The sequence below is a fragment of the Drosophila innubila genome (genome assembly GCF_004354385.1).
Source record: "Drosophila innubila isolate TH190305 chromosome 3L unlocalized genomic scaffold, UK_Dinn_1.0 0_D_3L, whole genome shotgun sequence".
In the NCBI taxonomy this organism is placed as follows: Eukaryota; Metazoa; Arthropoda; class Insecta; order Diptera; family Drosophilidae; genus Drosophila; species Drosophila innubila.
In genome coordinates this window covers 10,405,234-10,474,587 of record NW_022995376.1, presented here as the reverse complement: position 1 = coordinate 10,474,587, position 69,354 = coordinate 10,405,234, and the positions used below count along the sequence as shown (strand labels likewise).

At 40.9% G+C, this 69,354-nt stretch overlaps 10 protein-coding genes across 11 annotated transcripts; 9 read left to right on the top strand and 1 right to left on the bottom strand.

Annotated features, from left to right (window-relative positions):
• The first annotated feature begins 21,204 nt into the window (after positions 1–21,204).
• LOC117787573 lies at positions 21,205–22,358 on the top strand. Of its 2 annotated transcripts, none has more exons than XM_034626125.1 (4): positions 21,205–21,589; positions 21,645–21,728; positions 21,791–21,943; positions 22,007–22,358. In XM_034626125.1, the coding sequence occupies exons 1-4, from the start codon at positions 21,311–21,313 to the stop codon at positions 22,238–22,240; spliced, it is 750 nt and encodes a 249-aa protein (XP_034482016.1). In that variant the 5' UTR covers positions 21,205–21,310; the 3' UTR covers positions 22,241–22,358. The 2 variants fall into 2 exon arrangements, with proteins under 2 accessions (XP_034482016.1, XP_034482015.1); XM_034626124.1 differs by having other exon boundaries at positions 21,207–21,589; positions 22,004–22,358.
• Positions 22,359–22,604: 246 nt separating this feature from the next.
• LOC117787868 (probable histone-lysine N-methyltransferase CG1716) lies at positions 22,605–28,787 on the top strand. The gene is made up of 5 exons (XM_034626489.1): positions 22,605–22,710; positions 22,784–27,302; positions 27,364–28,271; positions 28,342–28,486; positions 28,543–28,787. Exons 2-5 carry the CDS (start codon positions 22,794–22,796, stop codon positions 28,702–28,704), a joined length of 5,724 nt encoding a protein of 1,907 aa, XP_034482380.1. The 5' UTR covers positions 22,605–22,710; positions 22,784–22,793; the 3' UTR covers positions 28,705–28,787.
• Positions 28,788–29,863: 1,076 nt separating this feature from the next.
• LOC117788742 lies at positions 29,864–32,583 on the top strand. The gene is made up of 4 exons (XM_034627586.1): positions 29,864–29,973; positions 30,072–30,240; positions 30,680–31,084; positions 31,143–32,583. Exons 2-4 carry the CDS (start codon positions 30,232–30,234, stop codon positions 32,289–32,291), a joined length of 1,563 nt encoding a protein of 520 aa, XP_034483477.1. The 5' UTR covers positions 29,864–29,973; positions 30,072–30,231; the 3' UTR covers positions 32,292–32,583.
• Positions 32,584–40,140: 7,557 nt separating this feature from the next.
• Positions 40,141–46,457, top strand: LOC117788796 (DNA N6-methyl adenine demethylase). The gene is made up of 2 exons (XM_034627665.1): positions 40,141–40,342; positions 44,481–46,457. Exon 2 carries the CDS (start codon positions 44,577–44,579, stop codon positions 46,230–46,232), a length of 1,656 nt encoding a protein of 551 aa, XP_034483556.1. The 5' UTR covers positions 40,141–40,342; positions 44,481–44,576; the 3' UTR covers positions 46,233–46,457.
• A 282-nt stretch (positions 46,458–46,739) lies between these two features.
• LOC117786386 (vesicle transport through interaction with t-SNAREs homolog 1A) lies at positions 46,740–47,847 on the top strand. The gene is made up of 3 exons (XM_034624602.1): positions 46,740–46,916; positions 46,981–47,367; positions 47,427–47,847. Exons 1-3 carry the CDS (start codon positions 46,829–46,831, stop codon positions 47,642–47,644), a joined length of 693 nt encoding a protein of 230 aa, XP_034480493.1. The 5' UTR covers positions 46,740–46,828; the 3' UTR covers positions 47,645–47,847.
• Positions 47,848–47,936: 89 nt separating this feature from the next.
• LOC117786387 (ras-related protein RABE1e) lies at positions 47,937–48,922 on the bottom strand. Its single transcript, XM_034624603.1, has 2 exons — positions 48,646–48,922; positions 47,937–48,583 (listed from the first exon to the last, which is right to left on the bottom strand). Exons 1-2 carry the CDS (start codon positions 48,823–48,825, stop codon positions 48,128–48,130), a joined length of 636 nt encoding a protein of 211 aa, XP_034480494.1. The 5' UTR covers positions 48,826–48,922; the 3' UTR covers positions 47,937–48,127.
• A 138-nt stretch (positions 48,923–49,060) lies between these two features.
• LOC117786385 (retinoid-inducible serine carboxypeptidase) lies at positions 49,061–50,697 on the top strand. The gene is made up of 4 exons (XM_034624601.1): positions 49,061–49,197; positions 49,258–50,043; positions 50,101–50,286; positions 50,346–50,697. The coding sequence occupies exons 1-4, from the start codon at positions 49,137–49,139 to the stop codon at positions 50,639–50,641; spliced, it is 1,329 nt and encodes a 442-aa protein (XP_034480492.1). The 5' UTR covers positions 49,061–49,136; the 3' UTR covers positions 50,642–50,697.
• Positions 50,698–50,983: 286 nt separating this feature from the next.
• LOC117786384 (retinoid-inducible serine carboxypeptidase) lies at positions 50,984–53,112 on the top strand. Its single transcript, XM_034624599.1, has 4 exons — positions 50,984–51,137; positions 51,413–52,201; positions 52,254–52,439; positions 52,768–53,112. The coding sequence occupies exons 1-4, from the start codon at positions 51,074–51,076 to the stop codon at positions 53,061–53,063; spliced, it is 1,335 nt and encodes a 444-aa protein (XP_034480490.1). The 5' UTR covers positions 50,984–51,073; the 3' UTR covers positions 53,064–53,112.
• A 412-nt stretch (positions 53,113–53,524) lies between these two features.
• LOC117788649 lies at positions 53,525–56,268 on the top strand. Its single transcript, XM_034627479.1, has 3 exons — positions 53,525–53,902; positions 53,973–54,107; positions 54,484–56,268. Exons 2-3 carry the CDS (start codon positions 54,039–54,041, stop codon positions 56,107–56,109), a joined length of 1,695 nt encoding a protein of 564 aa, XP_034483370.1. The 5' UTR covers positions 53,525–53,902; positions 53,973–54,038; the 3' UTR covers positions 56,110–56,268.
• Positions 56,269–57,623: 1,355 nt separating this feature from the next.
• Positions 57,624–59,004, top strand: LOC117787558. Its single transcript, XM_034626107.1, has 4 exons — positions 57,624–57,738; positions 57,819–57,932; positions 58,014–58,402; positions 58,466–59,004. Exons 2-4 carry the CDS (start codon positions 57,902–57,904, stop codon positions 58,928–58,930), a joined length of 885 nt encoding a protein of 294 aa, XP_034481998.1. The 5' UTR covers positions 57,624–57,738; positions 57,819–57,901; the 3' UTR covers positions 58,931–59,004.
• Positions 59,005–69,354: the final 10,350 nt, after the last annotated feature.

Here is a 69,354-nt window from a genome sequence, read left to right as displayed (position 1 = left end):
AGTTCACATTGCAACGAGGTCGAGCCTTGCCTCAGTATGCGACGCGTCGTGGCATCGCGTAATTACACTTAAGTATCGGACAACGTGCCCCAAACCAACTGACAACCCACTGAGCGGGGCAGCAACAACAACAACAGCAGCAACAACAGCAATGGCAACAACATGAACCTGCAAATTAAATGCCGCATTGTAGCCTGTGGCAGGCAACAACAAAAAAACAGGCGCTTGAGTCCTGCTGAATCTCAACGTTGCAAAGTGAATTGTAATTGGGAACACGGAGTTGCAGTTGCAGTATCTGTTGCTCTTGCTGTTGCAGTTGCAAGCCTCCTCTGTGGCAGCTGTGGCGGCAAACACTCGAAGCGCGACTAAATGCGCAAAAATGTTGCAAAGACCGTAATTTACAATTGCAACAAAATGTTGCCAAGGCTCCAAAATCACGCAAAGCAACCATGCAACACACTCAGCAGCCCAACGACTTCAACTTGCCCCGACTGCTGCAGTACCCTGCCCCCAGGACAGTGATTTGGGTTTGGGCTTAATTTTGTGGCAAGTTGCACGTTCTGTGCGTCGTCGCCTTGCTTGCACCGTCTGTTAGGCTGAATTGGCAAGCTGCAACATTTGCCCCAAAGCTCATTCTAAATTGGTTGTAAGTGTCCACAAATGATTCGAACAGCCCTCGATTTGAAGTGCTATTGACTGGTCATAAAATGCTGAAGAAGAAGAAGCAAGAGCAAGAAGAAGAAGTGCAGAATTGTTAAGGCAACACTTTAAGAAGTATTATTTTGCTTAAGTGCAATATAATTGGCAATACAAAATATGGAAAATATGGAATAAATAAAACTTATGTTGAGAATAGAATTTTAACAGAAAGTTTTCTGAGTTGAAAAAAATATTGGAATGAAATCGATAGAATTTTCAATTAATTCATAAGTATTTTGCTTAAAATATTCTTTGAATTTCTTGAAAATTTAAAATGCACCAGATAACTCTACTCGAAAACTATAATTACACAAAATTAGAATAAAATATAATAGAAAAGAATTGAATAGAATAGAATAGAAGAGGAGAAAAGTAGAAAATTTGATAAAACTTGGCAAAGAAAATGTAGTACAATATAGCAATAAATATAGTAAGAATTTATTTATTTATAGAAATTTAACCCAGTAGTCAATATTAAATTTAATGATAATGGGTCATTCGACTAATAGAAATAAAACAAAATTATAAGCAATTGTAGCAGAATTAAAGTTTAAAACAAGAGAGAAAAACCTATTTAAAAAAAAAATATTTTCATTGAGAAAATAAAAGATGTTAGAATATTTAAATTGAATAAGGTCAGGAATAAGTGGATATTACAGTTGAACAGAGTAAAATATTAGAAAAAGTGAAGGAATAGGAATATTCTATATTTATTTAACTGTTCATATGGTGAAACTTTTCATAAGAATATATTTCTAACAAGGCTAAATGATTTCTTACTATATATCAGCTAAAACATACTACAAGACATAATTGCTCACATAAAGTGTTTCTTAGCAAACTGCAAAATTAACGAAGTTCTTTAACGAATTCAGTGTTGTTAGGTAGCTCATTTGATAGTCGTTATAGCCCGAATTGCCCTTTGTCTAAGCAATTTTCAATTCGTAAAAGGTTAACAAAGCGCAGCCGCGTCGAGTCGCATTCAGTTGCCCCATTGGCAATGGCCAATTGTGGCTACTGTGAGTTGCAAGTTGTGTGTTGTGAGTGGAGGCTGCTCCTGTGCTCCATGGTGAAATCGAAAAGTGTTCTGGACAGGAAACAAAAACACCAACACCAACAAGAACAACACAAAAGACAAAGACAAAGAGGAGATGAAGGCGCAACAGAAGCCAAGACGTGGAGAAGAAGAATGCAAACATGAAACACGATAATTGAGCAGCGTGGAAAAATTGCCAAAGACGCGAAATGGACAAATACGAATTACAGTATCCAAATCAGTGTCTGTCCCTCCTTCAGTTCCTACCCCTCTCCACACTCACCCTTCTGCTGCTGCCCTGCGGCAGCTCCCAGCAATTTTGTATGTGGCGGCAGCTGCAAAATTCATTTGACAAAAGCAACGCCAAAAGTGAAACACAAAACAGAAGGAAGCAGGCAGCAGGAAGAAGGGAGGAGATGGGCTGGAAGTGAGACTGAGACTGAGACTGGAACTGAGCATGGAGAAAGAACCCATCCTGTCGAGGAATTCAAATAACTTGGCGTTTAATTTATGAGAATGCGCGGTAGCCGGTTGCAAGCCAAGTCACTTTTGTTGCAGATGCTGTTGCACATGCGCAGAGTGGCGATAAAAATATTTTGGCCCAAATTGAAGTCTACCTTCCCTTAGCTCTTTCTCTCTCTCTCTCTCTCTCTGTCTCTCCTTGACGGCATTTTATTAATCATGTGCGTAATTTATTTGGGCAGCCGCGCACAATTTCACCCAAATGGAAATTGCCACGGTTGGTTAGTTGGTTAGTTGCCCGTTGCGCGTCTCGACGGGATTGCTTTGGTTTTGTTTGGTTCGGAGAGTCGCCTGGGGCGGTCATCAGGCCGCACATAATTTACATATTTTTAGCGCTCAGGCGCAAAATTGTCACAGGTGAAAGATGCGCAATCAATGCAGCAAGATACAACAGTCCATTCCACCATTGCCACGCCCCTCTATTTCCGCCCCATTCTCATTTCTTGTTTCTCATTTCTCGTTTATCATCTCATGATTTCATGATTTCTCGTTAACCAACTGCAAACTTGCCGTGTAATTTGTCTTGAATGCCTTATCAGTTGCAAGTCTCGCAATCAAATGCCAGGCAAACAAACATTTGTCTTTGGCCTGATCAGCTTGGCAGTAGGAGCTGGAAGAGAAGGAGCTGGAAGTAGGACCACCATTAAGACGCTATCTTATCAACTGCAGTCGCTGATGAGTCGACAATTTACTTCTTGGGCCACTTGTTCCCAGGCCCAAGACGTGACACAGCGTCAGGCTGCCGTTGGTTAATTATCTAGCACCCTTAGCGAGGGTTGCTCGAGAAGCTATCGACTGATAAGCGAAAGAGTATAGAGAGCAAAGAAAATATGCCTCTAACTCTCTGGTATTCTATATACAAAGTCGACAGTTTTGATAATTTAAATAAAGATTCTTTAATTTGTTTCAATAACTGATAACTTGCAGTGCCGTTTTTATTTAAGAATCTCTTGGTTTTTCATACTCCTTAAGAAATTCAAAATAACAAATATTTTATTTATATTCCAGAATTTTTTAAAGAAACTTGCATAAATTTACATTTAATATAAAAGTTTTTAAAAACGTCTCATAATTTAATATTAAAATGATTTTAAGTAAGTTAACTATTTTTCCACAAGCAAAACCTTTAAAAATATTCGTATACTGAAAAATCAAATATGCTTCGCATTGTTAGTAATCAAAAAATGTTCGAAAAATTATTGTAAATTTTAAATACATATTTTTTGTTATATTTGCAAGCTTTTAAATTTTTTGATCCCGTTTCAGTTATAAATTAAGGAATTGAATATTTTTTTAATACACATTTTAAAATTTTACGTTGTCCTTTCAGTTTTAAATTTAAGAATGTTCAATATAAAATTTATTTAACAATTTAAAATATAAGTTCTTTATTTTTTACTTTTAATTAAATGATTAAATAAATAATTATGAAATGGGAAAATTTTTTATCATTTTAAAATATTCATAAAGATTTCTTTAATTTCTAACTACAAAACAGTACGGCAAACAGCTGAAGCAACCCTCGCTGACTCTATCAGTCGCTGTGTGTGTTTCTAACGTACATAGATTTCTCACTTTGCGTTGTCCTGTTTGTTTTGGTGTGAAAATATGTCTGGGACATGCCTTGCCTTGGGCAGGTACCCGAAGATAGCAACTGGGACTCTTCCAAGGGGTCTTCTATCTTCTCAGCCCCTGTCTCCCTTTGTCTCTCATTGTCTCTGTTTGTCGCTATCTGCGAAGGTCTGTGGCCTCCACTTGAGCAATGCGCGTTGCACGTTGCACGTTGCACGTGTGCATCGTGTGGTAATCTCTGTTGACATTCCAGGAACTCTGACCTTTTGATTTTGGCCGACAGATTCAACTTGGTTTCGCATTACGCACGTACAGCAGCAACAACTGCCCCATGTGGCAAGTCTCTCTCTCAACCACTCTCTCTCTCTCTCTTTCTCTCTGTATATATGTGTGTTGTTGTTGTTTCTGGCTTTAATAAGCGTTAAGTTGCCAGGATTCAGCGACAAATTATACAAGGACTCAATTTGTGGCTGTCTCTCTCTCAGCTGAGGCATGCAACGAGGCAAGTGTTCAAATTAATGAGCCACAGATTTGTTAAATTTCGTGGCTCATTTGGAAAATATTCGAAAATGTGGGCGTGGCATGCACGCATCCAAACAATTAATTGTCGATTGCTGAGCCAAACATGCCACAAAGAAACTGCCTTGCAGCTCGCAGAAGATCCGATACGATCCGATCCGTCTTGGACTTGCCCCTGGGCATATTAATGAGTTCTCTCTTCGCTGTACGAGAAGAAAGATTGAGGAATTTCATGAAAAGGGCATAAATATGTATTTCGTAGAATGCCGCAGCAAGTGCAGCTGAGAGAAGGGAGTAGAAGAGGGGAGAGGGAAGGGGAGAGAAGAGAGAGGGGTTACTCCATTGTTGCCGGGGTCGTTGTCTGCTGAGGTTGAGATTGAGCCTCGTTTGTCGCACAGGATGGGGGCGATTATCTTTCAACATTTTGAGGCATTTAATTATTCCAAAATTTCCAATGCAAACACTTGTTCGATTCACGTTTTTATTGAACGCATTCATGGAATTTTTCCCTCGCTCACTCCCTTCCTGCTTTTCCACTGTGTGGGCGATTACTTCTTCTTCTTCTTCTTCTTCTCTTTTTAGACAAGTTGACTGTCTTTTAAGTAGCTTTGATTTTTCATGGAAATATTCCAAATGTTACGCAACAAATTTACCATTAAAAAATTAAATATGATAAGGGAAATGTTGCTCCCTTTCTTTGGGTTCACTTGAGGCCAGTTTTTTACGGACTGCTTATCAACAGTGAGTTGGGTGCATTAATCAGAGCAAATATTGGTGTACATTAGGTCATCGTGCGGCGATAAACCTGACCGAGAGGTCTTCAAGCATTAGCTCAACAGGAAATGCAATTCACATTCTGTGGCACCATCATATTTCACTTGATAAGAAAATGTTGCTCATGTGCAACAAGTGCCCCAGCGAAAGACGCAAGACTCAAGACGCACGACGCACTGTGGACTTATATAGAGTGTCATGTTTGTACATAACCAAATCCCAGTATCGTATTACCAACTCCACTTGGACTGGACTCGACTCGATTCGATTCGATTCTTGCTTTTCCCAGGCGCAGAACTTTCAAAAGAAAACGAGAAAGAGAGAGCGAGAGAGACTGAAAGTCACGTCGCGACATTGGATTCGCTGGAGAATGTTTTTTTTTTTATTTGGTTGTTGAGTGAATTGTGACCCCGGTCCAAACCAATCCATGACCATTATGTTTTATGATCTTTCTGCTTCTTTCTCTTTCTTTTCTTGTTGGGTTTTGTGACAGTTTTATGGTGCATTTGGTTGCATTGATTTGGGTTCCATTTTTAACACTTTTTTCTTCTCTTCTCTCATATCGTAATTTAATACAAAACCGCCGCATTCATATGCATAATGTAATTCGAGATTTATTATACGAGTATGAGTATTATCGACCAAGCCGGACTGCGGGGTATCCCCCCGTCGTACCCATCGCATACGAAGCCCACATCATTTTCGGTGCGATTAACGCTCGAAAAAAGTATCGAAACAAAATGAGAATGTTTGGGAATCTAACACAGAAATTGCCTGCGACAAGCTTAATTGGATCCGCATTGTATTTAAGTGAGTGTGCGTGTGTGTGTGCGTGTGTGTGTGTGAGTGTGGATAATAGGCTGGAAATTATGTTTTTATTGAAATAAATTAAGTGCACGTGCGCTCATGTGGGCCGACAGTCTCCATCATGAATAACATTCCAAGTCTATACTCGTAGAATAGAACCTCGAGACGTCGTCAATTGGTCTGGCCTGAGGTTGAGGGCAGCCCCTATGACAATGCGAAAATGTTAATCTAATCTAATTCTAATATACACTCATTATTCGTAGTCACTGTCGAAACAAAACAGCTGAACTCTATTTATAAACTCATAGAAAACCTTGACGGCAACATATGCCCAAAACTGGGCATGATATGCATTCAAAACAGTCTAGTTATAGAAAAATTGGATTAACAGTCATTTTAATAATATGATTGGATTAATGACATTTTAAAAAGTCAAGATGTCATATGAAGTAAGCTAAGAAGAGTATAAATATGGCAATATGGAAAATATAAATAGACAATAACCTATCTGAAGATAAAAGTATATCCAAATGAGATAAGTTTAAAAAGTTAGTCAAAATATGAAGATTTTGAATAGAATAACTTTTTAAAGTTGTTCAATGTAAAACCGTCAATTGATCACTAAATTTGTAATCTTAAAAACAAATTAATCTTAGGTGTGAAAGATGCTGAAAGTTTTGTTACTCTACAAAAAGTTTTATCTATAGATTTTAAAGTTTTTTAAGTCAATACAATAAGCAATTAAATAACATTTTATTTAAATTTCCATGATTAAGTAGTAGTTGGCATTATATCTATGATTTTACAACTTGCGATATTAAAACGTAGTAATAAATTATAATAAGTACCAAAAAAAAAATGATAACCATAAAAATAGTTTAATTTCATTATAGCCAATATTTCAACTGCTCTTTATCCCTCATTTCAATAACAATACCACTCTTAAATCATATATAGAAAGAGAGATATTACACAAAAAAGGCTGTAACTAACTAATGGATCATTAAATCAAATATGAATCGCATAATTTGGCAACTGAAATGCTGTTAAAACGAATGTCTGTGTGAAGCATTTGTAGACCTAACTCTTTTTTTGGGCACAGTGTCTACCAAAATGACTGGGCAACAATTTATTTAGCACAGTGCCTGCCGGCAGCGTCACAACAATAACACAAAATATATGTATGTATATTATGTGCGGGTGGAGCGGAGGTAGGCCATAAACATAACATGAAATTTATTTAATAATATAAACAAAATGTGCGCCAAATTGCGTATCAACAGCGGCAGACACGAGTCGCGAGTCGCCACGACGAGGCATGTTTGCCACAGTGGCAACAGCCAAACACGGCCAAATGACCAAATGGCCAAAATAGCCAAATACGTCTGTCCATCTGTCGGTCAGTCTGTCTGTTTGTCCGGCTGTTTGCCTAGCCGGGACATTAACAGGTCGTAAACCTTTTGGCGCGGCCCAAACAAAAGACAAGACGTTGAAACGAATCGCTGACTGGGCAATCGGCAACTGCCACTGCCACTGGGCACTTGGGATCTGGATCTTTACTTATACACTGAAAAAAAGAACATTCATCTTAAATTTTTGTTCTTAAAACAGGACAATTTTAAGGCCATATTACTCTTAATAAGAATATTAATCTAAACAATTGAAGTTCTTAATACAAGAATAAAAATATTAAATTGTTAGAAAAGTATAAATATGTACTATTTCATTTAAAAAAAAGTATTTGATCCGTGGCGGTCTGGTTAGAGACGCCGCTTTAAGCAGCGGGCGACGGTTCGAGTCCCACTCGAAACAAAGAAAAACACATATAATAATATAATTTTTAATTATTACCAAGCCAAGTATATAAATCAAAATTAAAACAACAATAAAAAATTAAAGATTAAATATTTAAAAAATAACTTGGTCTTATGTGAAATGTTCTTAAAACCAAAATATGTTTTCTTACTTTAACACTTTTAAGTTCTCGACGCATTTTTTAAATTTAAATTCTTGGTTTTGAGACCGAAATCTTGATTTAAGCACATTTTTTTATCAGTGCACTTATATAGCCAACTCTTTCTTTCACACTTTCTGGCGCTCTCTTTCCTACGCTTATTGTGTGGAAATCTGAGCCAGCTACAAAACGGCGCTCTGTCAAATAAGTCCCAAAATAGCGGCGCAAATTTGACCAGAGACATAAATAAGTTTTATTGTTGTTAGGCCACAATGTGTGGTTGTTGTTGTTGTTGTTGTGGCTGTGATTGTTGTTGTTGTTGGCAGTTGGGTGCGGGTGGCTGCCACACACATGGCCAGCGGGGGCGACTCGAGCTGCAGTTGAAGCTGCGCATGCGCAGCCAGCAAATGGACAATTGTTGTTGTCGTTTTTGTTGTCGGACTGCAGACTGTGGCTTTATTATTAAATATTACGTACGTTTGTTGTCCGTACATTTGTTTATTGCCTCGCAGCGGCATTCAGCGGCGCCCAGTCGTCATAATTGAATTCCAGCAGCGGGCGTTACGTTTGCCCAGTTACCGCTACAATCGCTGATAGAAATACCCTACCCCTAACCCCTCCTTCACCCCCTCTCTCTCTCTCTCCACTGGCAACACTTGCGTGCTATGCTGAGAATTTGATCGATTCGTTCGATTAGTTTGCGGCACATGCAATCGACACGCAGCATTCTCTTTCAATTGCTTTGCATCTGCAACATTCGTGTCCCCGATCCCCCCCGTATAATAAGAGGGGTGCGGTAGTAGCGCCTGTTGATTCAATTTACTCGTGTTGCCGCCAAAAACGCTGCTGGGCAGCCGACACTCCTGCAATTGGGAAATTGTCTCATTGCAATGCCAGACAGCTGACTTTGGCTCAAATGACAACTGGTAATACGTGCTATTAATATCGGGCCAACATGTGTCCATGCTGTTTTTGGGGTCGAGGTGTACAGAGTACACCGTATTACCATATTACCCATGTAGGTGTGGCCACTATCGACCCAGGAAATTAGTCTAAACGGTACTACAACTGGTGTTTAGCGTGTTTAATCCAAAGTATTCGATTTATAAAACCAACTTTGAATTACAATTTATTACCAATTACCAATCACTTAAACCTATCAATATATCAGCGAAGGGGACTTATATTAACAAATTTCAATACTTTCGTCACTAGCATTAAATTGATAAACTAAAGGGATGTGAGTTAAAAAAAATACAAATATCTGTATAAAATGTTTCTTTATAAAGTACATCAATAACATCGTTAATAGAAGAAAAAATTATATAATTCTAGATTACCAGCTTTTTACTGATTTCGCCAACAACACTATAATTTTTTTAAATTATGTTTTACACTTCTGTTCAAAAAAGTTCAACATTTGAGTATTAATCTTGAATCAACAGCGTGTGTGTTTTATTTTAATTTTAAATTTTTTATTGTTTTTTTTAATTATTTTGTTATTATTTACAACAATTTAAATTAAACTTATAATAGAACTTCTACAACTTCTTCTAATACAACTTAGTCTAAGGCGTGTGTGAAGAATTTAAGTACTTTCTTTTGAGAAATGTATGCTAGCCATAGTTCACTTTCGTCACTAGCAAAACAAAAAAGTCTTTCATTTTGTCGCTTTATCAATCTTAAAATAGACTATTTTAGTAAACAATTTTCTTTCAACAGATCTGTCTCAAATTTCCCTATAACCTTTGTGATTTAATTATGTATGACTCTTTTTATAGTCAATCCAATTGTTGAACAAAAGCTTAGCTTAAATTACGAGCCCACACACTGGTACAGCAAAAACTAAATGTAAGCTCTCCAAAAAAGGAGAAACCCAGCTGACAACTGTAGAATATGGAGCAAGTGGAGCAACTGCAAGATGGCAGATGGGTAGCTGAGCTGGTCAACTGGTCAACTGGAGGTCAGTGCTTCGTTTACAAGATATTCAAAGAGCTTTGCATATTTTAGGCGCGCTCCGAGACATTTGAATGGAGCAGCGGCAAGTGCTTTACGCAGGCTTCATCCAAAACAAGACAAGACTACGACGACGACGACGACAAATGTTGGAGCCATGTCTCCATTGGGCCATTGGAGGCTACACTGGCTGCTATGGCTTGCCGGGATCTGCAGGTGGTCGTCGTACAACTCTATTTTTTATTTTGTCGCGTTCGTTGAAGTCTTTGCAACGGTGGTCGCTCGTTTATAAGCCGGGCTAAAACGACTCTTTGGCTCTATGGCTTTGTCGGTAACCGCTTTTCCACAGCATATTTTCCATCCAATGGAAAGCCCGGCAGGCGAGCAGCTCACATACGAATAGAATGAATACATTCGCATACTTGCAGATAGCACTGTTGCCATTGTATCTGTATCTGTATCTCGATCGTCGTCGTCGTTGTTGTTGTTTTTGTTGTTGTTGTTGTTGTGGGGCGTGTGGCATGCGTCCACTCCAGAAAAGAAGGAGGAGAGGTAGCTAGGGAAACAGAGTCTTTTGCATTTTATGCGGCTTTTGGTATGTTCATTGTGAATTTATTGAAGGTGATTTTATCGCTCAAACAAATGTTGCATTTTACAAGTGCTTCAAGTGGTTGTTACCAACATTTGCTAAAGACGGCGCTTATTAATGAGCTGGAGCTCTGTAGCTCTAAGATCTGGATCTGGATCTCTGACTCTGACTCTGACTCTGACTCTGTTTCTGACTCTAACTCTGGCGCTTGCTTGCAACACGCAGCGGGAGCTTGGCAACTGCCAACTTGCAACTGGGAATTCGTTGGTGACTTTTGGATGTTGAACGTTGAATGTTGGGGGTGCGCCACAGCTAATCGCTAGCATTGAGTGGGTTGTTCAGTTGGTTTGGCTTGTCGATAAGCCAGCTGCACTCTATTGGCCAATTTCAACTCTTTGGTTTTTTTGGCCAAACAAATTGGAGTAATCATTCGTTTGCACTCATTTGCAGTCAAGACACAAACTCAGACTATCCGTCAGCTCACAATGGCAGACTTTGAATAAATTTCCGCACAATTAATTTCAAATTAAGCCTCAAGCTCTTTTCGTGTCGAAATTTATGAAAATTGCCCCGAAAATTGGGCTGGCGTTTGATTTTAACAGGAAACTAAGGCAAACTTTTTAAGCGTTGCTGTGAACCCGATAAGCAAATTGATAGATTAAATTAATTTAAAATATCGACAAGACAGCCAATATTTTTCTTTATATTTGGAATCGGAAAATAATACTGGTACACAAATCAAATCGGCCACAAACTTTGACCTGTAAAGTTCCTAGATCTAAGGTCTGACCAACTTCAAACTTTCATAACTTTGCCAAAACTGAACCGATTTTTAAGGGGAATGTCATTTTTATCTTGGTTTGGCCTCACAAATCATTCTGCATTCAAATTTAATTAATTTTGTAAAAAAAATTATTTTCCTCTAAATCATGGGTTCGATGCTAAGGGTCCCCCCTTTGAAATTTTGAAATTTCAAAATTTTAAATCTCAATATTTGACTTTTAATCAACTCCTTATATCGTAATTAGTATAAAACAACACTTTAAACTTGATTCTAAGACCTTTCATTTTTCTGTAAAAAATCATGGGAAATTGATAAAAAAATTTGACTTGTAAAGTGCTAGATCCCAAGTCTGACCAACATCAAACTGTCATAACTTTGCCAAAACTCAACCGATTTTCAAGCGGAATGTCATTTTTATCTTGGTTTGGCCTCACAAATCATTCTGCATTCAAATTTAATTAATTTTGTAAAAAAAATTATTTTTCTCTAAATCATGGGTTCGATGCTAAGGGTCCCCCCTTTGAAATTTTGAAATTTCAAAATTTTAAATCTCAATATTTGACTTTTAATCAACTCCTTATATCGTAATTAGTATAAAACAACACTTTAAACTTGATTCTAAGACCTTTCATTTTTCTGTAAAAAATCATGGGAAATTGATAAAAAAATTTGACTTGTAAAGTGCTAGATCCCAAGTCTGACCAACATCAAACTTTCACAACTTTACCAAAACTCAACCGATTTTCAAGCGGAATGTCATCCTTATCTTGGTTTGGCCTCTACATTAATTCTGCATTTAAATTTGATTAAATTTGCTCAAAAATTATTTTTCATTAGACTGTGATTAGACAATTTCCTTTGTAGACTTTTCCGATATTAATACTCGCTTTTTTCTAATTGTCTGGAAGTAGTCAGTTGAACTTTTGACCTCTTAGCACACTCATAAACAATATTCCGATTACTTTCCAATTACGGCCATCAATCACTTTGGACACGAATTGTAGAAAAACCCAGCGAGAAATCAATAGCATTGGTAATAGCAAATGGTCGGGAGTAAATTCGAAGGGATCTCGAGGGGCGGTAACCAAACACGCTAAGGGCCAAAAGGACTTGGAAGCGGACACACCTGTGTCTACCGAGGCTAATCAATGTTTAACACGAGGCCGCCACTTTGGGGGTAAACATCAATCAATCGATTGGCCAGTGAAATGGCAATGGGTCAAACTTCAACTGTGGTGATTATGGACAAACTAATGTGCCTTCTCTGGGGGTGGGGGTGGGAGCGGAGGGGGCGATTGGTAAGTTCGTTTAGGCCGGCAAATTGCTGTCACAAGCGCCAAATTATGCGCTCGCCTCAATGGCTGAGACTTAATCGAAGACAAACATCTAATTGACATAAAGCCGACATGGTAAACGATGCGACGCGACGTTGCAGCGTCGACTCTGTCTGTTGCATGCAACATGAAGAAATAACTGAGACAGCGAGAGAGAGAGAGAGGGAGAGAGACAGTGTGGCCAACTCCCGACGCGTATCTCACATCTTTTGCCGATATTTATGGGCAACAGTTCAAGAGTTCAATTTGCAACGGCTGCCAGTTGCAGTTGCAAGCTTGCAAGTTGCAAGTTTAATCAAGGCTTAGGCGATGTCTATTAATTAGCGGCTTACAAGACTTTGTTTTCTGGCGTCTTCATCTGAACGTTGTCAGTGTGTTTGTGTGTGCGGGTGTGCGTGTCTACAGGTGTGTGTGTATGTGTGTGAACCTGTTGCAAGTAGTTTCAAATTGAAGTTGGTTAGTGTCAAGCTATTTGGTTCGGTTGTGCAGTGAAAGGTGCTTGAAGCCTTTGCCCTCGAGCTTCTCATGTCAATGTGAGAAGCATCAAGTTATAAAGTAAGTTAATAGGGTAAAGTTGGCAGAATTTTGAATACACTTACAGATGGTGTTGATCAGATAAAGTATTACAATTTAGCTAGAAGTAGATATATATCTCTGGGAAATGCGTTAAATTAATTAATTTCTCCTGAAGATTGCCCTGTTAAAACCGTTGAAAATTAGAGATTTTTCAGTCATCATATTGGTTCTCTTATATCAATTTCAACAAAAATGTAGTAAATAAACTCATCATTGCTGAATAATAGATAGATAAATATCTTTCCTTTATAACTATTAGATTTAAAACCTGTCATTTCGTTTGATACATTTATTTATGACTATTCTTTAACATCTTAGCATCTGGGAATCGAAGCCAGTTATTTTTAGACTAAAATACTTCAAATACAATGCCCTGCAAGGGGTATACAAAGAAAGAGAAAGAAAGACAACCCACCTGACGTCAGCTGACGTGCAGTCAAATAAGAAAGAGCAACAATAACCAAAATGAAAGAGGTCGACATTTGGCAACACTCGCGGTCATAAAGCAAGCAATTTAAGGTGAAAGGTGCTCAGCTGGAAGAGACTTGAACACTTGAAGATTTGAACACTTGAAGACTTTGAAGACACGCAGACAGCAAAAAGCAAAAAGCAAAAAGCAAAAAGGCAGCAGCAGCAGAAGACGTCAAAAGAAAAATGTCTGAAAATGGCTTTGGCTATAATTAATTTTGTGTTGTTGCTGTTGCTGCTGGCAGTCAAAAATCGAAAAGTCACTTATGACTGACACTTTGCATATGAGGCGGCAACACTCGCTGACCAGCTGCCACCGCCTCCCCAGTTGCCGGTTGCAAGTTGCTGCTTGCAGGTTGCAAGTTGCAAGTTGCCAAGATGAAGATGACGACCCAGACATGCAGTGACTTATGATTTACCTTCTTAACTCAAGACTCAAACTCACGTTGATTTCGCGTGATTTAAGCCAACAACAACAATTGTTGCTGTTGCTGAAAAAGTTATGAGCATTTGATTTACGATGTGCCTGACCATGTGGCAGCTAGCTGCATGTGCCACATGTTGCATGTGGCAGTGCCGCCTCCAGAGCTCAGCATTGGGCGTGCGCTGATGGATTTGTCAAGTTTGTGGGTCAAGCAGCGAGATAGACGCTCATCTTCCCATCTCTCCCTCTCTCCCTCTCTCTCTGTTTGCTGTTCTGTTGAATTTCCGCCAGCTGATGATTACTCAAAATCACAGCTAGCTGCAACTTCATGTCCGCATTGCAAGTTGTCTCGTGTGAACGTTGCACAGCCGGCGACTAATTGCGGCAACTAAGCAACGGCAGCAACATACCAACAATAACAACAACAACAATAGAAACAACAACTAAAAGATGCATACTTTTTTATTATTATTATTTACTTAGTTTTCTTTTCATTGCTGGGGTTACATTGTTGGGCCGCGAGTTTACGACTCTTCTACGTTTAAGAAATACCAGTTGCCACAAATTGTGGCATGACGGTGCAGGAAAAGGGAGGGTAAAGAAGCAGTGTGGAAGTGTGGGAGAGTAACTCAACTATACCATGGACAGAGCTGTCTTCTCTGCTTAAGAATATATTATTTAAAAATTATTATACTCCATTCAAATTCAAAATAATCGAATATTAACATATTTTGATCTCTTTTAACATTGTCAAATATTAGCCGATTTTATTCATAGATGTATTTTTGTTCAATTAATGACATCTAAATTGATACTACATATAAATTTCACTCATTTAGAAATTTGAAATTTTTTTCCAAATCTTACCAATATTTTTCACTTCTACCCCTTAACAAATTTTTGAAAACTTCACAGCCTTATAACTTTGTCAAATCCTTATCAATTTTGACCAGCAATCTCTTTTTATGTCATTGTTTTTTACCTTTAACTTGATTCAGCATTTAAATAAAATTTGTTTTGGAATTTTAAAGTGCTTTGAAAATTTTTGATACTATTTTCAATATCTATATACTTTTCAAAAACTCCCAAATCTTATAACTTAATCAAAACTTTTTATTTATTTTTATGAATAATCTATTCTTTCACTTATAAAATGATTTCACAACTAAATTTACGAAAATATACTGTTATTAACATTATATCTATACTAACTTGACTTTATTTGGCATCCGTTTGATTCAACTAATGTCTCTTAAGATTTTTTTACAAACTCTGTTCATTACGGACAAGCGCAATTAGTTTAAATTTATTTTAGCAGCTGCACTTTAACATTTTGAAGTGATAACCAGTTTTAGACAGATTCTAATGAATCTTAATTACGCAAATATATTTTAGAATCTTTAAGCTGACATTATGATAAATTACTTTAAAAACGCATTGCCAAAATGAAATCTTAAGAGGAAATAAATCCAAGTCTTGTAATATTCTCCAATAAATTCCTGTATTCATTTATCAATTGATAATCGGCACAAACCCAAATCCTGTCTACAATGCGGGCACACGCACAGCTGAGTCACAATTTGAGGCGTTGCAGAGACGATCAAGAGTCTTTTGTGGCTGTTGCAAGTCAAAAAGCGATGGGCGTTGAATGTTGAGTTGCCCTCATCGTTAAGGACAACAAATGGTTTGGCTTGAAAGTAATGCAAATATTGACGATGACGTCACAATGTCACAGCGTGTCATCATTGCATCACAACCCCTAATTGTGGCAACCCCTGAAACAGGCGCCAAGGACGCAAAAAAAAAAAAAAAACTGCGCGAAAAACTGCAGCTGATTTTCAGTTTCAGCGACATCGTGGGAATCTTTGAGTAGCAGCAACCCTAGAAGCGATTCCACAACGACAACCCTTCGACTTGGACTTCAACACAGCTGCGTCAACGGATTCCGCGTCCATTTCTGGTCAAGAGGCAGCTGCTGTTAACTTATACTATAGTGTACAGTCAGAGTAGAAGTTGGAGTCGAAGTCAAAGTCGTTGGCGGGATTGATGATGGCCTAGGATGATTGGCTTGGACAGGCTGACTGGAAAAATGTCGCTGCATATGTCACTGGGCGCACATAAGATACAAATGTATCTATAGCGGGAAATCAGTCCAATTAAAAATAATAAAGGTGAACGCAACTCAGCTTCAGCTTGTTAGTGGAAATGCTAGCTGACAAGATGGCAGATTGCATCCAAACAATAGGACTCTCCACTCTCCACGCGTAGGAAACCCAACGAAGCTGCCACTTCCAAATCTTCCACTTCTCTTTCCCCCCCCCTCTCTCTCTCGCTCCTTGTCTTGGCCAACATGTGTGTGCATATGTTTTGAAACAGTTTTTGGGGGCAAGCAACATGCACCTGCCGCGCCCAAGTGGCAATATAATTGTGGAATTCCAACGACAGCAATTTGAGTGAAACACGAACATGCGATCTATGCCACAGAATGCTGCATAAAGGTATCAATGGAGGAGAAGGGGCAGAGGGGTGTGGGAAGGGATAACAACACCACTGACAATTCTATTTGGCACGAGCTCATTAAGCACCATTTATATGCAACATGAGCCATGACTGGACCAAAAACTGCAGCCAACTATCGACTACCGTCTAAGCGTCTACAGAGACTTAACCAATTCTACAACAACTGAGGAGACAGCCTCGATAGGCAAACCTCTCCAAGCTCTCGATGCCTGTTGACAAGTTGTTGACGCTGGCAAATGATTTACGGTCTCCAGTGAGCTCCCGGTCAGATCCAGCTTCAACTTCAGCTACAGCTACAACTACAACTAAAACTACAACTACAGCTTTGGGTCGCAAGCCAAAATCAGTTAACAACGCACAACAAGTGGTAACACGTGGGCAAACAGCTCGTTATTGAAAGTGTTGTGATTATTGGATTAGTTGGACTCGAATATCACACGCTTTATTTATTTATTCTCCAACTAATCCAGCAATCAGAACATTAAATATATTTAGTATGAGATCATATTTTTTCTTCTAAATATGCATATAGTTAGTTTCTGAAGATTAGTATGAGATCATATCTGTATTTAAATAAAAAAAAGATTTAGTTTCAATTGGGTTCGATTGCATGGAAATTAAATCGAATTATGAATCATCATTTCATTTTTTGAATATTGATTGGAATATCAGTAGCAAGTTGGTCTGAAACTCATTCAGCATTACTTTTATTTTGTAATCTAAATAATAATAAAGTCAGCTTTAGAATATTTTAGTTTCATTCTGTTAAAATTGTAGATTATGGGAATTGCAGGAACAGGAAAAAGAACAGACTTAATTTAACTCAAATATTAATTTAGAGATATTAATTGTTAACTGCAATAAATCAAGATTTAATCTACCATTATGTATTTCAAAAATTTAAAGCATTAAACTTCTTACTTAAGTTTTAAGACTACTTTTACCATTTACAAATTTTTTTATAAATGTTATTATTTTAAATTTTCTTTAATTTTTTAAGCCATTTTTTTAAAGATTCATCATTGATTATTTCATTAAATTTATGACTTAAGTTTTAGGACTACAATTAGCATTTACAAATATTAGCATTTATTAATTGTATTATTTTAAATACTTGCTCATTTTCTTTACATTTTAAATCGCATCATTTAATGATTAATCCTTTATTATTTCGCTTAAGCAAACAAGCCTTGTTTGCGTTTAGGATTAATGTATTTCCATAGCTTTCAAATGTCAATTGATAAGTTTTCACATCGCTCAAATTTCCCAGCTTTTCCGATTAGCAAACTCATCGACTGATCGACTGACAAAACTGTCAACGACTTTGCTGCCTCTGTCGTTGTTGTTGAGCGGCTTTAATCTGTTGCAAGCTGCAACAAAAGTGTGCCAACCATTTGGCAATTGAAGTTTTGCTCTCAAGGATTTTGACAGCTAAGCTGACATGGCAAAAAATCAAAAATCAAAATCAAAATTAAAAGCAAAAGGAACAAAAAATGAAGCAGGCAGAAATGGATACATGACATATGTATGTCTGTCTATGAAAGGCAACAAGGTGAATATGCCAAAGCTCAAATGCAATGAAACAATCAATCAAAGACGTGAGTTAAAGGGGGAAAATGTGGAGGGCAGGAGAAGCCAAGGGAGGGGGAGCAGCATATGAGTTGAAGTTGAGTCAAAGCTGTGTCTGGGAGCGCGTAACGGTAACTCAAAAGGCACAAAATCAAATTACCAGCAATGATTAATCAATCAACACTGGTTGCCAGTTGGTAACAACACCACCGCACCACCGCACCGCATCTCAACATCTCAGCACATATTGGCGCTAGCCAGCACGATCGTGCCGCTGGCCTCGTCTCGAGCTTGTTGTGGGTGTGTGCGTGTGAGTGTGTGTGTGTGTATGTTAGCCAAGTGGGTGCGTTCTCACAGCTGGATGCCGATACAGACAATCACGATCACACACAGATGCACACACACACACACACACACACACACACACACACACACACACACACCTATACACCTCTACACCCATACACACCTGCAAATGCAGAGTCCACGTGTGCGTTCCTTTGGCGAATGGCAATTGGCAATTTCAAATCAATGCTTAAAGCTGGAGCTGCAGTTGAAGTGGAAGTTGATGTTGAAGCTGGAGCTGCAGCTTCTTCCCTAAATGGCGTGGCCTGTCTTGGCCTGGCCTGGTCTGTCTTGGTCTGTCTTGGTCTACACTGCTCTTGGCCTGGCCTGTTCGATCTGTGCTTTGATCGTGCCAAAAATGGGTTTGCAACTGGAATTCGCTTTTAGTCAAGCAACAACCAAAAGCGGCAACATCTTCCCGTCTCCATCTCCCACTCCAACTCCAACGCCAACTGCATCTGCGTCTTTGATTGTGGCGCAGGTGGCAATTGGCAATTGCTGTGGCAGCTGCACGCGCTGGTGTGAACAACTAGAAAGTTTTAATGCCACAAAACTTGCAGCGCTTTTAGCTCTTTTTTATTTTTACTACTATTTTTTTTATATATATTTTTGGTTTTGTTGGTTTGTCGTGAGAATCAGAGTGCGATGGTTGTGGCGACTCCGCGTAGCAGGCGCAATATTTATTAGTTTGCCATGGCCAAAATAAATGCCTGGCCATTTCAATTTATGGCCAAGTAATGAAAATTTGACAAATAGCAAATGGGCTAGCAATTTAATTCTGGCCAAATGCAATAACATTTATAATTTTCTGGCCATAGCTAAACATTTCCGTCAATAGCCCAATTGATTGACAAGTCGAGGATCACATAGACACATCGGGAGACGGGAATCGGGAGTCGGGAGACGGGAATCTGAAATCACAGCTGGATTCACATCTCAGCTTGGCAACGGCAGCCGAAACACGTCAAGTTCAGGCCTGTCGATTTATGGCCAAAACTCTTTTGACTAGATACGGATGCAGTCAAGTCGTGACCCGCGTGCATTGAACCTTTTTTTTTTGTTGTCGATCTTGTCTTGAGAGTTTTTTCTGCTTTGAAATCTGCCAGCACGAAAAGCAATTTCCGAGCTTGGCAAAATAAAGAAAAAAGCGATATTGTGGGAGCTGCAAGTTGGCCAAGATAATGAAGCCGTTGGCCCGTTGATCCGTTGGGCCATTGGGCCATTGAGTAGTTGCCCAAAGGGTCCAATGCTGTCAATCATAATTTGTGTGTGCTGCACTCGTTTTCCCACATTTTATGCCTCACTGCCCGCTGTGTCCCAATCCCTGTCTCAGTCCCAGATCCCGTCCCAGTCATCGCTCTTCGTCTCTGGGAAAATCACTGGCGTAACTGGAGGCTCGCTTGTTGCGCAACAATTATTCGCTTTTATTTGGCTTTCCTTTTTGACTTTTCTTTTAAGTCTGTCAACATCCGCACGTATTATTTGTGGCAAGTTGCAACCCCCACGCAACGGCAACACCTTCATTCATCATTGCTGCGCTCTGTTGCACACCCCTTCCCTCCTCTACTGTCCTCTCCCCTCATCTCGATCCTCTCTCGACAAGTTGCAGGAGGGTCCGAAAAGGGTGTGCGACTTTTGTTGATGTTTCACGCTTGTTTTCGACTTTAAACGGAACTGCGCAAGATTGGCCAAAAGTGCTCGCTTCTTTTGACCAATTTTCACACATTGTTTACGCAGGTGCTTAATATATATTCAACCATTTCAGTAGCCAGCCTTACAATATGTTAATTTTCATTTCGGCACAACGGAAATTTAATTTAAAATTTAACCTTAACACGCTTCATTGAACTGAAGGCTCAATACTGTTTGCCCTCAAATTCAAAATGGATTTTTCCATACTTTATACTTTTTATATCTTTTAAGAACTAAATTTATAACTTTCGCCAAGGGGTGGCAAAATTCCAAACACCATACAAACATTCATCTTTATTTAAACTAATTTCGAATTTAATTGGATTAGTCATATTTGCATTTATTGCCTTTTTAAACCATTGTTTGTTTAAATCTGTGAATTTAAATCGCGCGCTGTTTTTGAGATCTTTCCATGAGTGCCAACACTTTCCGCTAGGTGTCGGTGCAAACATTGCGGCAAAGTTTGAATTCACTTTGAGGTTTGAGTCTATGATAAAAACTGTGCTTGTTTTTTACTCCACACTTGCTTGACGAGACTTACTCCACACCTAACAAAATTTGCCATTCGGCGCACGATTTAAATAAGTGAATTTATATAATTGTTGTTATTCTCTATGGAAATTTATAATACATTTTTGAGTAAATAAAAATAGCATAGAAAGAGCAAGAGAAAAAAGTAGGCGAATTGTCAATACTCTACAATTAAGGAGGATTTAGACGAATGGGCAGTGCATTTATTACACATTTCCCAAGTTGAGTAAATAAATATATTCTTAAAATATTGAAATAAATAATTAGGCAAGAAATACGGGCATATATTTGGAAAAGAAAACTTTATAATTTCTGCTTTCTTTAAGAATTATATTAAATTCATTGCTAATCACGTTATACTTTATTTTATAATGTTTTCGAAATAAATTATTTTCATGAAATGTGTATTGGAGCATCGATAGGTAGCTTCGGCGTATCGATATGCGATTTTATTACAGCGATATACAATCGCGATAACTGATATCACAAATTTATCTGTACGGCAACGCCTGAATGGAGCTATCGATAAGCCTATCGTTTTGTTTTGTTGATAACTAACACAAGAAAATAATCGAAAAGATTGCAATAAACAAAAAACATAAATAGTTAATAAATCAATTTAACAAGATTATTGATCAAATGTCGATTATGCGAATTAAAGGCATAATAGAGTCGCAAAAGGGCGAAGATCTTACAAAGCTCAGGATGGTTGTATCAAAGTTGGATGACCACTTAAAAGATACAAATGAAAAACTTGCAAATTTACGACATAAAATTAAAATGGAGGCAAATCCCAACTTAAGGGAAACGTTTTTGAAGAAATCACATACAATGGTATGGGAACAGCAAACAATACGAAGAATTCTTGAGGATTACAAAAGAAAACTGAATGTTATGGTATTTGATGATGCTTCAAAGGTAAATAATGACGGAATACTTGATGTATACAACAGTTTTATAATATTTTTAACAGAAGTATGATAAGAAACAACGTCAAGTATCTGCAAGAAATGATAAGCTCTTTGAACTATTTGAAAGTAACGATTTGGGGCCGGAAGTAAGCATACATGAATTGAAACAAATTTACAGAGAATTAATTTTACTTTTTCGTAATTCTAGAAAGCTATCCCTAAGGATGACAATGCCAATCTTGAAAAAAAGGCAGAAGAAACGGAGTCCGCAGATGAATTTGAAGATAGCAAATCAAGCGAAGACCAGGAAACCGGGAAACTAAAATTTGTAGATAAAACTGAGGATGTCAAAGACACACAGGTTATTATACCTACTTCTAAATCAAAACAATACAAAATTATATAATTATATTCCCCTCAGAAGAATCATGTGAAAAAGCGTAAGACATCAGAGGATATCAGTGGAATTGCCACAGAGGTTACAGAAGATATCGCACCCCGCCAAATTGCCATCAACACTCCCGCCGAGGCATTAATACACTTAGCAGCTCTTCAAGAATATGCAATGATGAATGATAATTTTCGAGCCTCGGGACTTTTAATACAGGTGGAAAAGGCATTTCAGAATCCACCAAATAGCAACGATTTCGAACTGTAGCAAACTAGGTCGATTAGGTATAAAGAATTTTAACTCGTAGCAACAAAACACTTATAAAATAAGTTAATTATACACTGAAAATATGTATTTAAGCAATAAAAACGAGAAATACAAGCTGGCAAACTGCATTTTCAATTGCAAATATCACTCCTTTAGAGAGAGCGAGATGCAAAATTGTTTTATTTGTAGCAGCGCTGTCAGCTGTTTGCAAATGCACACATTGTATGCAAAGCATTTATGTTGTGTTCGACAATCAGCTGGTCGCTTTGGTATTTTTTAGCACATTTACATTGCAAGCAAATGTAATGTAGGTCTGGTAGCGTTAAGATAAATGGCAACTTTCTCTGTCATGTGGCAGCGCCCTCCAGATACAACTGTAAACAACTGCCAAATCTTTTTACGGAATTTGCTGTCTCTGCAAAAATGTGCCGCATAGTAGCACAGTTGGAAGTTTAATTGAAATTGAATATGTAAGTCTGTAGCACACAATATGAACCCAATTTCTTGGAATTAAGCTAACTCGAGAGTAATTCATTTCTTCAGTCTGCCAGTTATGGACAATTTTACGACAGACGCAACTGAAAAAACGCAGGCGCCGCGCAAGAGACTTGGACGTCCGCCCAAAATCAGCACGCAGCCAACTGAGCTAATTGAGGATTTGGATGCGGGCGCCGGGGAAAGTTCCGGCTCCACATCGCCCACATTGTGCCGACGCAGCACACGCAAGAAAATTGTCAAATTTGATGTGCTGGATTTGTTGAACAAAAGCCGCAAGACGCATAAAATACAAATCGAGGCACGCATTGATTCCAACACTCCGACGCAGTCAGATAATGTGGCATCCACATCGTCGCAGGCGGCAACCGCTTCCGTCAATCGTTTCCTTGGAAATCGTGCGCCGCTTTCCTCAGTGCCGGCATTGCCCGCGCTGGAGATATTCGCAAAGCCAAAGCCGACGCCGAGCTTAATTGTTGCTCAGGTGAGCAGTGATAAGACAATCTCTGGCCAACAGCAGCCGCAGTTGCCGATACGTAAACGTGGACGTCCTCGCAAAAAGCAGCCCGATGATACCGTTGACTTGGATACCAGCTCATCTAATTCAAGCACAAGCTTCCCAGTGGAAAGTAAAGTAGAAATTGAATCCAATCTGAGCGAGGAGTCATCAAACTCTGATCAATCACTAAAAGGCTTTTCAATTAGCGTAGAAGACGCATCTAAATCCGACTTGGAAACGCTGGATGAAAATGCACTGGAAACAAATCAAGAGGAGTCTCTGTCCGACGATGTGGAGACTGAGATCATAACTGTGCTGCAATCCGACGAGGAGGACTCGGATTCGCAGATCATATTTGTTGAGATTGAAACAGAAACTTTGGCGTCGGCAGAGGAAAATGGAATCCCATCTGAGCAGCGTAATTTTAAATTGATATTCCCCAAGGAAAAGGAAAAGCTAGAGATCGAGGCAGAGGAAGAGCAAGACACTGAATCGAATCCTTTAGCTGAGCAGCTGATTGTGGAGGATATCTGTGAGCTGTTAGCCGAAGGTAAAATGGAAAATGCAGAGCAGCAGCAACTGGATGCAGAAGTTGAGGAATCGATTACTGAAGTAGACAGCGAGAAGCCAAGTGTATCTTTAAATGAAGATGAAGGACAACAGGAAGAACAGCAGCTGGAGACAGTAAATGACACTAGCGAGGAGGCTGCAGATGAGCTACAGGAGATGCAGACTCAGAGCAGTGACATGGAGCAAGCAGCTGCAGAGGAAGAGCTGCTTATATTGACTGAAACCACCAAAGAAATCTTAGAACAACTTAAGCAAGATAACAAAACTGATATTGTTGATGAAGTTATGGAAGACACTTCAGAAATAGAGCCGGAAGCCGTCGCTGTAGAATTGAAAACGATTCAGGCAATTCAAAAGGAGAAACCCTTGGAGAATAAGCAAACAAAAAATGAACTGACAGAGTACGAAATCAAAATGCAAGAGCCAAAATTAGAAGAATCTGACGTGATTCCAACTAAACAGGTGAAGGAGGAAACTCCTATAGCCTTCCCAGCTAAACCTGTAATGAAGGAATCTCCTAAGGCCCCTCCTGCTAATCAGATGATGAAGGAAACTGTTGTAGCTGCTCCAGCCAAACCGGTGAAGGAAGAAACATCTGCAGCCTCTCCAATTATACAGATGAAGGATAAAACTCCAGTAGCTGCCCCAACTAAACCTGTGAAGGAGGAAACTATTATAAGCACTCCAGCTAAAACTGTGAAGAAGGAAACTATTCCAGTTACTCCAGTTAAACAGGTGAAGGAGGAATCTCCTGTAGCCGAACCTGCTGCAGCAAAACCTTCAACCCTTCCCTTATCTGTAGAACCGGCAGCAGCTTCAACTGAGCCAACTGAAATCCCTTCAGCTGAAGCGCAACTGTCCACAAGCAAAGCAGATTCTATGGAATCTCGTCCAACTGAGAAGAAGAAAACAAATGGTAGTCCGGCTCCTGCTCCCGCTCCCGCTCCCAGTCCAAAGAGAGAAAAGGCCTCCACATCTTCATCAGTTGCAACCAACGTTCCAATCGTTGAGTGCGATGCCTTGTTCAAGGTTCTGGATGAGGCCAACGCACAGATGCGTCACGAGGAGAAGACCAAAAAGAAATTGAAGCAGTCGACAAAGAAACAGAAGCTGGAGACTTCCAGACAGAGCTCGCCGACGCCTCCAACACGCTCCAAAAAATCGCAGGGCAAGAAGGGTGCACGTCGCAATACCATAAGCGAGGATCACCAGGAGAAGGAAACATTGCCATTGACCAATAAGCGTCGTAACTCTCTACATCCTTTTAAAGCATCCCCGAGTCCAGAACGTCGTCCAGAGGTGGATTCCAAACCAAGCAACAGCAGCAAGAAGACAAAGGAAAAGAAAACATCACGCAAAGGAGGAGCAGCCAAGGATTCAATGGAGTCAAATGGAAAATTCGGTGAGCTGCCAAGTCGCAGCATTGGCACGCCCACATCTGAAGTGGACGCACCCAATCCCCTCCTGGACATTGCCAAGTTTATAGAGGATGGCGTCAAATTGCTCGAGCGCGACTACAAGGTGGACGACGAGCAGGATGAGCAGCAGGAGGATGAGTTTTCCAGTCGTGTGGCCAATCTGGAAACTCCAGCAACCACTCCATCTCCATCCCCCACTGTCAGCAGCGAGGATCTGTCGTCGGGAGTCAGACGCTCCCATCGCATTAAGCAGAAGCCGCAGGGCACCAAGTCGAGTGTGGGACGAGGAAGCAGCTCCCACACGCCATCTATTAGCATGGAGCAACAGCTATCGGAGCTGGCGCACATTGAAGCCATCAATGAGCAGTTCCTGCGTCAGGAAGGACTCCAGACATTCCAAACACTGCGTGACAACTATTATCGTTGTGCTCGGCAGGTGAGCAAGGAGAATGCGGAGATGCAATGCGATTGCTTTGTCACCGGAGACGAGGAGGGATTGGGACAGCTGCGATGTGGCGATGGTTGCATCAATCGCATGCTAATGATCGAATGTGGACCGCTCTGCACCAACGGGGATCGCTGCACGAACAAACGATTCCAGCAGCATCAGGGCTGGCCCTGTCGCGTCTTTCGCACCGAGAAGAAGGGATGCGGCATCACGGCCGAGCTACAGATACCGCCCGGCGAGTTCATCATGGAGTATGTGGGCGAGGTGATCGACAGCGAGGAGTTTGAGCGTCGCCAGCATTTGTATTCCGAGGATCGCAATCGTCACTATTATTTCATGGCACTCCGTGGCGAGGCGATCATCGATGCCACCTCCAAGGGCAACATCTCACGTTACATCAATCACAGCTGTGATCCCAATGCGGAGACTCAGAAGTGGACAGTGAACGGGGAACTGCGCATTGGTTTCTTCAGCGTGAAGAGCATTCTGCCTGGCGAGGAGATCACCTTTGATTATCAATATCAACGCTATGGACGCGATGCCCAACGTTGTTACTGCGAGTCCACCAATTGTCGTGGTTGGATTGGCAACGAGCCGGAGTCGGATGAGGGAGAACAGCTCGACACGGAAAGCGACAGTGAGCCGGAATCCTTGAACGAGGAACCGCGCTTGGAGCAGGGACAAAAGATCAAGACACCCAAGGGCACCAAGTCAAAGGCACAATTGAAGCTGCCTGCTGCGCGCAGAAAGCGTAAGGAGCAACCCAAGGCCAAGGATCGGGAGTACAAGGCCGGACGTTGGCTGCGGCCTTCGGGTGGCGCCAGCGGAGAGAAGTCTCCATCTGGCAAGCACGATCACATCGAGGATCCGGATGTGCTGGAGCAGCTAACGCTACTCAGTGGCAGTGGACTGAAGAATCAGTTGGATACGCTGCGTTTCTCGCGTTGCATGGTGCGTGCCAAGCTGCTGCAGACTCGCCTCCAATTGCTGGGCGTGCTCACCCGCGGCGAGTTACCCTGTCGCCGCCTCTTCCTGGACTATCATGGTCTGCGTCTACTACACGCCTGGATCAGCGAGAGCGGTAGCGATGATCAACTGCGTCTGGCGCTGCTCGATGCTCTCGAATCGCTGCCCATTCCCAACAAGACAATGCTGAACGACAGTCGCGTCTACCAGAGCGTAGAGCTATGGAGCAATCCCGCTCCAGATGTGGAATTGGATGCAGTGCATCAGCGCATTTTGGCGCTGCTGCAGAAGTGGAATGGATTGCCCGAAATCTTTCGCATACCCAAACGAGAACGCATCGAACAGATGAAGGAGCACGAACGGGAGGCAGATCGCCAGCAACAGCAACATGCTGCACCCACAGCTCTGGAGGACAGTAACAGCGCCTCCTCCCTGCTGAACACTGATCGCTATCGTCAGGATCGCTTCAGACGGGACACCAGCAGTCGCTACGAGAAGTCAAAGCCGCCTTCTCGGATGAGTGGCAACAATACCATCTGCACCATCACCACAATGCCCCACTCGGAGGGGGCAAGTGGCAGCAAGTCCGAGAGTCGCAGACGTTCCGACTTTGATCCCCGTCGCACTATAACCAAGGAGATGCGACGTTCGCTATTCGAGAGAAAGGTAAGTGAGATATGAGATCTTCAATGAGAGATCTTCCACTAATTTGTTGTCCTTCTTTCAGGTGGCTCAGGATGAGGCGGAGAAGCGTGTGGGCAGCGAGGATTGGCGTGAGCACGAGGCGCGCTGTGAATACTTTGGCCTCGATCTGAACACAGATCGCAAGCTCCTGCCCTTTTATCAGAATGTGGAGACCAACGAGTGGTTCAATAGCGATGATATGCCAGTGCCAACTCCACCGCGTTGTGGCGACAACAATGAGCCTCCCTCGCCAGAGTATCCCGATGATGTGGAGTATAAGCTGCCGCCTCATGTGGAACCATTGCCACCATCCTGGCACTGGACAACAGACGCCGAAGGGGACATTTATTATTTCAATTTAATCGATCGTATCCCGCAATGGCATCCACCGACGGCCGAGCAGCGTCTCCAGAAGCTGGTGTACGATGAGCCTGAGCCGGAAGTGAAGGCGGATGAGCCTACGGATGAACTGGTCAGCATTGATATTGACTGTAGCAGCAATCTCAGTGCCAAATCCATGCAGCAGTACATCGAGGCGAAGATTCGCGAACGCAGGGAATTGCGACGTCATCGTCTCGTTTCGGTTCGTGTCATAAGTCCAAGACGCGAGGAGGATCGTGTCTACAACCAACAGGAGTCTCGCAAATACAAGGAGAACAAGGAGAAGATACGACGTCGCAAAGAGATCTATCGACGCACTCGCAACGATTCAAATAATCCAGAACCATTGGATGATCTACCCCAAGATGCGTTGCCCATTCAAAGATATCTCTATTCCTCCGACGACGAGACCACCGATTGCGATGCCAATTTGTCATTAGCTGATATCGACGTTAAAAAGGAGCCCGGTCGTTCATCCGAAACGGAGACACTGCAGGGCGCCAAGCGCAAGTTGCCCCCATTGGAGGGACAGAAGAAGCATCGCAGTGAACGCGACAAGAAGCGCAAAACGTAAGGATAACTCTTCTCCCTTTGCCAATGCACTGCATTCACTTAATTAAAACGATCTTTGCACTTTTAGCGCCTCAACTGCCCGCGAGGCGAGTGACAAGTTCAACTTTGAGATAAGTGGACATGTGGCCGAGCTGTTGCGTCCTTACCGCCAAGATAACTGCCAGCTGGGCCGCATTACAAGCGACGAGGATTACAAGTTCTTGATTAAGCGGGTAAGTAATCCATACCTAACATATAGATATATGACTAATCAATTATCTTCGCACAGTTGAGCCAACATATTACGTCCAAGGAGAAACGCTATTGCGACAATACTGGCAATCCTTTGGCCTGCACTGAGTCGGTTAAATACAAATCCCACGACTTCATCAAGCAATATATGCGCGAGAAAGGACCTATCTATAAAAGACCAATTGATAAAACTGACTAATTATTATTTTCAAGCTTCCAACTAATTAAGTTTCCTCAATGCGATATTCTAATAATGAATATAGTTCTTTTGTTAACAGACAATTTAATTTTCATTTTTAAGTTACACTTAATTTTCCTTAAAGGCTTATGTTAATGATATAAGTTTCAGTTTAGTTTCCTTAAAGGAATATCCTGGTAATGAATAATGAACATTATTCTGTTATTTTCAGTCAATTTAATTTTCTTGTTTAAAAAGTTTGCTTTCAATTCCCTTAAAGGGAAATTCTTGGTACGAATATTGTTCTGTATTTATCAAACAATTTTAGTTTTTTTTTTTAAGTTGGTTTCCTTATTGAATAATGTATATCTTTCTGAATTGAAGTGTTAATATTAAGCAAGATCTTTACCCTACAGTTGGGTAATCTTATGGTGTGTTTTTTTTTATTATTATAGCTAAATAATAAACTCTCAATGGGGACTTCAAGCAATTCTTCGATTGTTATTATTTTCATTTAAGATAATAATATTCCCAAGAGCAAACATTTTTAGTAAATAAAAGTGTCTCAATAAAAATAAAAATATTTATTTAAATCTTCTTATCGAATATATAGTTCCTATTTGAATAGAAGTTTATGGCAACAGTGCTTTCCCAATTTAAAGCATATTAATTCAATTGGGATCTCGGAAAATATTCATACAAGAGATTTTTTCAAAAGGTCAACCTATGCATACAAATGTACAGCTTTGTATTTAACAAAGTATGCAATTCAATTGTCATCAAAATCCTATAGAGCGACATATTGACCTACTTACGGACCTAATTAAATCTTATCAGAATCTTTAGACATATCTACAGAGTCGGAAAGTAATTAAAATCCATTTCCCATTTAAGTAAATTCCTAACTGCCCCCACAAACAAAACGCCCACAAACAGCAATTGCGCTCACGAGGTTCACTTTTGCTCTCCGATGGCACTAAAAATAGCAACAAAGACACACAAACGAGCACACACACGCATAACGGCACATTATAATAGTAAGCGAGAGAGCGAACGTGCGAGAGCGGTTGAGATACAGAGGTAGAACGAGAGCGCAAAGAGAGCGCAATCTCTCGCTCTCAGTAAACAAGTTTGAACAACTCGCCAAACCTGATTTTCCACACGTTTTAGAGAGATTGGGAGGTCGAGTCAGTTTCACCAAATAACTGCAACGCTCCACACGTTCCGTGCGCAACGATTTTTGGATGATTGTGTGCCTAAAAACCTGCTGCAGATTTATCAAAATACCAGGTAGTACTACTACTTGTTTTTATCTATACTTATTGTACTGTAATGAAATGCACAGCAATAGAAATAGTTCAACAATTATTGTCTTGCTTTTTCTATAGGCATTGCCATATCAACGAGCGGTGGAGAGAGGTTAAAAAGAGTGAGAGAACGAGAGCGAGATCGGAAGCGTGTGAGAGACCGATAGCTGTTGTTGTCGTTGTGCGATTGTTATTGTTGTTGTTGTTATTGTTGGGTGGCGTGAGCGAGCGTCTGGAGCAAATGTCTGACGTAAGTAAATCAGTTCATCAATTTGTGGGGAGATATTATTTATAATACTGAAAAACACAACTTTAAAGAGAACTTGTAGACTTATCTGGTCTGGTCTAACTGAAAGAGCATTAAAGCTATTAACTTTGCACATATGTACGTGTATATATGTATTTGATTTTGAACTAAATTGTAAATCTTTGGGAAACAAGTTTATATGTTTTAAATTGGGTTACTTTTTAAATATATACAGACTGTACTTGTCTTTTTATTTTACATATCTAACGTTAATTAATGAGTAGAGAATATTTTGACACAATAAATTAAATTAACAATTAAAAAAAAGAAACAAAAATTGTTTTCTTAAAAGTTAAACATTTAATATAAAACTTAAAAAAGTTTATCGTCTGGAAGCTGTTAAAAAATTGTAATTAATCCAGCTAGTTTTTTGCACTTTAAGGATGATGGCAGTCAGTACGGTGGAAGTGGCAGCAGTTCCCAGCGTATACGAAATGTCCTGACCCTGGAGGAGCGTGTGGAGGCCATACGACAATATGATATTGTACCCATGTACAGTAAAATTGCCAAGAATTTCAACTGCAGCTGGGAGCAGATCAAGAGCATCGTTTCCAATCGAGTCCCGATATTGGAATTTTATGAGGCAACGCGGCACAACAACAAACAACCCAATTCCAAGTTCGAGGAGCTGCGCAGACGCAAGCTAAACTTTCTGGGACATTGTCTCTATGAGTATATCCAGCGTGCTCAGTATTATCTACATTCCGATATCAATGAGGAGCTGATACGCACCAAGGCATTGGAGTTTCAATCCCTCATGGGCATTGAAAACTTTATACCCAATAAGGTGAGGTATTGAATTGTTTGTGAATGGAGGATATGTTATATCTTTATCTATATTGCAGTCCTGGATCAATCACTTTAAGGCTGCCTACAACATAACACTCTCGAATCGCCAGATTATGATAACGCGTAAGCCTCCCCGCTCCCTGGATCTGCGTGACATCATGTCCTACTGTGGCAGGAACACTTCCACATCAGACAGCAGTCCAAAGCCAGCAGAGACGCCTTCTACAGCTCCACAGGCAGCTGTGACTCCCAGCTCTGTGATAGCCAAGCCTGCAGCAACTGCTGAACGGATGTTATTGCTGTCACCTCGGAAACCCGTGGATATACGTTCGTTATATCGCACCAAGACATTGGTGACTGCCTCCAGTCAGAACCAGGCCACCTTGGATGAGATGCAGCTGCGACGCAAGCGGAAAATCAGTTTCCTGGAGAAAGCGCTTTACGAATACATTTCACGATCGCAGTTTCACCACAAGAACAAGGGTCGTCTCGATGTGGATCATCTGCGCGAGGTGGCTATCAGTCTGCGTGATATACTCAAGATCGAGAACTTCTTTCCGGATCGAATGTGGTTTAATCACTTCAAGAGCCACTACAACTTTAGCTTCACAGAGGGAGTGCCTCTCACTGGACGCCGTGTGCCGCTTTCTCTGGATCTGCGCGACATCGTCAGCTACTGTGGACGACATGAGCAGCGGGAGCAGCCATTGGGCAGCATTACATTGACGCCCAAGGAGACGGAACCCGGTCGATTGGTGCATCTGCCAATTGTTGAACATAATTCGGAGACGCGCAGCAAAGCAGTTGATGAAGATGATGATTGTGTGGCCATTGAAGTACCCACTGAGCTCATTGAGATCAAAGATGATGACGAGGATCCAGAAAAACCTTGTGACGTTAATAAGCGCAACGATCTCAAGCGTCATCTAGCAACAACTGCTTCTTCCCCCTTTCCCCTTAAGATAAAGAAGATTGAATCACTTAACACAAGAGCACAGAGTCCGGGACATTATTCCGAGTCTAGCAACGATGCAGAGTTGCCACGGTGCGTGCAGAACTATGACGATGCACTGCGTCTGCTGAAACCACTCGAGGAATTTGCTTTGCTCGAGGAAAACTATCGTGCTATTGGACTGCTCACTCAACTGGAGAAAATCTTCGAAAGCGGTGCCAAATCTGCACATAATGTTAACTCTTCCAAATAGAGCTGCCAATAGGATGGGGAGGGTAAATAAACTGATCCCGATCCCCTTAGCCTTAAACTAACAATTGACCAAAAATTAATAATTAGTAATAGCCTGGCTTATTGGATAAGTGGATAAAATTACAACAAAGGTTGCTTAAGTAATCTTAGACACATAAGACACATATCATGTATTAGATATATGTTATTATTGAAATGAAGATTAAGTCCTGTATATGAATATTAATATGAAATATAATATGTTGACCTTGAATTGTAGATTTACTTATATAGAAAATATATAATACACATACATATCTAGAAATATGACCCTTAAAAAACAGATACAAAAATATTGTTATTGTTTTTATTGAATACATCTTGTTAACTTAATGTTTTAATTTATTTTATTCTCAGCTCTGAAGTCGTGTGTGTCACCTATGACTTATCTTTTACTCTTGACCTTACGTTTTTTATAGAGAAGCTTGACTGTATATTAATTTTAACTCATTTATTAATACAGTAAGTAAATCCGTTAATTATCCCATTTGCTCTTTTTTGGTGAAAGAATCTAGTTATTACATAATTTTCTACCCTCTTTTCACTGCAAATTTTATGCGTCTTACTAAAATTGTGAGCATTTTTTTCCATTAATAAGGAACAAACACATTTGGAGTAATGGAAAAATAAGCGTAAAAACGATGAAAAATGTATATAAGTTTTGTAGTAGAAAGAGGGTATAAGTTACGAGTTAAAAAATCAAAATGAACTGTCATTAGCCGTAAGATATAACCTGAGGCGGATTATAACTGCTCGTCTGACATGTCACGTGACCATGTGCCACATATGAGTTGAGTAAACGCGGTATACGAAGGTGCAATGTACACGCTCAGGTTACATAATCCTCTCCTGACTCCTTCTCTCTCTCCCTGTCCCTTTTCCCAATTCCCCAGTGCTCCTCCCGCTCCAAACGTAACGTACAATCAGCGCTTAAACTTTATGTTCCCCCTGTAAAACTTTACGCGTTCTAGAAGTTGGTAAGAGATGAAATGACCTGCAGCATTTATGTGGAAGGGAAAGGTGGGAGCAAATGGGTAGAACGGAAAGTTGGGGAGCTTCGAATCAGTCGAATCGGAGCGAGGACGAACGCGAGATGGAGCATTGAACGTGCGTGGAGCTGAGCGCTGTAGGTGCTACATCAATTTCAGATGGCTAGAATACCCCGGCAGGCAATGCGATGGGGCAGCATCCCAGCGAGGGACCTTGCCACACACATACACACACATAGCAACTCACACATTCATGTATACATTTAGATGGAGCTACGATTACACAACGTCCATATAGCTGGGAGCATTGCACAGACATCGTCATCGTGCTCTGTTGAGGCAAAGTTTCGTTTTACGCTTTTGCCCCGTCAACTTGCAACCCTCCTGAGCAGTCAGGACTTTCATTTCAAGGATTTCCGACCGACGTCAGACGTCCGACGCCCGACGCCCAAAGTCCGTTGTCCGACGTCCGACGTCCGACTGACGGTCTCAACTATACGTGTATTCGTTAAGGTAACGTGGGGAATTGTAAGCTATAGAATACCTACGAGTGTTGTTGGTTAGGTGCCAGGCTTAAAGTAGAGAAAGGAACCCAAGGAACGACAGGTACGAAAGGGACTTTAGCTGAACCCAACGGAACTCAACGGAACTGAACAAAACAGAGAAGAAGCAACATTAATGCAAAAAAGCGACAACGCTGAGTTTCGTCTTTTTCGAGTTTGCCTCGACTCAGGTTACTGCCACACGGTTGCGCTCCAAGCACACACAAACAAACACACATACCCACATACAAACCGAAGCCCCAGCTTATTGAGAGTTCTGAAATAAAACCCCTGAAAGCTAAAAATGAAAAGGACTTCAAGGGAATAGAAGTATAAGTATCAGGTAGCTGTATATAGATACAGCTGTGTGTGTTGTGTGTGTATCGTCACAGTTGCCAGAATTATCCTGAAAACCTATCGAAAAAGGGCAAGCTATAGCAACTGCTAACAAAATAATGATCAACTTATAACGACGGCTACTTAAAATTGTATCTGAAAGATACTTTGTTTTATAAGAGATCAACAAATGTTTGAGCAATGACATAATTTATTTGCATTTTAATTTATTTTTATTATCTGATTTTCTATTAAACATACTAATTAATTTCATTTTTTTTTTAATTTTACCAATATATTTTAATACTTATGCACATATCTCTTAAAAAGAATTTTCGTTGGTACCTAAAACATAATAAAAAAAAAAACCATTGTCAATTAATCATCCATACATGTAAACTCGTTCTCTTGTCTATTTGCTTAGAAATGAGTCAAATTTCCAATAATTCCAGTTCTTATCTGATTTAATTTTCAATAGATACTTATAAAAAGTATTCTCTATGCAGCTATATTTAGTTCACATCGATTGTGTTGTGTGAGTATGTGTGTGTGTATATATATTAAAGTGATTCTTTCAAAGGCCGCCCATCCATAAACATAAATCTCGTGACGCTGCTCTCGACTCCACGCAAAGCCAAAAGCAACCGACCCCTGCCCCTATATATAATACGAGTATCAGCATACCATAATCGATGCCATTGTATACCAAAAATGAATGGAGAGCTCTCGCATAGAGCCAAAAACAGTAAACCCGAATCCGAACTCAAACTCGAACTCGAACCCGAGCCCGATTACCCCGCAGTCGCAGTGCCAATGAGGTTATCGTGCAAGACGACTATACGAACTACTTGAAAATGTATTTACGAGCAGACATCTCGTAGATATAGATACGATTGACGATGCTCAGATACAGATACACACAGAACGTCGAGACGATGATGATGTTGATGCTGATGCTGGTGACTGGCAGCGGGTCCATGTCGAAACGAGTCTGAAACTGACTCTGAGAAAGAGTCTGAGTCTGAGACTGAGAATGAGACTCTGTAGTCTCGAGTCTCGACATCGACATCGGCAGCTGCTTTATAACTGGCACTGTCTGTCTCAGGCTGCCTCGCATCGTTGTTACTTCTTAAGTATTTGGGTTGTCGGCCCAGCATAAGCCTCTTGGGTTTTGAAAACACCAAGAACAGCAGCAACAACAAGAAATTGCACCGCTTGTTGTTGTTGTTGTTGTTGTTGCACACGACTTGGCATTGCTTTAATTCCATAGGCATCGTTGAAAACCCAGACGATGATGGCACTTGAACATCACAGTTTCCACCAGTTCGCCAGTTCGCCAGTTCTCAACTGGCTTAGACTCTAGGGGGGTCGCTCCTCTCCTGCCTTCCTTCTACCTCCTCCTCCTTCATCCGCCTGGGAATGATGATGATGCTTTCAGCTTTCAGTCATGCGCTGGCTCCAACGTTTGCTCGTTCATTCGTTCGACCGAGCCCGCACATTCATTCGGATTCATTCGGTCGCCTCGTTCGATAGATGCTAATCTATCTTTATTGTGCAAAGATGTCGAGAGGATGTGTATGCGAATTGGGATTGCGCTGGAGCTTGCAGAATGGGGAGAATGTGGCCGCAAAGACGGTAAGTATGACCGTCGTCGTCAGTCGATTCGTTGTTCAGTTGTTCTGACTCTCTTTTTCGGGGGGGAAAAACGCTGCTATAAATATAAATGGTCTTTGGGCACTCGTATGTATTGGATTTCATTTGGGTTCGATTTTGGTTCGAGTTTCTCACATACTATAATCAAGTTCATTTTAGGGAAGGCCCACATATAAGTATATAGAAATGCAATACATACACACCTATTGAGAGGTAATATTAAATAAATATGTGGTTGCCTTCGGTAATTTCTTTCACTGTGGTACAGTTGTGTTGCAGGTGGATTAGTTATCGATTTTTTAGCTGAACTGTTTTTATGACTATAGGTATAATTTTAGTCTATTTAGAAGATCTCTGTTTTGGAATTCCCCTGATCAAGGTATCTCTATATTAAGCTTAGTTTTGTTTTTCCCCCTTAAATTTCCCCATTATCTAAAAAAAATGTATAATACCTAACTATGTCATTTAACCAGCACTTATAATGAGCACAAAACCACACTGAAATTTATAATATTGTGTGGGTAGATCATTTGATCTAGTCTATACAACCCCAAAATACACATAAGGAATCGTATCTCTTAATGAGAGGTATATTAGAGAAATTATAGAGCTATTATATAATATTCTAGGGTATCTTTCAGTCTACATAACCCCAAAATGCACTTAGTACTGAGAAAAAGGATAGGGTATCTTTTAGTATGTATAACCCTATCAGTGAGTGAAGGATCAACAGTACTTGCGACTACAACATTACGTCTATAATCTGTTGATCGGATTTTAAATGATCGCTTGCCACTTATTCGGTATGTGGTTTCCAATTTCAGTTCCAGTTCCAGCTCTAGTTCCAGTTTTCCAGCCACACAGCAATCGAATTAAAACTGCTCAAACGATGGGCAACAAAATCGAATTGCAAAACCAGTGAGAATACAGAATACAGCACGAGAGATATAAAGCCCAGATATGGAAATGGCAATAAACTCGTAGCAGCATTGAACATACATAGGAGACGAGGGAATTGGGATTACTAACTGACGCCAGCAGCGACGCCAGCCGCGGCAGCGGCAGCGACGCTAACTGTGCAGCCAACGAGGGCATCGACAGCGGCATCGGCATCGGCATCGGCATCGGCGATGGAAGAGGAGAAACGGGCCACAAAGGAAATTACGAGGAAAAATTCAGGTCCCTATGGTGCTTTTGGGTGCGACAGTCAGCGCATAGAATACACACACCTAGTTATAGATATATATATATATATATATATAATATATATATTTATATATACGCACACACACAGAAAGCGAGCTGCCTGGCATCACATATAGATTATAGGGCGCACAATGCGAGAGAAAAGATGCAGAGAGAGATACGAGAGTCGAGATAACTTCAACTTCCCATTGAGACCGAACCTGACTGGACCGGACCGGACCAGACCAGACCGGGACACAGCTACATACACCGAGGGGCAAGTCCCGGATATAATCAAACAAATAAAAAAAAAAGGTAATGGAAAAATACTATCGCCTTGGTCTCGTTAGCTAGCTAGAAACTGTGTGTCCTCTGTTGTCCCTGGCTTGGATATGGCATTATGAAAAGGGACAACGCTCAGGACATTCAGAAGTTTTAGTTGATGCCAAAGGCAAGGGAGAGGCAAGCAGAGAACAGAGGGGGGGATTTGTTCAACAGGGTTTCAGTTCAATATAATACATGACCATAATAAATTCTTTGGCTAAATCCCCGCTCTGTAGAAAAAGGTCATAATAGATGAGCTTTTATCAAGGAGACTCACAGTCAATCTGTCTGTGTGTGTGTGTGTGTGTAAGTGTGTGAGTTTACATTCGTTTATTAATGTAGGTATGTGTGTGTGTTTTTCTCTGTGTTTCATCCTGGTCGTAATCATTCGGTATTTTGTGTAAAACGCAAAAGGAAAGGTCATTTTCTTCGCTCGTTTTCGAAAGGTTGCCAAAGGGCTTACACATCCTCCTCCCCCGCACCACCTTTGGCCCACAGATTCCTTCCCCCGTTTTTAAGTCGGACAACCGAAAAGCATTTGAAAAGTTTTGCTGGTCAGTCGATAGCTGCTGCACAAAATATAATGTATATTAATGTCGAGTCATCGTCATCAAACTCTGGAAACTTCAAGCGTAACTCGAACCATCGCACCACAAACACAACAGAAGTCCACCCACCGCTGGATGCTGTGTGGTTTTATAGACTTGCTATATATATAAATATATATATATATACATATATCGAATAGCCTTGGTCTGTGTATACTTTTCAACCACCGAAAAACCAACAAAACACACTCCAATCCCATCCAATTCAAACCAATCCATTTTAATTCAATCGAATCGAATCAAAACCCGAACAGAACCCGAACCCAAGCAAGCCGAACCCAAATTGTGAGCGTTACCCATTTCTATTTCGTTGCTCTGAGACTCTCGTATTAAAACTAATCCATCAAATTGCTTCGGGGCGACCCACAACTACAACGATAATGGGTTTAACTACAACACGTTTATAGTACACTTATATGCTGTTGTTGTTATGATTGTTGTATCTGCTGCTGATTTTGTTGGTTTTCTTGTTATTCGTGCGAACGAAATCCAAACCCAAACCCAAACTCGAACCCCGGCAGAGGCAGCAATACTTCAAGTTACAGATATACACACATCGCAATGGTATCAACTTCTCAGCATCTTTAAGATATCTCTATGTACATATATACCTATACCTGTATGCGTCTGTGTTTTCATGACAATGTGTCTGTGTGTGTCTGTGTGTGTGTATGTGAATTGTTAAAGATGTTGGCGTAAGAATAGATTGAACTTCTTTTCTGTATATATTGAAGTTGCTTTGGCATTTTGCTAAACGGATATGTATAAAATATAATGACCTGGGAACGGAACAGACATTGAGATACAAATGTTGTATCTTCTGTGGGTAGTACTCCGTACACGTATATCTACGGAAACTTGTTAATTTGGCGTCATGTCGAACAAAATAATAGATAAACAATATATTTGATTTTGAATTATTTTTATATTTGCCAAACACATTGGGTTGGACCCAAATGACGTGTTAATTATTTAAGATCTGTATGACTGAGCATGATATAATGCCAACTATAATACCAAGGCAACAGCTGCAAATACAATTCAATAGACATTTCGATCACAGATAAAAGGTAGCTTTCCATTTCTGTATAACACGTCGTACAGTCGAGTTACCTGAGATCAGTTAAAGGTAAGGATGCATTTTCAACTAGGATTATGTTTGGTAAACTATGGCTATGGTTAATTCCTACGTGTTCAGTGCTCAAAATCACTCGAATGACGCATACTGAAAGAACGAAAAAACTTTTCTATATAAATAATACCCTAAAATGGTGTGAGGTAAGTGTGTGTGTATATGGGCATAAAAGTTTATATATAAAATGTGTTTACGATATATACGAAGCATTATCGTCATACATATCAAAACACACACACACCCACATACAGAGATTTATACCCGCACACATACACAGCATATATCATTAAAATGGAGAAAAGTATTTTGTGTCTGGCGGGCGCTACGTCTCCCTATGGCCTTCGTAGTCCCAATCAGAGCACACGCTATATACGAGACGAGCAGCAGCTCCAGCTCCTACAGCTCGCCCCGCAACCCTCAGCTGGAAAGAATGGCAGTCATTTGGGGGCAAACAGCTGAAGGGCCCAACAGACGTTGAAAAAACACCCCAAACATCGGATGAACTTCGGGTCTGCTCGTGACTGACTGACGAACTCACTCGACTGACTGACTGATTGACAGAACGACTGACTGACTGACTGTCAGTCTGTTCGTTTGGTTTGGCTTTGTTATTGTCGCTGTATTTACTTTTCACGTCTGACGCTGGCGTTGACGTAGACGCAGACGTCGACGTCGACGTCGAGAGGTATTCTGCCCGTCCTTGCCGCATGCCTTACCCCTGCCCCTGCCACAGCCACAGCCACAGCCACTGCTTGGCTGCCTTGCCACACCATTTCATTCGCCTTGGCTTGGCAGCTATGTCTCTTCGCTTGCTCGGTTGGTTTTAGGTTTTGGTTTGGTTTGACTTGGCTTGTTTGGGATTAAATATTTCCTATAGATGGGAAAAACGAGTCGGTCGGGTCGGTCGGTCGAATCGAGTCGCTTGGCGATGTTGTCGCTAGTTTCGTATATTTCACTTGGTGCTGAACGTTCGTCCGAAGCGGTTCTCACAGCGCGACAACAACGCTTCTATACTCGTAATACCAATACTCTGAGTGTGTTAGTGTGATTTGGAAAGGAATTTCAATACAAATTCAATACAATTTGATTCGATTTCAATTTCATACAGACTTTGCCTACCATATATATCAACATAAGCATATATAGTGCCATATTAATCGTGACTGCTTTATTCAAGTGAGGTTCTTTTCATTCAAGAAACGAATGCGAGTGTTGGATACGGCACACACTCTGCCACTGATGTGAGTACCACTGTGCGTATGTGTAATGTGCGATGTGATGCGATATGTAAACAAACGGGGTCTTGAGATTCTGCACGGCCGCTGTCCCGGTTACTCCTGTTATTGTTTTTGTTATTGTTATTGTTGTTACTCGGCTTGTGTTTGTGTGCTTGCAATTAAAAAAGCGGCACGACGCGGCGCCAACGACTTCGCAGTCGGTGTCGCAGCTTCGGCAACGAGAACAACATCGGGCATTATTTGCATGCCACACGCGGTGGCAAGCAGCAGCAAGTGTTTGTTTGCTTGCTTGTTTGTTTGTCTGCATGTCTGTCCGCTATTTAAAAATGTTTGCGGCTCGCGTTTGTTTTTGTTTTTGTTTTGAATCTGTTAGACTGCGCGTCGGCAGCGACGTCGGCTGCGATTTGTTTTGATTTCGGCCTGTGATTTGTTTTCGTTTTCTTTTTCTTCTGTTTTGCTTTTTTTTTTTTTTGCTTTGATTTTCGCTCTTGTTTCTGTGTTACTGTGTTTTTGGGGTGCTTCCGCTAACAGGACATTGACATTGGCTTATTCATTTCCTCATTAAAGTGGTTTCAAATCAATATAAATATAGCACAATGTAAGAACAGCTAAACAAGTGCACAGTGGAGTCATTAAGGAATTTGAATGTACAGCTACTAAATATAATTTAGCAGAGAAAAGGATTATTTTTTGATTACTTTGTTTATAATAAATACCCTAGGGTGGGTATTTTTTATAATTTGATTATTTTAATAATACTTTAATAGAAAAGACCGAAAGAAAGCTAAACAATATTAATCTACTATAATGTATAATATATACTTGACAATTCCATAAAAAAAAATATCCATGTCGGAAATAGCTTTAATATACAATATAACATCTAATAAAAAAAAGCGAAATGAACTGATATATATAAAAATTGCTGAATTCTCAAGCCACCCTAGTCAATGGAATAAATTACCAAAAATATTAGAAATTTTATATAAAATAGAAATAGAATAAACCACCCTTCCTATCACTTCATGGATTTGAGTATTACCACACATATAATAGAGCAGAAGAAAAGAAAAATATATAAAGAAAAAAGCTGCTTTAATCTTAATACTCTAGCAGCCCTCGTATTAAATCGAAATAACTAAACAGTATTATCTTCACAACGATTTCTTATACCATGAACTATCAACACAAAGGTCAAATTCAAAAGCAGCTTGAACTTTATTGGAATACACGATTAACGGATGCGACATAAATAACTTGAGCTATAGATACATCTACCTAAGCATGACGAAAATCAATCTCAAAGATAATAAAGACTCTCAGATTCACAATTCTTAGACAGAAAGAGGAGCGGCAGAGAGAGAGAGAGAGAGAGAGAGATGGGAACAGCTAAACTAGATTGGAACTTGAATTGGATTTGGGAAATGTTAATACATGGAATACTTGAATTCGAAAAGGCCAAGTTGTAGTAGGTAAAAACAAGAACTAGTTAAACAATAGAAAGATATATGTACAGAGATAGGGAGATACCAAGATACAAAAGATATACAGCAACAAAAGAGGAACCCAATGGGAAGCGAGAAGAGATGTAGCTGTAGCCGAGACTGGAGGCTGCCATCAGATGATGATAATAATGACGAAGCACGAAAATTTCACGAAGTCCCAATCCCAAAGCAGCCTGACTGCGACGCCAGCATCAACATCGGCATCGGCAGAAGCAGCAGAAGTAGAAGCAGAAGCAGAAACAGCAGTAGGGTGACTATATGGAGGACTTAGGGCGCGGTATGAGGGACGACGACTCGAGGCGATTAAGATAAAGTGCCAATCGATATAAGGGAAAGAAAGGCAAAAGCAAAAGCAAAATAATGCAGAGCTGAGCTGAGCTGAACTGAACTGAGCTAAAGATGTATTCGTACATCCATCCACAAGCACATCTACAGGTCGAGAGCCCGCCCGAGCTATGAAATTACGAGTATATAGCTCAGCGACGACATAAAAGGAAATATAAAACCATTTATAAAGCAAGTCAGTCAGGGGAGATTTGAATTGGAATTGATGGTGTAGTGCACTCGACTACAAGTTTGTCTGTCTGTCTCACTGTCTTTGAGTGTATGAGATGGTGTGTGAGTGTGTATGTGTGTGTTTAAAAACGAAGCATAGACGAAGTCCAAAACGCTTCGCTCGTTTTGTGTCAAGGTGCGAGCGGGCTGCGAAAGTATCTTGAAGATGCGTTGTGGAAGGGTTTTTCGGGCTATGAAACTTTTGCAGCCACAGACACACACACACACACACACACAGGCACGGAGAGACAAAGTTTTATGCCAAAAGTAAAGTGAACAGCTGCGAGAGTGAACAACCCCTAAGCCAGGCTGACATACCAAACAGTAAGATAAAACCCAATTCCGTAAATCCATGCCAACAGCTAAGGCAGCAGCTAATGACCTATTTTGAGATGAGAGGGCGACGGGAGAAGGGAAAACGGAAAAAACGGAAACTTGACGCGACTCAATATGTATAGCAACCGATTTTTCAAGAGAAAACGGACATTGCTTTAGGTATTAAGTCATCTTACACTGTTGCTAAATTAATCCAAAGAGCCGGTCTTCTCATGAGTCAGACAGGTGGGTTGCTCGATTCGGCTGTATCATCGATAGCAAATGTATCTTGTATCTGACAGACTTCGAGCAATGACTCAGCAGAGTATTACCCTCAATCTGGAAAAGGAGATGGCGGCGGCGAAGGCGAAGGCGGAGGCCCGACCAAGTCGTTCACTTTAGTCAAGTGCTGCTGTTGCTAGCATCTACAGCACCAGCATCGAAGCTATCTATATATTTGTATCTTTGGCTGTATGCGAGTTTCTGTATCTGTGTGTGTGTGTGTGTCAGATATGGGTATGGGCGCTTGGGTGCTCCCATAATGGAGCGTTCGACATCCGACTGGTTCTGGTTTTGGGGGCTGAGACTGGGACTGGAAAACGTATCGATTTCTGAAGGCGTACGCATCGTTGCCTCAGCAGCGCTTCAAATTTATCAGCAGTTTTATGGTGGTATATATAGCTGTGTGTGTGCGAGTGTGTGTGTGTGTGTGAGAGTTATGTTAGCATTGGTTCGTTCGTTCGTATCTGTATCTTATAGCGGGCATGGCGCTCGTTCGTATTGCTCTTATATATTCAAACTTTCTAAAGTACCTAGCATACGCATATACCATTAGTATCTGTGTATCACTTCCGCATGAATGTGTGTGTGTTTGTGCGTGCAGATGGTATTTATCTGAAGACCGAGGTCATAGCTATTATAGAAACAGATGCATATAATGTAGAATAAAAATATATATACTCAAAATACTCATTCAATATAATACGTCATGTATTGGACCCTATGAGCTCTGACTGTCTTAATGATTGCTCATAGTTCAATATAATTTTGTGACTGTTTTTTGTCCTTCTAGGGAATTTCAATTAAATCATACAGATAGTGAAAAACCTGATATTAATTGTAGGTGTTTTTAGTGAGTCCCCGTGTTAATATAACAAGTGCAAGGTTTAGCTTATGTGATAGTTTTTAAAGTATTCTACTTTATAATAATTTCATATTCACATTTTGTCTTTATCTTCCCTTCTCAAAGTGTTTTAAGGGGCGTCGCAAAAGTTGCACAGCCATAGTTTTTGATTAAGCACTAAAAGTTTTTTATTTTCAAAACTTTTACAAATTTCGGTAGGGATGTTGTGCATTTTCATGGTAGTTTAGTTTTTTTTTTATAATATAAAGCAATTTAAAAGTTACTGGCCAAACACATGATTGTACTCGTACACCAAGTTTATACGGCAGCTTAAGTCGGTCTTGACTTCGAATTGACTTAAGCACTTTTTTGCTAATTTTACGCTTTGATCGTGTCTAATTTTAATTAATTAATTTGAATATGTAAACAAAACTATAACAGCGTTGCCAGATCGCTTGGATAAAGAGCCGGCGAAATTCAAAGCTAAAGCAAGGACAGCAATAAAGGAAGCGCAAAGCAAATAATTGCAAATCTTTTATACTTCGCAAGAGTTAAATACTCGTATGTGCATAATTTTTTATTTTTATTGTATTTTGTCTATAAACAAAACTAATAATATCAATTCGATCTTGTCTATTTGCAGTTTCTTTAATTTTTTATGTTCTAAACGGTTTTGGCGTTCATTTGCAACGCCAACAAGATTTGATTTACAATTCGGGGCGTAAACAATATACCCGTTATGCCGACTATACGGCGCTGCTGCATCATCGGATGCCTGTCGAATTCGAGGCAACACCCGAGCATGCAGTTCTTCGCCTTCCCCAGACCCGACAACCCCTTCCACAAGCTGTGGAAGGAGGCGTGCCACGCCTCATTGCGACGCATTATTCCTTTCAAGAAACCAGTTGTGTGTGCTCTGCACTTTGATCCCAGTGTGCTGGGCGGAAGGCGTCTGCAGTCAAATGCGCTGCCCACGCTTCGGTTGGAGGTGCCCTCGAATCTGGAGGCAGTGGAGCAGCAGGCGATGGTGGAGGAGATCGAGCGGAGTCGCAAGTGCGCCTACATTAATGCCGTGGTCTACGAGTGGCTCGTCCGTGCCAATATCAATCCTCAGCTGCGTGGCAGCATCACACATGGCATGATCAAGGACAAGGCGGAGAATACACGCCAGGTGATTGGCAGCACATCCTTTATAGCGGACAATCGTTGGCTCAATCGCTTCCGCGAGACACATTTGCAGGGATTTGCTCAGAAGCTGGCAACCAATCAGCTGAAGCCCATGGGAACATCGCTCTGGATACCGGATATTGTGCAGGATCTGCAGCATTTGTTTCCGCCAGCCAGCGCAGAGCGTGTGGCGAAGCTGGAGGAGATGCCGGAGCAATACATGAACTACATGCAGCAGTATGGCGAGTACGAGGAGGATGACGACAGTATGGATGTCAAGGATCAGAGCTATCAGGAGCAACAGCAGCAACATTTCGCACTACAGCAGCAACATCTCCAGCAGCAACAGCAGCAGCAGCAACAACATCAGATGAATCCAGCATGGCCTCCATTCCCCGGTCATCCGCTGCCACATGGACATCCGCATCCACATCCACATCCTGGATTCACCAGCCTCAATGACTTCTACTTTGAACGCCAACTGCAACAACAAATGCAACAACACCAGCAACAACAACTGCAGGCACAATTCCCACCGCCAGGATCATCACTTTCCCCACCACATCCAAGAGAACCATTCCAGCCTCAACTGCCGCCAAATGCGCTGCAGCAACAACGCGTCAGTCCCTTCCAGCCCGTGCAGCTGGCCAAGCGACCCAAACTGGAGTCACCTGCTGACGATGAAGTTCAGGCAATCAATGCCTCCATCAATGTGCGAGAATCTCCATTGCCACTGGGTGAATCCATCCAACTGGATCAGCAACGGCACCAGAGCACACCGAATCCGAGTCCGAATCCGAGTCCAAAGGAGCAGAACAACAACAACAGCAACGGAGGACGGGACAGTGCCAGCAGCAAGGAGAATGCTCCCAAGGCAATCGATAGCAACAGTGGCAAATCAACGCCTGTGCTCTCCATTAAACCCATCAGTCCTCCTGCAGCCACAGCAACAACAACATCTTCATCAGCTCCAGCCTCACCAAAGAAGATTGCCAATGGAGGCAGCAGTTCCGGCAGTCAAACAAATGGACACACATCACCAGAACCGGATGCAAACGCGTTTGCAAATGTATTAAAGGAACTCGACAGCTACACGCAGGCGCTTGAATACTTAAAGCCCTTGGAGGAATTTGTGCTCTTCAAGGAGAATTTCCGTGCCATTGGGCTGTTATCGCAGCTGGAGCTGGTGCTGCGCAAGGGCGACAAATCCACGCTCATAGAGGGTTAAGAAATTAGCCCGATGATCTGACAAAAACACCGATAAACAAAACAAAACACAAATGTGATGAACAGTGTACATATGGATTAGCCAATTACTGAAATAGTATTATTAATTTGTCTTTCGAATATTTGAATTAAGTAACACATGTATATTTCGAGGAGACAGAATCTGTGACCATTTTGTTTTCATATATTTAACATTCAATGAGATTCAAATAAATCATTAATTTAATTGAAAGCAAACGTATTTTTAATTCGAATCTGATTTCGAAACAACAGTATCAACACTGGCAGCATTCGCTGTGAATGGCATATTTGCAGACTGAAATGATTAAAGTTTGCAAATAGCTTAAAATAAAGAATCTTAATCTGCAAACGGGGCGCATTTTAATCTTTTTTAGTTTGGCAATAATTTGGCGAAAAACCGACAATTTAATGAAAGTTGTTTAATTTTAAATCGGAGAAGCTTGCCAACTCGTTTTGTAGCGACGTGACTATTAAAACAAGTTGGCAGCACTGGAAATGATAAACAAAACAAGCAAATAAATTTTGCACAAGCAAACGGGAAACGAATAGTTAAATATAGTAAAATTTCAACAACAAATGTCTCTGCTAGAACAATACGAACAGCAGTATGCAGCACTAATTGCTGAAATAACTGCACATATTGGACGTTTACAGCAAAGTGCAAGTGAGTACAAAATGAGCCAACATATTTTGACATGTAATTTGATAAGCATCCCACCCACGCAAAGCCGAACGCAATGAGCTGTGCAACAAAATCGATGGCAGCCTGTCGGAGGCACAGGAGCTGCTGGAGCAGATGGGCCTGGAAGTGCGCGAACTGAATCCTACACAACGCAGCAGCTTCAACGGGAAACTGCAAGTGGCCCAGGCGGAACTAAAGCGTCTGCAAACGGAATACAAACAGACAAAGGATAAGCTGCGTTCACAATCCAACGCTTATACGACGCTCGATTTGAGCGGCAGTGGTGATTACTATGAGGATGTGTCCATTAGCAACGATCAGAGGCAACGTCTGCTGGAGAATTCCGAGAGTATTGAACGCACAGGCAATCGCTTGACGGAAGGTTATCGCGTAGCTCTGGAAACGGAGGCATTAGGCACACAAGTGCTAAATGGTATTTATAGTTTCATTTATGATTGTAATACCTTATAATGTTGTTTGATTCTGTGGTAGATTTGCATCATCAACGCGAGACTCTGCAAGGCGCACGCGCTCGTCTGAGGGAGACAAATGCCGAGATTGGACGCGCCTCCCGCACCCTCAACACAATGATGCTGCGCGCACTGCGCGAAAAGGTCGTCCTCTACGGTGTGGGCGTTTGCTTTGTGGTTGCCGTCGGCGTCAGCCTTTATTTAACATTTGCCCCAAGCACGCCCGCGGCCACGTCATAGTCTGACTAGATTGGATTGTATATTATATAAGTTTGGTTTAAAGACGTTGACACATTCCTTGTTTAGTTAATTGTTTATTTATTGTTAGCATTAGTTTCAATTGCGAGTTATTCATTATGTATGTATGTACGTATTGTGTAAATTGAAAAACTTCTAGTAGCTAGCAAAAGACCTACGTATTATATGTAACTACTATGCTTAAATCACTATGACTTACGCCCTATTCGTTAATATGCATGTTGATGAATTTAAATCAAACTTGTTCGTTGGCTCTAATAACTGGGCGCATAAATATCAACAATATCATACTTGTATTAAACACTACGTATTTGGACGTTTCAGTTATAAATTCGAAAATAATATTTACAAATCATTAAAATAACTACAAATATAATAAATTAAATATAACGTTAAAGAAATGCGTTGCATTGAGTTCAGCATGGAGCGCCAATAAGATTAGCCAAACTCAATGTTCCCCAACTGCTAGCAACTACATGAGGATGCTTCCTCATTGGTGTCTGCCTCGATGGCCTTGTCAATCTGGAAACTCTGTCGTTCGAGCGCCTGCAGCTCCATTTTGGAGCGATTGGCCTCCGCCAACTGGCGAGATATGTCCTGGAACATTTCCTCGATACCCTCGCCGGTTCGACAAGACGTTTTGTAGGTGGCACTAATCAGAGAATGGCACTGTTCACAAAATGCTTCCATATCCTCATCGGTAACTTCCGGTTCCCGACCCTCGAGGTCGCTCTTATTGCCACAAATAAATATCTTGGCACTCTCTGCATATGTGACAATGTCCAGCAAATGCTGCGATAACGAGTGAAAGGATGCGGCATTGTCCAAGGCAAACACGAGTATTGCACCTTCGGCAAATTTGTAATACGACGAAGTCACAGACGCCACACGTTCCATGCCGCCAGTGTCCCACAATTGTAACTGTCGAATAAGCCATTTATTAAAGAGTATTTCCCAACAGGCTATAAAAAAAACACTCTTACCTTGAGTTGTTTCTCGCCTACATTGTACTCGCGATCAATATGGTCTAATCCCAACGTGGATTTGCGGTCTGTTTCGGTCACAAATGAGTTGTTGGCGAAGCGTCGAAACAAGGAACTCTTGCCCACGCCATAGTCACCACAGAGAATGACCTTTTGCTTAGGCGTTCGAACCGTTGCCATGGTGTTCTAGCGTAGCCTTTGATTTCTTAAGTAAAATGTAATTAAATTAATTCCCACCCACGCAACTTGCCAGACACAAAGAAAATATCACAACAACACAAAATGTAAACAGCTGTTGGAACGAGGCTGCTACTCTGACACGAGAATGCCATCCCGGTTGCAGTGTATCGATAACGATAGGTGACCCGCTAAGCAATCGATTTAAAACACATCAAGTCGTCGAGTTCGACAGCTGATAAGATTTTCCGTTAAAATAGAGTTCAGAAACCGACTGCAGCCAGAGCATATTCAACTGCTGGCTTAAACAGAAGATGGTCAGTGCAATTCGTTCGATAGCCATATTATTGGTGATTTTCACAGTCTGCGCACATGGCAAGTTGACACTTAAGACATTTGATATTATTTTTAAATAATTATAAATTTCAAAACTAGGCAAACCTGGCTATGGACCTGGTGAACAGGACTGGGGCTATGTAGATGTACGCCCAGGTGCTCATATGTTCTACTGGCTGTACTACACCACCGCCAATGTATCCACCTATACACAACGTCCATTGGTCATTTGGTTACAGGGTGGACCAGGTGCCTCATCCACAGGCTATGGCAACTTTGAGGAGTTGGGACCAGTTGACTTGTATGGGGATCACCGCAACTGGACTTGGGTCAAGGACATGAATGTACTTTTTATTGATAATCCCGTGGGAACTGGTTACAGCTATGTGGATAATTCGGCATATTTGACGGCTACAAACAAGGAAATCGCAATGGATCTTGTGGAGCTAATGAAGGGTTTCTATGCACGTCACCCGGAATTTGAAACAGTTCCTTTGCACATTTTCAGCGAAAGCTACGGTGGCAAAATGGCTCCAGAATTTGCTCTGGAATTGCACTATGCCAAGAAACGAGATGAAATTAAGAGCAATCTGGTGTCGGTGGCTTTGGGAGATCCCTGGACATCGCCCATTCACTCGGTTTTGTCTTGGGCGCCGTTCTTGCTGGAATTGGGAATCGTTGATCATGATGGATACGATGCTATTATGAAGGCAGCCAACTTTACAGCCGAACTTGTGGAACAGGAACGTTGGATACAGGCTACAGAACAGTGGGGCAACACCCAGATGGAGGTGATGAAGGCCTCCAAGGGAGTTGATTTCTACAATGTGCTGAAGCTGACGAAAGGTGATCGATTTAAAAAGCTGATGATCCAGACATCCGAGGGTGAGTCTCATAAGTGATCCTGATCCTAGATAGATTCATTGAGTAAGTGCATCATAGAACGCATGTACCGCACCATGGTGAAGCATGATTTCGACGAAGATCATGACCAGATAGCTGAAGACCTGATGCGTGGACCGGTCGCCGAAACATTAGGTATACCGTCCCATGTAAAATGGAATTCACAGAGTGCCAAAGTCTTTAATATTCATAATACTGATTTTATGAAGCCCGTAATACACATTGGTAAGTTGTCAACTGGCATTCTTCTGGCCTATTAAATAAAAAATCAAACTCATTTGCAGTAAACGAGCTGCTGGACAAGACACCGCTTAAAGTGGGCGTTTTTTCGGGCGGTTTGGATCTAATCTGTGCCACACCTGGCACCGTCAACTGGATAGACAAGCTCAACTGGACCAGGAGAAACGAGTACTTGGATGCACCTCGCAATGCCATCAGCGTGAATCGCGTACTGGAAGGCTACGAGAAGTCGGGCGGCAACTTGACCATGTTCTGGATCAACAGATCCGGTCATATGGCTCCAGCTGACAATCCGGCTGCCATGAGCCATGTCTTGCGAAAGCTGACAAACTACGGTTAGAGCTAAAACTCTGAAAGCGAAAAAGAAAATCAAATAAAATGCAGCATTGAATTATACCAAATACTCCTTTGTGAAACTGAGTAAAAAAAGAAGATATAGCGAAAAGAGTACCGCGATAAAATGCCACAATCGCAAATGTTAATTATCAACTGGCTTAGTGGTTTCATCAAAATTTATGAAAGTGATAAGTATTAACTGAAAGTGACAGCCAACTTATGACCTAACTTTGATACGCGTGCAGCCGTCATAACCCATCATCGATCGTAAATACCCGAAGACAAGAGCGATCATAGGGATCGTCTCCAATCAGAAGTCTTATTAGATTAGAAATTCTTTTGCGCCTCGTTTACCTTCTGAGTGGAAGCTCGTTCAACTTTCAGACGTTCGCCAAGCTCCAAGGTGTACGGTCGACCTGGGTTAAACTAGTGCAAAATGAGTCGTCTATTAATCGGGTTCGTAGCGCTCATCGCGCTCTTTGGCTTCGGTGCTGTGAATGGTGAGTGGAACTGACCTCAATTGGTAGAATACCAGCTGAGCTTAACTGAAGAAAGTACTACTTAATATGCTGATCAGGTGCTAATAAACGTAGTCTAATTTTATATCATTGCTTTCCAAGTAACTGAAAGTTACTTAAAATAGAATAGGAAGATTCTTATCTTATCGGGCATACTGATATCTTGAATAGATTTTAAATTCATTAGAACTCGAATTAATTAATTAAATCTCAAGAGTTTTATTGGAAAACGGTCAATTGATTTCTTTCTCGCACAGCACGTAAGGGTTACGGCCCTGGTGAACAGGATTGGGGTTTTGTGGATGTGCGCAAGGGAGCTCACATGTTCTACTGGCTGTACTACACCACCGCCAATGTATCCAGCTATACACAACGTCCATTGGCCATTTGGTTGCAGGGCGGACCAGGTGCCTCATCCACAGGCTACGGCAACTTTGAGGAGTTGGGACCTTTGCAGCTGGATGGCAGCTACCGCGAGTGGACCTGGGTGAAGGACATGAATGTTATATTCATCGACAATCCGGTTGGCAGTGGCTTCAGTTATGTGGATGGCTCAGCCTATTACACAACGGATAACAAACAAATCGCTTTGGATCTGGTTGAATTCATGAAGGAATTCTATGTACGTCACCCGGAATTCAAAGCAGTTCCCCTGCACATTTTCTGTGAGAGTTATGGTGGAAAGATGGCACCGGAATTCGCTCTGGAGCTGTACCATGCCATACAACGACGAGAGATTGAGAGCAACCTGGTTTCGGTAGCCCTGGGTGATCCCTGGACTTCCCCCATTGACTCGGTTCTCTCGTGGGCACCGTTCCTGCTGCAGCTGGGCATTGTGGATCAGAATGGGCACGACAAAATTGAGGCCGCCGCATTGAAGACCAAGAACTACGTCGACACTGAGAAATGGACAATGGCTACGTTGCAATGGAGCGCCACTCAATCTGTGGTGTTACGTGAATCAAAGGGCGTCGATTTCTACAATGTGGAGACTCCAACTCGTGGCGATAGGTACTTGAGGCAACTGGATCTAATGAGTCCCGAGGGTAAGCCTTAAATAGCAAATGTATCTATAAAAGTCTAAGGATTACTTTACAGAGCGCATGTACCGCACCCTGGTGCACTTCGATATCGATGAGAATCGCGATAAAATTCTATCGGAGCTGATGAGGGGTCCAGTTACAAAAGCCTTGAACATCACCACTGGCGTCAAGTGGGGCGCCCAGAGCAGCACCACATTTGACAAGCAGCGGGGTGACTTCATGAAGCCAGTTGTGCACATTGGTAGGTACATTAATAAATAAATTTTGATATTTGGTCTTGAGATGGGCAGACAGATCAAGCTTATTTAAAATTTAGATAATTTCGCATATCGAAAAAAAAAATTAAAAGAGAATTTGTATAGCTATAGTGTGAAGTTTTGACAAGTACGTTACATAAGTAATTTCTGATCTACCATGAAAATTTCATCAAGAATCAATTAAGCGCACGAATTGTCTTATATCAGCGGTGGGCATGAAATTTGAAATCGTGAGCACTACACTATACTATACCATATCTTAGTCGTGCTCTCTCGACTAAAACTTTCTTAAATGTTTTTACATTTGTTTAGTTGAGGAGCTGCTTAACAATACCACACTCAAAGTGGGCGTATTTTCGGGTGGATTGGACCTGATTTGTGCCACACCCGGAGCCGTTAACTGGATTGCTGACATGGAATGGAACAACAAGAAGGCGTATTTGTCTGCTCCCCGTGTGGGCATTACCGTAGACCGCGTGCTGGAGGGTTACGAGAAGACAGCCGGTAACTTTAGCATGTTCTGGGTCAATCGGTCGGGTCATATGGTGCCCGCTGACAACCCACAAGCCATGTCACATATTCTGCGCTATTATACCAAATTCGGTTAGGAATTTGTAAAAATTATATCGAAAATAAACTTTAATTAAATTGCATTAACTCTAAACTTACATATTTACTGCAAACATTCAATAAGTAAAGCAAATTTTAAAGAAATCTTTGGCAAAAATGGCGATCGAATCAAATAAATTCTCAAATTCGTTCCAACAATTGTAAAATACTCGCATGCGCAGTAGAAAGAGAGAGAGAGTGAAAGAGAGCGGTCACGCTATCGAATGAAATTTTACAACCCTCTCTCGGTGTAACGGCCTTGCATCTGAGTGTGCTGCCATTATCTACGTTGTCGCACCCAAGCACTTACACTGGCACATAAACACACAGATACACTCACACAGACACACACACACACATGTTAAAGTTGCGCGCTGTTTGGGCTTATCACAAGCTCTCCGCCGGCGCAGAAAAGTGCTCTCAGTGCGCATTCGCGCTCACAGAAACTGAAAACAGAATGAAAACAGCAGCCGCTGGCAGCGGGTGGGCAGCTATTTTTATATTGTACTCTGTTCTAGTCGGAAAATTTAAAAGCAATTGTACACGTGTGCGTAAGCGTGTGTAATAATTTACATTAACATATTGCAAAAACATCGAGGTAAAGTGCATTGTATAAATATTTGATTAAAAGTGCACTAAAAGCAAAACATTAAAAAGAAGAACAAAAAACAACAACGACGGCCGACGTTTAGTTACTGTCAACGCGCATAATCGTAGCCATCGCAAACGGACACACACACAGGCACGCCATAAATACATGTGTATGTATGTATGAATGCATGCACATGACAATTGCCGTGTGTACGAGAGAGTGAGGAGTACAGGGCATAGGCACAGGGTGAGTGAGCGTAACAAACAAACAACAATGAGAACAACGAGCGAATTATGGTATTTTTTTAAACTTTTAGGTGAAATTTTAATATCTATATATATATTTATAAGGAAAATAATAACAACAACAAAAATATACAGCAATGCGTGTGCGCGACAAACGCAGGCAGCAGAAGGAGCAAAAGGCTCAAAAAGCTAGTGATAAACAAAAGGTAAATAAAGGTTTCTTATAGTTAATGCACAGTGACTGCCAGCTTATTTAACCCGACTACACATTTTAAATGATTTCAATATCAATAAAATTTGAATGCAGAAAAAGGTGTACTTTAATGTTTAAATTAAAGCTTAAGTATATATATATATTGTATTTGAGATAAATGTATCTTTTAATAAGAAGGAGGTTTAAATTAAATTGAAACGCAGATTTGTTTATTAGTTTTTAAACTTTAGATAAATATATTAATTTAATTTTTTTTTAATATCTATTACATCTGAATTAGGCAAGCATTATTATAAATCTTGTGGGTCAAATAAGCTGTGAGCCACTGTATCTGTAATCGGTTATTATTCATCATAAAATTATTGCAGTCAACAGACGCAGAAGCGAAACCAGAAACGTCTGCGACAGCAGCAACAACAACTGCAACAACACAACCACAGCAACAACAACAACAGCAATCACAACAACCATCCACATTGCCAGCCACTGAGAAAGTCGCGTTTGACAATCGGATCAAGCGAAAAAATGTTTTGGCCCTAAATGAGAAGGTGGCTGCATTGCGGGAATACGATCGTCAGCCCGTCTATAAGCATGTGGGACGTATGTTCAACTGCAGTCCGGATCAGATCAAGCGGATTGTGCAGCAGAAGGAGGAGATTTTACGGGCATGGGAGCAACGCACTCGGCGGAGTCAGGATGCCAAGACACAGGAGCTGAAGGTGGTGCGAGTATCGATGTTGGGCAAGGCCGTTTACGATTGGATACGCCGCATGATGTACTACAAGGACTTCACCATATCCGATGGACTGATACAGAAGATGGCATTGCAGTTCAAGAGTTCCATGGGACTGAACAACTTCTTTCCGCATCAGGAATGGTGCGACAAGTTTCGCATCACGTACAACATTCAACATAACGATACGAAGCTGCTGAAGATTGGATATACCCAGAGCCATTCGGTGCAGATCAATGATATTGCCAAGGACGTCATGTCGGAGTGCACTCCAGCAGCAGATGCCGCTGTGGTTGCTGCGGATGATGATGAAGAGGATATAAGTCTGGCCACCATCAGTGGCAGCAGTCATGCGGATGAGGATGACGCCGATGTCGACATTGATGGTGGCGGCGACATGAGCGATGAGGATGAAAGTCAAGATGTCAAACCCTCGATCAGTGAACTCAACCAGGCACGCGTCCTTCAACCCTTGCCACAGTTGATGCGACTGCCACAGGTGCCTCCAGGAACATCCCAAAAGGTGCTTCTGGCCACACCCATTCTTCCGCCTGGCGCCGCTGCTGGCGGTGCACAGACAATGACAATCATACCACTTGCCACACTGGCGCAGAGCATCACGCAGCGTCCGGTTCCACAGACCCAGCCAAAAGCGGGAATGCCGCCGCCAATGCTGGACATCAAGCAGGAGATCAAAACGGAGCCCAAAGATGCTGATGAATTGGAGCCGACGGAGGAGCAAAAGACACAGGAGGAAACTATAAAAGAAAAGCAAGCTGAGGAGGAGGAGGACGAGGAGGAGCCCCCTGTGCGTATCAAGCAGGAACTGGACAGCGATAACGAACTCCTCGACGATGATGATGATGACGATGCTAATGGAGGCCGTTCTAGTGTCACTTCGTTGGCCGAAATTCTGGCTGCCAATGTGGATGATGAAAAGCAATATATTGAACAAAACCGCGCATTGCGCCACAGAAAACGCAGTCGCAGTCCTGCAACAGATCTTGCCACGCCCATGTCCATACTGCCGCCCATGCCGCCACTGACCAAAGCGCCAGTCGCCCAGTCGCCGCCGGCGAAGCGACAACGACAACATGATGACAACAACAATGCGGGCAGCGGCCAATCAATAATCAGCTGTGCCGAGGCACGCAAGTACCTGAAGCTACTGGAGGAGTTTGCACTGTCCAAGGAGAACTATCGCCTGATTGGACTCATTACGCGCGCCGATGAAGTCATGCGAGAGTTGGCCGATGAATAGAATGAGATACACATACATATACTTATATAGTATAACCATTATATTTCTAGTTAGTAGCACATCTCGAAGATGCAATTGGATGCAATCAATCATAGAATAACGTGTATATTATAATTTGTACTCTTACCAAATACAACAAACCAAATGTAGCACCTAAAACTCACGTCAATTCTATTTCTCACATGCACATGTGCCGCCTCTCTGTCTCTCTCTCTGTGTGTGTGTGTGTGTGTGTGTCATAGATAACCGGGAGTCAGCTACTCATGCATGTACTTGGACCCAGGCCACATTACGAGTAGGTTCAAATATATGTATATGCGCCGTCTGTTAGTGCGCATGTCTGCCCTTAGCTCACTCGTCGAGTAACTCAGTTACCGCTGCTTCGTCCCCAGAACTTAAAGGTCCCCTCCTCCTTCTAATGTGAGCTGGTATGACATCGATGTTAAGAATTTCTAATTACAAAATGCACAAATTTGAAATTATATTTTTTTTGAAATCAAATTATTAATCCCGCGAGGAGGGTCGAACCTTAAAGCTTCATTAAAATAAAAACCTTTATCTTATCCATCTTCGAGATTTCAATTTTCTTTAAAAATCATCATTATTGCCCAATTATTGCTTAATTCAGTTTAAATTTGAATTGGGCGCCGTCCATAAACATATACATTGCTAACAACGTTCCGTTTACGCCCTCAATTCTATCGGCTGCACAGGGTGACTGTAAAGTGTGTTCCCCCTAAAAACTTGCCAGCACTGGTTTGGAAGACTGCCACCAGGTGTTAAGGCTGCCACCCTAAAAAATTTCCCGATCTGGCAGCTTGTTCTAATTTAATCAAATTGAAAATTTTGTTGCACCCAGGAAAATTCACCTAATTTGGAATTTTTCTCAATAATGAAGATGGACTTTTTTAAATTTTTGCAAAATTTTTGCTAGAGTTTTGTCGATTTTTTCATATTTTTTTTTAGAATTAAATTTGTAACTTCTTTCCCCTGTGGACGACGAGCTTCAAACCTTCATAAAAATGTTTTCCCTAATTTAATCTAATTTCGAATCTTAAATTTTCATCAAATTATTAATTTATTTCAAAGTTATTGCATTTTAAAATTTACATAACAAATTACATTCACCTATGGCAACAGGGTGGTTATGCTCCCTCTAAATATATATTTTTTTATTTGAACAATATTTTTTTTTTTTTATATACAAAATATTCCCATTTTACATTTAAATTACTTTTAATCTTAATTATTTGATGTACTAATAATCTGTCTGCTTAATAAATAACAAATATACATGCATACATACATACACACAAACAACACATACATACACACGTAATTAAAGATTTTCAATGAGCGAATTTTGATTGATGGCATGAATTTACCCAAACGCAAGCACACACACTACACCATGTATACAAAAATAAACTCGAAAAAATATGTATACATATACACACACACATCGAAGCACACGGACAGGGGCTAATCAATCAATCAATCGACAACAAGCAACGCTCGCAGAGTCGCACATTCAACGTCATCGTCAGTCTGTGATTGGCGTTGCCACGGAAAGGTCGATCAAGCATATGTTCGTACGTACGTATGTACTTAAGGTATACAGAATTACAAGTAAGTTAATTAAATTAAAAATAATAACTTTATATGTCATATTAGCGCATTTTAAAACCTTGCTTCTTTTTTGTTTATAGCTTCCCACAATATGACTCTGTAAGTTAACAGAGCTCTGTAGTTCTTAACAGAATTCTATCACTTAAAGTTGGCTGTTCCTAATATGGCGGCGTTGCCAGATCGTTTTAATGCGGGTAAGCGCTATTTTTCAAATTAACAGAAATTTATTTTGCTTTCGTGCAGCTAATATAAATAGTATTTTCTGTCATATCCAGGTAAGCGCCAATTTTGGTGCGAGTTTTTGAAACTGTATCAACAAATGCCGGAGCTGTGGGATGTTCACCATACGGATTACAGAAATAAGGAATTACGAAATGAATCATACGAAATTCTTCAGACAAAGCTGACAGAGATTGAGCCGAATGCAACGAAAAGCGATGTAGGACGACGTATCAATATTTTCCGTACAAATTATAGACGAGAACAGATGCGAATATTGAAACAACAAAGTTTGGGACTACATCCAAACTTGTGTAAGCCGACGTTATGGTTCTACGAAAATATGAGTTTTCTGCAGACGCAAGAGTCTTTTCAACACAGGGCGAAGAGGACGCGTATGTGGCCCAATCCTGACGAGCCACCAGCTAATAACTTTAAGCCAGATGTAAGCTCACATTTATATTCAGATGTTCTAGACATGACTTTACTACTTCTTTCTTACTTGTAGAATACGATGGATCCACTGGACACAGCATCAACAGTTTTCTTAACAGGTGCAAACAATAACCGTGAGACTTCTTTACCAACTGAGTTTGACGAGAGCATGCTTCTCAGTCCAAAGATTGAAATATTTGACAATGACCAGTGTATGGAAACCAATAGACAAGTGCAGAATGCAGATGACATTAAGATAGATAGCGCTCGTATTAGTGGGTCAGATGCTAACGAGCCAGTTGGCTCTTCCTCATTAACTATGACTACAGTGAAGAGTCTAAAGACTGAAAACACATCGCCAATTATAAGTGAGGCCTCCGAAGCATTAGCAAAGTCTTGGGCTATTCAATACGAGGAGATGACTCCTACGCAACGAATTCTGGCTCGGAAGGCTATCGCGGATATTCTCTTCGAGGGTTGTATGGGCAATTTGCGTGTTAATCGTGGAGATCGAACGACTGTAGGTAATCATGTTTAAGAAATTTAAATATAGTTTGATAATGTAATATAATTTGTAATGTGTATATAATTAATACAAAGCAAAACTTCAATTTCAAACAGAACCCTTTATTTGGTTAACAGATCAATTATTTTACTTCGCGAAGTTAAGTGTGGTGGTAGGTCGATTATTCGTAGCTGTGCAAAGGTATCGATTTCACAGCTGTTTGTCATATTCAAATCTGCTGTCCGTTATTAGTTTCGTCATTTCAATTGAATATGTAATTTTTGCGTTTTTCACAGGAAATAATACCAGATCTATCGGAAACGCTAACGGAACCGTTAAACGACATTAATTATATTAAAGCAAAGAAAATTAAATTTTTTCGACTATTATCGCCAAGATTTGATTTCGATGGTAAGGGTCCCCCCTTTGAATTTTTGAAAATTGAAAATTTTAAATCTCAAGTTTTCACTTTTAATCAACTTCTTATATCATAATTAGTGTAAAACAACACTTTAAATTTGATTTTAAGACCTTTAATTTTTCTGTAAAAAATCATGTGAAATCGATCAAAAATTTTGACTTGTAAGGTTGTTAGGTCAAAGGTCTGACCAACTTCAAACTATCATAACTTTGCCAAAACTCAACCGATTTTAAAGCGGAATGTCATTTTCATTTTGGATTGGCTCCTAAATTAATTCTGCATTCAAACTTAATTAATTTTGTAAAAAAATTGTTTGCTTCTACATCTTGGGTTCAATGCTAAGGGTCCCCCCTTTGAAATTTTGAAAATTGAAAATTTTAATTCTCAAGTTTTCACTTTTAATCAACTGCTTATATCGTCATTAGTATTAAACAACACTTTAAACCTGATTCTGAGACCTTTCATATTTCTGTAAAAAATCATGTGAAATCGATCAAAAATTTTGACTTGTAAAGTGGTTAGGTCAAAGGTCTGACCAACTTTAAACTTCAATAACTTTATCAAAGCTCAACCAATTTTAAAGCGGAATGTCATTTTGATCATTGTTTGGCCTCTTCATTAATTCTCCATTTCAATTTTATCATTTTAGAAAGTTTAATTGTTTTCGACCATCTAAGAGCTTCTGAAAATGTTGACATCCTCGTATATGTTCTTCAGTTTACTATTAAAAGAGATCTTAAGTGGTATTTAATTTTGAATTAACTTTTAACGACCAGTATTTAACTACTCAAATAACTTTCAAATTTGTTTCAGTCCGTTGAGAGTAGCAATGTTTTCGCTAACATCTAATAAAAAGCGAAATGAAAAATCTTAATTAGCGACATGTGCATGTGGTTGAGTGGAAGCAGTGTGCTGTGGAAGCAGCTGTGTTGACCACCCGTCTGTCTAGCGGCCACCGCCCATCCGGTGATGCACTTAACGCGTTTGCAAATGATTTGAGCAGCTGTTGCCACTGCACCTGTGCTTTAACCTGGACAACGCCTGTCTTGATGCCGCCTGTTTGCCATTTTACGTGTAATTTTGCCTAGCCCAACCGCATGGAAAAATTCAAATCACTGTGGATGGGGCTGAGACTGGAACTGGGACTGGGACTGGGGCTGGTTGTCTGTTGTTGACTAGTGACTAGTGACTGGGTCCTAAGCCGCTGTAGCATTTTGCACCTGTCGTCCTACGCATGTGAAAATCAAGCGCAACTTTAATTGATACAACAACAGCTACAACTGCAGCAGGCGAAGAAGGGGCCTAAAACAGGGCTGACTTCTCTACTTGCACGTGTTGCACTGGGACTGCGACTGAGACTGAGATTGCAACTGCAACTGGGATGGGACTGCAACAAGTCGCGGCAAAAATGTTGTAAAAAATGCGTGGAGTTGCACAGCTGCCAGGCTGGGAGACGTAGATGGGGCTGAGACTATGCTTGGGGGAAAAGTGAGCCCTTGACACAGCAACAACAACAGCAACAGCAACAACTATAACAACAACACGTTGCAAAGTTTTGCAGCCTTAAATGGGCATTGAAATTAAATGCAGCTGCTTTAATGACGCTGCTGCTTGCAGCACTTGGAGCGATTGCGGAGCGGAGCGAAGCGCGGGGGGTGGACAGCGGGATGCGTATCAAAATGGCCTAAACAAATCTGTGGATATGGCACAAAGGCTGTTGTAGCTGCTATGCTGCCTGGTGGGCGTTGCATGTGGCAGTTGTTGCCTGGGCGTGGCGCCACAAAATGAAATGCATACAAGCGACTGCGCCGGTGGCCGATGCCGCTGTTGTTGTTGTTGTTGTTGTTGCCGTTGCTGCCGCCTCGCTCTCAACGTGGTGGGCGCCAGTTAACAAAGAAAACAACAACAATGAAAACAACAACAAGAAACAACAACTACATCGACAGCAACTTTTGCCTTTTTGGGCCGTTTAATGGGAGTTGCCGTTGCCTTTTTTGGTTCAACGAAATCAAGAAACAAAAATCAGTTTATCGCAAGTTGTTGTTGTTTTTGCTGTTGCTGGAGTTTATGTTGCAGTTGTTGCCTTTGCTGTTGCACTGATGATGATGTTGTTTGCTCAAGTTTACGTATATAAAAATAAATTCGTTTTGTGCGCGATTTGAAATGCAATTCAGGCCCAAAAACGAAAGACTTAGGCAACAAACTCACTGGAACTACGTCTTATGATTGCAATTTGAAGCGCAGCAACAATAACCCTTCTGGCACGACTCCAATGTTCATAAGGTGCTCATCAAGCGCCATAAAGCTGGCCAATTGAGGTCTACATTTTCCAGTCGGCCAACTTCCAGCTTCCAATTGCCAACTGGTAACTGGTAACTGGCAACTACAGACCATCCTCGGTCGAGGTCAATTGCGATGCTACCGAGAGTTGTAGAGTTGCGGCCACAATTGATTGCAAACTTAATGAGAAATTTCCAATTTGTACGAGTATTGGCCGATAACGCAACTCATCAGCTGCGGCAGCAACAACAACTCGTTGTTTGTGCACACTGTGTAAACATGCCACAAATAAACAGTAACAAATTGCATTTCTCACATACACCCGAGGCACGCGACAGTTCCAAAAGCAACCCTCAACACTCAGGTGCAGACCACGCGTCTGCTTGCCACACAATTTAGGGGTGAGTTTATGTAAAAGCTGTTGCTTCACAGCGACATAAAAATCACACGAGAACTCGCGCAGTTGTTGAAAATGCGCCTGGGAACGGGAATCGAAAGTGCAATCGAAATCGGAATCGGGAATGAACGTGGGATGGGCATGGGTATGAGAATGGCCAGGGTGAGCACATCATGTGAACTGTCCCTTGGCTTATACGATGGGGTAAATTGCTGGTCGTCGTTCGCTAATGAGACTGAGAATCAACCAACAGCAACAATAACAACAACAACAACAACCACAACAGCCTGTGTTTGAGCGGAATGTGGGCGCGCAGACGCAGCCGTTTGGCGTGACGAATAATGTGAGAATGAGAACTTTATTAAAACGCTGTTTGGCTTGGATTTGTTTTGTTTTATATACCCAGGCAGCTAAGCTACAAAGGTTGTTTTAGACTTAAGCTACATCAAATGAATGCAGGAAGGAAACAATTGCCAAATGAGCAGAGTCAAGATGAGGAAGTTGCTGACTTTGATAGCTCAGATCCAGTGGACTGTTCAAGCTAGAGTTAAGAAAGTTGGCATACACGTGCTTTAAATATAGATTTAATAAATAGCATATAAGAAAAAATTATAATAATTATATTAGTGAAGTTAATCTAAATTTACAAATAATTCTCTTTGTAATTATTTCGGTTGCCGTTTTTAATCTCTTTACAGGGTATCTTAAAGTTCCAGCCACCCAGGTAACAAATTTAGTTAGTTCTTGGCATTACATTGTCGAAAATATTCTCAGTTGTTGCACATTTGGAGTATTCTGAAATTGTTGAAATGCTTTTCACACGGATAGCGCTGTGAGAAAGCGCAACGTGGGACTGTGAAAATTGTGAAACGAAGAGCAGACAGAACAGAACTTTTTTGGTTTGAAGACGACACACACACACACACTGACACCTGTATATATGGGTCAGAAGTGGCATGTGTGTATGTGTTCCGTATGCATGTTAATGAATTGGGGACCCATTTTGGGATCGGGCGAGTGGCTAAACGCGGGCATTACAATTTAAATAAAAGCATAAGCCCCATAAAAATTGACATGCTGATCGCACAATTTGGCAGCAGCTGAAAAGTTTTTTGTAGCTCTTAGCGGGTTGCTAGTTGGCTGGATGTGGAAACTTATGCGTTAATTAACCAAAAAGGATACGGCGCCTTTTGATTTTTTTGGACTTTTGGCGAAACTTTTATGGCCAATTCATTTAGACAGAAAGATCGCAAGAAACCAAAAAAAAAAGAAAAAATTGAGCCCAAAAATGTTGGCTCATTTTATGGGCCGGTGACACCTTTTAAGAGCGCCAATCGAATCAATGTTTTAACACGAGAATACCATTTCCAAAACGGGCTCATTAAGCACTCCCGAATAACCCAAAAAAAAGGAAACCTATAAAAAATTATAAAAAATATATAAATGTATATAAAAAGCAAAAGGATTGCTTCGAATTCTACGAATGCTGAAATTTTGTGCGGCAGCTGCAAAAAGGAATTGAAATTGTGAGTTGAGAATTGGGAATCAGGAATTGGAATTGGAATTCATATTCATTTGATTTCACAATGCTGCGAAAGTGAATCCAAGCGTATCAAGCGGCAGCTGAAGGCAACAGAGGCAGGTGAATGGGGCATCAACAAAATGCCTGTTGCCCAAAACTGACACACATCTTTTTTATTGCCCAAAAAGAAGGAGTAGGAGAACTTTGACAAGAACGCGCTCGACAAGTTTTGGCAATTTGAAAATCTCTGCGCTAATTACCAGAGGCCAAAAGAGGAGCAAAGGAAGCAACAGCAGCTGCCTTCGTCTTTGTCTTCGTCTTCATCTTCGTCTTTGGCTGCCTAATTGAACTCATCAATTTGGGAGCTAATGAAGTGGCAGTCTGTGGTCGCAGTGGACCAGTTACCAGTTACCATTGACCAAAGACCAGCTACCAAACTGTCGCCTTGCATTTTCAGGTCCAACGAAATTGCAATGCATGTGGCATCATGAGGCACCACCAAAAAGCAGAGCTGATCGTCGTGCTCTGATAACGGCGTATAAAACACAAAATGCCAAGTGCTTCCTGCAACAGACTCTGTCTTAACTTAAGCTACTGACTGGCTGGCTGGCCATTTAATTAGCAGGTTAATTGCCCACGAGGCGGCAAACTTTGCATGTTGCCAGTTGCCAGTTGCCAGAGACCGCCAGTCAGCAACTTCATTAATAACTTTGTCTATGGTTGCAAGTTGCAACTGCATCTGCAACTGCATCTCTGGCTGCATTTGTCATAGACAACGACCCGTTTGGCTGCTTGCTATCGACGTGGCCAATGACAAATGATATGTTGACAGCAGCGCAACGTCAGCAGTTGCTAAATTTTGACACTGTCTTATCGAAACTGCGATTGCCAGCAAGAGGCACACAGGCGCATCTGCCACAAGTGCAAAAATATTGTGAAATTGCCACAACTTTAAGTATACTGCGTGTGTAGGAGGGGGGAGGAGCGAACGAGAGGTGATTGCCATATACAGAGGACATGTGACAGTAGCTGGCAACAGAAGGAGTAGCAATATTTCATTGTTATCGGTAATATCTGCATCAGCGAAGGTCTTTAAGTGCCCTAAGTAGCTGACTCTTAAGGCTGAACAGCATCGATCATCATTGATTCAATTGATCAGGACAGTTGCGCATTTATGCACGACAGTTGTCCAGTTAAATCCCAATTCCTGTTAAGTAACTGACTTCAATTTGATGATAGATAAGAAGAATATCAGTAAGGTATACAATTCTGCAATTAAATTCTTGAAAAAGAAGAGAGAGACCGCAAAATATTTAAAAGATCCATTAAAAAAGTTTTCATTTGTTTAATATTATTTTTAATTCGTTATATATTTATAAAACAGTCTAAATCAGAAATTATTTAACCATAACACTTAAAATTAAATTATAGAAATATATCAGAACTTAAATATGTATTTGGTTTGGTTAGTTTAATTTAAGTTAAATTAATTGTAAGTGTACAGTGAATAATTTAAAAACTAATAATAAAATATTAAAAATATTTAAGACATAAATCTTTATATTTCAAGCTTAAAATTCTCTTCAGTCAAATTTTCTCCAACTTTAGCATTGCTTCTGCTCCTTTTCCTCCCCTTCCTGATCAGCAGCAGGGGCATTAGCTTCCTCGGCTACCCCAGCGGAGAGTATAGTTCCACCCCTTTGAAATAAAACCCACCACCTATTTAAAGCAAGCAGCACTCCCCTTAATAGAATCCACATAAAAGTCTACCAAAACACCCCTGCATTTCCCCTGCCATTGCCCCTTAAATACCCCTCACAAAATGCCCCTCAAACCGCATGCGCGCATGGCTATTGCCCCTGCTCAGAAATCCAGTGGAGAGTGGCTCGCAAGAGAGCGCAAAGTTTGCTGAGAGTGAGAGCCACAGCGAGAGCGCGAGTGAGCGTCAAAACGAAAGACTTAAGACACAAACGTGAGCTTCGGCTGTAAAGAACGAAACGAAGTGTGCTTGGCGTGCTTGGCTGTTGACTGGTGACTCAAGTGGCATGCCTATCTGCAATACGACGCGAATGCGACTGCGCCTGTGCCACAAGCAGCGAATTGCATTTGTAATCATGCGGAAATGATCGCGTTGACCTTTCAGCAAGTTGCAAGTTACAACTTGCAAGACTGTTGTCTGTTGTCTGCGTTCTGTGTCTGTTTCTCTGTCTGCATTCCGCGGTTGCAATCTGTGACTCTTTGTGGCAAGTTATGACGGCTGCTGGGCTCATCCTCATCTGCATCCTCATCTTCAGTCTCATCTCTTGGCCGCGTTATTTGCATGATATGGCGACCTTTTGATCTGCTTTCGGCTTTCAGTCAATACAATTATTGATTTGCCTCAGCCTTTCTCCCTGAGGCGAACTCTGTCCGTGCCTTATTGATGTGCTGCTCCAACTCTGTCCATGTTGAACTTGAGCCGCAATTTGCGGACTCTGACGTGTCTGCAATTTTGTAGTTGCAATCATCTTGAACTGTGCTGAAAGATTGGCCTTCCAGCTACGTGCCAGGTGTCAGGATCAACGTTGCGTGTCCAAGTCCAAGACCAAGCCATTTGGATCACAATTAGTCACTCACTCAAGGGATTAACACACAGCTCACAGATCACTTTATTAAAGAGCCAACGTTGCACGTTGCAAGCTTTTATATAAATGGCATTTTAATCAAAATTGTCGCCTGCGGTTATGTATTAATATTGGGCATTATGAAAACAAATTGCATGGACAGCCGTGTTGATGGCCAACAACAGCGCACAGCGCAGTCCAGACAACAACAACAACAACAGCAACAACAACAAATTAAATCTGCCTAAATGTTAAACAATTTACACCGAACAGACACCGTCACGTTGCTTTGCGCTGTCGTGCATTAGTCAGCCAGGGTTAACTCCAATCTGCGGCTAAAACTCGTCTCCATTTTAGCCCAAGCTGCTCTTGGTCAAGTGGTCTGGCTAACTGACTAACTGGCCATATACCTGGCTGGCCTCTTTGGGCCGGCGCGTCTCTAGTCTAGTTGATTTAATTTCAACGTCACGTCGTCAGCCTCATCCTCATCTTCGTCGTCATCCACATCGTCATCGTCTGATTTGAATGCATTTCTGCGGCGAACGTCTGAAATTACATGAACTGCCTACCCAAACCAGATTGACTGTTCAACTGCGCACAAACTGGGAACTGCCTTTCGAGGTCATGGGAAAATCACTTTTCACTTTGTTCAGACTTTTATTTATTTTCATTTTGCATGCTATTTTCAACTGAAGCTCAAGTCAAAATCTGTGCTAAAAACGTTTAAAAATAAATAAATAAAGCTCTAAATTGTCTAATTGCGATTTATAATATTTTCTAAATTAATTTTAAGACTTAAAACAGATATTATATGTTAAATTTTTCTTAAATTATCTAAAGCTTATTTACATAATTTTTTCATTACTATATTGACTTGTACAGCTTCTCCTTACATAGGCTATTATTATGTTCTGCAAATTCAATGAAGCTTTTGCCGTTGTCTTGGCCAATCTTTTTGGCATGCCAAACAATTGCTCAAGCTATAATCGCTGGCAATTGAAGGCAAATTGAAATCCATTGAACCTTTCGAAAGCAATTGAGCGCCCACAGCGGTACAAGACAAATTTGGAGCTGTTAGTCACAATTAGAGGACTTCAGCTTGGACTTAGGCTGGGACTGGATCCAGTCCCAGTTGGCTGTCGCCAACGCCATTGAAATTGCCTTAACGTTCCCACACAATTATCGAGCTTGGACAACAATGAGTTTCCTGTTTCAGCAGAATCCAAATGAACAATTCGAATTAGCTAAACAAATGCGCGCGAACGTGAGAACTTCAAATGAGAAATGAGAGCTTGAAAAGTGTTAGCTAGATCATAAGGACAATTAGAATAAAGGAGCTAGGATAACATAGCCTCGATTGGAACAATAGATAAGCCTGCAAGTGCCACCATCTGCCTTCGTCTTCTTCTTTGCCATATCTTTTGTCTGCCTCTACAGAAGCAGATGGCTTTTAATTTGAGAAACTCGTAATTGAAATGAGCTTTAATATTTTTATGTTAATGTGTCATAAAAATTTGTGCAGTTGCCGATCGTAAAATTTTCATAATACTTCTCCAAAGATCCAGAGGTAATAATAAAATCCAACTTTTTATGGCTTACACGTAAAAATTGTTTAATTCTCGTTTTTGCATCAAATATTTTTTAGAGTTTTGTAAAATTGTGCTAAAATTAAAAAATAAATACTTAATAAAAGCGAGCGATCTGTCTGCAGTATTTGCAGCTGCGTAAAATCAAATTGAGTTAAAAATCAATAAAAAATAAAACTAGTTATCATGTGAATGTCACAAGTGGGTGAGAAGAAGATACTCTGTAAATAGTTGACAGTAGCAAAGCTTCCCAAATGTTCATTACTTCTAATATCATGAAATACTTTAGAATATATCGAATATCTCTTGTGTTGTCTGCTATATACAGTTGATTTAACCCTTTTTGAACCGCCTTATATCTACAGGGTATGTGAATAGGCTCAATATGAATATTCATGTTCATATACCCACAAACACTTATAGAATTACGTATTTACATAAAGAATAACTGCAAGCTACGCATGTTCATATGTGTTTATGTGTGTGTGTGTGTGTGTGTATGAATGTTTAAGTATGTGTGTGCCATGGCTGCAATTAAATATCAATTAAAAAATTGCAATGCAAATGCGCACGCACCCAAAAGAGGCAAAAAAGTAGAAAAAAAATCGAAAGACTTAAGGCACAAGCTTGGCTTAACTGCGTGCTGTTCACCTTCGGAGACCCCTCGCAGCGTGTGTGTAAATTGTACACACATGAGTGTGCACATACATACGTAAACACTTAAGCTGCAGAATTTACGAGTTGGCCAACAGACAAAACGACAAACTTTATTAAAAAATTGCGATTTCATTTCATTTTTTCGGGCCGACAGTCGCAAGTTCAAGTCGTTTGTCATTTGCACACCCCGCTGAAGCTGACTGCGATGTCGATGTCGACGTCTACGCTGACTGCGACTGCGACAGCGACAGCGAGTGCGATTTGTTGTGGCATTTGCATAAATGAATGCACCTTTAAATGGCTTCTGGCATAAATCGACTGCAGCCGTTCAAGTAATTAGAATCTACGTATCGTAGACTCTTAATTATGTGTGTGAGTGTGTGTGTGTGTTTGTATGTGGCCAAGGAGTTGCAACAACAACAACTGCCAGGCGTAATAAATGTGCTAAATGGCTTATGTAATTACCAGTTTAATGTTTAATTAATTGAAATTGAGTCATTAAACTTATACTCTTTCAGTGTTTGTGTGGCATTCCAAAACGATCAATCAACAATTAGAAGATTCAAAGACCCGTAAAAAAGACAGTTAATTAAAGAACCAAGGCCAAGAGTTTGGCAAATACAATGATGAGAATTTATTTAAATATGCCTAAAATTATATTATATTTTATTTGTACATTTATTATAATATTCATATATTTAAATATTTTTATATATATTTCTGTATATTTATATTTATTAACTCACATTTTATCTGAGTATCTTTTACCCGCTTTTCCAGCATTTCCTTTTCTTCCTCTTGAGCACACCCTCGAGTCAAAAGTCAAGTCACGCGGAGCATGGCCAAATGGTAGTCGAACTATTTTGCTTATCTGGTTGTCTATAACTCGTATCTGGCTGTTGCCAGCCTGTGGCCTAAATGGCTGGCAACATTTTCAACAAGCAAAGCCAAGGATTTTGTTGCGCCTGCATCTGCGTCTGCTGGGTCTGCG

Coding starts and splice junctions, on each gene's coding strand:
- LOC117786386 (XM_034624602.1), top strand. CDS start 46,829: ATGTCTCTGCTAGAACAATACGAACAGCAGTATGCAGCACTAATTGCT. Junction 46,917..46,980: donor ACGTTTACAGCAAAGTGCAA/GTGAGTACAAAA, acceptor ACCCACGCAAAG/CCGAACGCAATGAGCTGTGC. Junction 47,368..47,426: donor AGGCACACAAGTGCTAAATG/GTATTTATAGTT, acceptor ATTCTGTGGTAG/ATTTGCATCATCAACGCGAG.
- LOC117788742 (XM_034627586.1), top strand. Junction 31,085..31,142: donor AAAACTTTATACCCAATAAG/GTGAGGTATTGA, acceptor TCTATATTGCAG/TCCTGGATCAATCACTTTAA.
- LOC117787558 (XM_034626107.1), top strand. CDS start 57,902: ATGGCGGCGTTGCCAGATCGTTTTAATGCGG. Junction 57,933..58,013: donor GCCAGATCGTTTTAATGCGG/GTAAGCGCTATT, acceptor TGTCATATCCAG/GTAAGCGCCAATTTTGGTGC. Junction 58,403..58,465: donor CTAATAACTTTAAGCCAGAT/GTAAGCTCACAT, acceptor TCTTACTTGTAG/AATACGATGGATCCACTGGA.
- LOC117786387 (XM_034624603.1), bottom strand. CDS start 48,825: ATGGCAACGGTTCGAACGCCTAAGCAAAAGGTCATTCTCTGTGGTGAC. Junction 48,584..48,645: donor TAGGCGAGAAACAACTCAAG/GTAAGAGTGTTT, acceptor CTTATTCGACAG/TTACAATTGTGGGACACTGG.
- LOC117788796 (XM_034627665.1), top strand. CDS start 44,577: ATGCCGACTATACGGCGCTGCTGCATCATCGGATGCCTGTCGAATTCG.
- LOC117787573 (XM_034626124.1), top strand. CDS start 21,311: ATGTCGATTATGCGAATTAAAGGCATAATAGAGTCGCAAAAGGGCGAA. Junction 21,590..21,644: donor TATTTGATGATGCTTCAAAG/GTAAATAATGAC, acceptor TATTTTTAACAG/AAGTATGATAAGAAACAACG. Junction 21,944..22,003: donor AGGATGTCAAAGACACACAG/GTTATTATACCT, acceptor TATTCCCCTCAG/AAGAATCATGTGAAAAAGCG.
- LOC117786385 (XM_034624601.1), top strand. CDS start 49,137: ATGGTCAGTGCAATTCGTTCGATAGCCATATTATTGGTGATTTTCACA. Junction 50,044..50,100: donor GATGATCCAGACATCCGAGG/GTGAGTCTCATA, acceptor AGTGCATCATAG/AACGCATGTACCGCACCATG. Junction 50,287..50,345: donor GAAGCCCGTAATACACATTG/GTAAGTTGTCAA, acceptor ACTCATTTGCAG/TAAACGAGCTGCTGGACAAG.
- LOC117788649 (XM_034627479.1), top strand. CDS start 54,039: ATGCGTGTGCGCGACAAACGCAGGCAGCAGAAGGAGCAAAAGGCTCAA. Junction 54,108..54,483: donor AAGCTAGTGATAAACAAAAG/GTAAATAAAGGT, acceptor AAATTATTGCAG/TCAACAGACGCAGAAGCGAA.
- LOC117787868 (XM_034626489.1), top strand. CDS start 22,794: ATGGACAATTTTACGACAGACGCAACTGAAAAAACGCAGGCGCCGCGC. Junction 27,303..27,363: donor GTTCGCTATTCGAGAGAAAG/GTAAGTGAGATA, acceptor TCCTTCTTTCAG/GTGGCTCAGGATGAGGCGGA. Junction 28,272..28,341: donor CGCGACAAGAAGCGCAAAAC/GTAAGGATAACT, acceptor TTGCACTTTTAG/CGCCTCAACTGCCCGCGAGG.
- LOC117786384 (XM_034624599.1), top strand. CDS start 51,074: ATGAGTCGTCTATTAATCGGGTTCGTAGCGCTCATCGCGCTCTTTGGC. Junction 52,202..52,253: donor GGATCTAATGAGTCCCGAGG/GTAAGCCTTAAA, acceptor ATTACTTTACAG/AGCGCATGTACCGCACCCTG. Junction 52,440..52,767: donor GAAGCCAGTTGTGCACATTG/GTAGGTACATTA, acceptor ACATTTGTTTAG/TTGAGGAGCTGCTTAACAAT.